Raw genomic sequence first — 71,566 nt, 5'->3', positions numbered from 1 at the left:
TCCTAAACACCCACCCACACACATTAGCTCTCGCAGCCCTGCCTGAGCCTAAGTGGGTACTTCTTCAATTAAAAGGCGCAGCGACACCCGCCTTTCTAACCCTCCCCCCAAATGAATGTCCAAGTCAGATGGCCAGGCTTAAGGGGAAAGGCACGGGCTTTGGAGTGAAATAAATCTAAGTTTGAATCGTGACACCCTCATGTGGGGACCTCACTCAACAAATAGTTACTGAAGTCATTCTCTGTGCCAGACACTATGCTAGACAGACCCGGGGAGAAAGAAGAAAACAGAACAGACCTGGATGTTGGACAAATGACTTTGAACTTGTGGGTCTCTGCTTTCTCATTTAAAATGGGGTGACCCCCTAGAGATGATGGCAGGATTTTATGAGATAACATGTGTAATTGTGGAACTATTTACATTATCGTCACTGTTATTAATAGACGCATGACAGCAATATGTGTGAGAAGCCGTTCAATTGTTTAAAGTCTTGAACTCAATATTTATGCTAAGAAATGTATCCTAAGGAGAAGCCCAAATATGAAGAGACAGATAAAGGAGAGAGACAGGAAGAAAACAAAGCACCGACTAAACACATAAATTTGCCAGGCACTGGACAAAATACTAGCGTTTGTTAATTCATGAAAATGAGCAAAGGAAAAACAAAACAACACAAGCAACTGAAATATCCAGCAGTAGCTTAATTTCATGGCCATTTAAAGTAATTATAAAGACTGGAGCAACAGAGAAAAATGCTCATGACATCACATTAGGTGGAGAAAGTAGGTTACAGGTGTAGGTGTGCAGGTGACGACTGCCGCTATGCACGTCCCCAGGTACGACCACAGCCACGCAGAACAACAAGGCCTGCTCCAGAATGATGGCTGTATGAAGGAGACATTTGTCCCACTGTCTGCTGGGCTATTGTATTGTTTGTTATGTCATTTTTATGGGTGTGCTTTTCTTAAGGTGCTCTATTTGCAGGTCATGTCACTCTCTCTTACATGTCCCTCCTCACCCCCCCCCATCAATTTTGAGAGGGAAAGATAAAGATATTTTCATGCTAGAAAGTCTTGGTAGGTAGCAAATCTTTGAAAAGGTATCAGCTGCATTCAACGTATTGCTGTTTCCTGAAAAACGAATCAAGGATCGCCTTTCTATTCAGGCCTTTGATTACTCGTAGCATGGCTGCAGAACTAAGGTATCCACCACCAGCCCCACCATCACCAAGTGGAGGGCTTTATGTCCCTGGAAGGGCCATGAGCAAAGGCAAAGGCCTCCATCCGTCTGTCTACTTATTCTACTTCCGCCTGTCTGTCCTTCCATATAGCCCACCCCTCTGCTTAACCATTCAGCCACCCTCCCTTCCTTGGACATGCACCATCACAAAACTCCCCTGCAGGAATGAGGGATGTATAAAAAAATGTCCTGATTCTTCAGCTAAAAATGTCAAGGACCACATTCCCAAACGGGGTCAATGACGCAGCAGGACAGGACCCACGAGACACGCTTCTCATCTTTTCCCAGTCCCTGGTGGGCTGTTCGACAGCTGGTTCAGCAACCGGGCGGCTCCCAAAGGGCCCAGTAATCAGGTCACATTTGTCACCAGGGTCCTCCCTGTCCCAGTAGCACAACTGGCTGGAGCAGGAACTTCAAGGCATTCCAAGCATTTGCCACCTAACTCTGTCACATACTAGCCCTGTAGGTGGGTTGGGAGGGGCTGTGCAGTATGTGCTTGTCACGCGGCCAGCTGAAAACCTGTTTCAATCAATTAAACAACGGCTCTCATCACACAAGCCTTGTTTGTGACCTTGTCAATCAAGCAGTAATTCGGGTTGATGAGGTCAGAGGACCGCAGACCTTCTCAGCCTTGCATCAGACTGCTTAGAGACCTAGCTCAAGCCCTAATGAGGGTAGATGGGGAAACTGAGCCAGGCTCTGCTTGGATGTGTTCACAGAACAACCTAAAGAATCAGCATTTACTGAGTGTGTTCTGTGTCAGGTCCAGTGCCAGATGCCAGGATGGCGGGGACAAACCAAGCCCATTTCCTGCCTGAGGGCAGCACATAATCCAGTGGAGAAAACGGGTCCTAAAACAGTGACAGTCAGTGAATGAGGGGGGCTGTGACAGCAATCGGGACAGAGTGCAGTGAGAGGCCAGCGTGGCAGCGGCCACAGGGTCCCGGAGACCCCAGAGGCCTCCTGGGAAGGAGGCCCTGGAAGGGGCCTGGCCGGCACAAGCAGACTTGGTTGTCCCTGCGAGATAAACCCAAGGGGAAGCACGCAGGGGTGGGGCGGAGGGCCCGGCAGCTCCAGGGCGGCGGCTGCTCACACAGGGTGCTCAGGCGGCAGCCACCACCTTCAGCGGTGTCCTCAGAGGTGAAGACATAGCCACGGCAGGACCTTCTGGGTCCTGGACACACTTGAAGCCTGCGTATCTCTAGGTCCATGCTTATTCTTCATTTTGTCTGGAATAGTTTTTCTTTTCTCCACCTGACCCCAGAGCCCCCAAGCCTCCCAGGCCCAGCTCTCGGGCCGCCTCTTCTGTGAAGCCCTCCTGGAGCGACTCAGCCCCAGAGCCGCGCCCCTCTGCTCATTCAGTGTTTCATGTCTAACTCTAGGACCACGTTTATCAGGTGGCACCCCAGCTAGTTTGTGGGTCCTATCTCCATCACCTTCATCTTTCTATCCACAGCAGCCCGCACAGTACCCCGCACATAGTAGGTACTCACATCTGACGGTCGAGAGACCAACTTCTCCCAGGATTAGCTCACACTCAGCTGATCCAGAAGCACCACCCGGAGCCACTTCCTGCAGGGCAGAGCTTGTTGTCATGGCAGGAAGCCACCAGCTAACTTGGGCAAAACATGTCTAAGTGGAATTCAGCCAGCTCCGCAGCCACGACGCCCCCGACCAGCTGCCACCTCCTACACACACCTCGTTTTCTGATGTTTACAGGAAACTTGGAGCGTGCGGGGCGCCAACAACTGTCAGCCACCCCACAGTTCTGACGGGGCGCTCACTGCATCTGAGATGCCGTGGGTCCAGGACCCATTAGTGGCTGGAAAGAGAAGAGGGAAGAACCCACTCGTCATCAAAGACAAGGCTGCTTCCTTTGCATTGACAGAAAAAAACAATCTGATTTCCATTATCTTCATTATATACTTTCCCGATTTCCCCATAGTGGGCCCATCTTACCCGTGGAGCCACATTTTTATTTAAAAGAAAATTTAAGACACCCTGAGTGGGAGTAGCAAGGTTAAGGCACACAGTCACTGACTGATATTACTGACAGGTTACCAATGGGATCCAACTGGCTGCAGCCCTCATCAGTCATTGGGCCTGAATGGGGACGCAAGAAGGTAGTGAGTGTGTGTGGAAAGGCAGAGGGAGCAGGACTGTGGGGGCCTCCGGGGGTGCTGTCGGGGCCCTGATGTCATCAGCAGTGCAACCTCCATCTTGCCAGGCTTCTTCCCAAGTTGCTCTTCTCTCCCTTACTCAGTTTACCAACCTTCCAACTCAAGCCCCAAGACCTGGGCCCTTCAAGTGGTTCTGCCCCTTGAGTTTTCCTGCCCTGCATGGGAACAAATGGTTCTGCCTTCTTCTGTAGAAAAAAGGCGGGATGTGGGATTTTTTTTTTTTTTTTTTTTTTGAAGGGAACTTCATTTGGGAAACCAAGAGGCAAGCAGAACAAAAGCTAGTGAATACCAAGTGGTGGAAGTTGAAAGTGGTACCAAATGCAGACCTTATCCTGCAGCATTTGATGGAGCAGGTTGACTGGCGGGGCAAGCCAGGACTCCACCTTCTTACTTCTCCCCCCAGGTGCTGGCCCCACACCTTTACTGACATGGTCCAGGAAGGTGAGAAAAGAAAAGAAAAGAAAAGAAAAGAAAAGAAAAGAAAAGAAAAGAAAAGAAAAGAAAAGAAAAGAAAAGAAAAGAAAAGAAAAGAAAAGAAAAAAAGAAAAGAAAAGAAGCATCTGTGCTCTTTCTTATTTGGGGCTCTGAACTGAAGGCAGTTTTACCCCACCCCCCCCCACCCCCCAACCAGCATCCCAGCAGCCCCTGGGGCTCCCTTCCCACCTGGTGCCGGCCAGCAGCAGGTGAGCTGGCTGAACTTTCTCTTCTCCCTCTTCTTACCAGGAGATGGCGACACTCCCTCCCTGGTGTTGCCTCTCCTAGGGCCCCTCTATGCGCCAGTGTATTTCTCTGATCTGGGGCCTCCATGCCAGCTGCTGGTTAGCAGGCTAAACGCTCACTGATTGGGGCTGTCATGGGCCATCCTGTCCATCACCCTTTGGGCCCTCCTCCCCAGCGTCCCTCACCTCCCGGCTCCTGGGCAGGACTTGCTGGGGCTCGTCTCCCTGGCACCCCTCTCCTCAAGCCCAGACGCCATGTGCCCACCTCCTGGGCAGTACTGGGGCGTCTCACCGCTGAGCCTCACTCTCTACCTTAAGGTCACCTCGGCACAGGTCCCTGTCGTTCAGTTTCGCCCAAACCCTCCACACTTCGTGCTTCCTTCTGCTTGCAATGTTCTGATTGTTCCTGAAACTCTGGCTGGCCCCAACCCCACCTCTCCAAGTCTGAAAACCCTTTTTGAAATCCAGCTCTGCCATTTGGACAAATCTGTTGACCCTTCCAGGCATAAGTCACATCTGTGAAATAGGGGAAAAGATAATAACTCCAAGGATCAGGTGAGAGACAGTGTCAGGAGATGGTGGACCCTACGTCTGTGCTGTGGGATTTCTTGGCCTCCGGCCGCAGGCTACCTGGTACCTTCGCTCTTTGGCCTCACCACCTGAGATGCATTCTCTCCCTGGTTCAGGATGTGAGCCCCCGTCCGAAGTCTGGCTTCTTTGCAGTGTTGTGGTTCCCTGTCTCTCTTGCCTATGCCCCACTCACTGGGGTCCTGCAGGGGCCTCCCTGCTGTACACCCAGCTCAACACTAGGTGGCAGCCTGACCACAGGCCCTTGCTGGATTAGCCTCTGCCTGGTTCCCAACCAAGGCCTGAGGCTTCAGCTGGGTTACCCCAGTGCCAGGCCAGTCTCGTGACCTGCCCTGCCCCACAGCTGCAGCTGTTGGCAGCAGAGACCCAAGGAAAGCTTCCTGCTGCTAAATACAGGCCGAAGCTGCGGAGACCAGAGGGGTTTGGGCAAGGTCCTCAGTCAGCTCTTCCGCCAGCCGAGGCTACCTTTGCAGAAGGAAGGTGCAACATAGCTGCAGGTGGAACGTGGGAGGAGCTGAGGTTGGGCGGTGGCAGAGGGGCTTGGCATGGCAGCCTCCAGGGCCTGGAGTCCCCAGGAGCCCCTGTGGCTCCGAGGCCCCGCTGAGCCTGGGGACACAGACTTCCTCTGTTCAGCCTTTCTGTCACTTACTGACTCATTCCCCTGGTCGTAAGAGCATGATCAAGCCTTCCCCATTCTAAAACGATTCTTCCTCGACCGCTCTCTCTCTCTTCACCACCCGTCTCTTGGTCTTACCTTCTCAGCCAAACTTACTGAAAAAGCTGTCCTCACTCTCTCGCCCCTTATCGCCTCCCACTCACGCCTCAACCCACTGTATTCTGCCTTCTCCTGTGCAACGTCACTGTGTCGGGAGCCAGCCAAGCTCCCATATGCCGGCTCCAGGATCTTTGGAATGACACAAAGCCACACAGCTGGGTGCTTTCCCTGAGAAGGGCAGGGACAGCCTCCCAGGGTCCCAGAAAGCTTAGGCACTGAGGAGAACACAGCCGCTGCAGGGCTCCAGCCCAGCCCTCATGCCCGCTAGAGCATGCTCCTGCAGACCCGGGGGACGGAGCAATGCAGGAAGCACCTGACCAGAGGACAGCGCCAGCCTCTCTACAGTTTGTCCCCTGCAGAAGAAGGGCATTCTGAGCATCATGTCAGCCCGGGGAAACCTAGGACAAGAGCTCAGAAAGCAGGGCCTCTGCTGGTGGTTCAGCTGAGATGCAAATACTCTGCCTTACGGGCAGAGTACTCTCCTAGTCCCAAGGATGGCAGAGCAGCCTGGGGCTTTGCTCCCGCTCTTTTCTCTGATTGCTTTCCCACCACACCACTCCTTCTAGGCCCAGAGCAAAGGCAGGCTCTGTGGAGCTGCCCCAGAGCCGCTCAGCCCCGTCTGAATGAACCATCCTTCTCTTCATACTTCTGAGGCGCGTCGTTCAGATTCCTTTCACAGCACTGATCTCGGTTTCTCTTTCATTGATATTCCGTATGGCTGTTTTGTCTATGCCCCTGACAAGGTTACAAATTCCTGGCAGGCAGGAACGATGTTTAATCCACGTCCGCATACCCCACGGATCTAACCCTGTGTTCTAGGCATTTGATAAATGCCCAATGAGTTGAAAAGAATTTTCAAAGCATTGCAAAGCACCCTGCAGACAACCATGCAGGCTCATAAATTCAAAGTAGATGGAGAAAATAGGAGTGATCACATAGGTGGGGTTCATCCGGGAAGACTTCCTGGAGGAGGTGAGGCTATGCAAGGAGGGGCTGAGATGCAGGAAAGAAACCTGATGGTCAGCTTCTGGGCAGGAAAAGCCAGGCTTCCCTCCTTTTTTACCCACCTTTTCTCCCCATTCCGACACAGAGAGTGGCAGGCTAGCACAGTGGCTAAAAATGTGGACTCTCAGGACAGACTGCCTGGATACGTGTCCTAGCTTGGTCACTTAATAGCTCTGTGACCTTGGGTCAGCCACTTCACCCATCTGATCTCCATTTCCTCCCCTGTGAAATAAGGATAACAATAGTACCTACCCACTGGATTGTGTGAGGATTAAATGAGACATAGATTAACTCATTTAATCCTCACACAGCCCAGTAAGGTTGGTCCTGTATTACCCCTACTTTACAGGTGAGAAAACTGAGGCTCAGAGAATGAAGTAGGGTGGGGAGATCATTAGCATATCTACCCCACAATGTCAAACATTCTCCAAACATGACAAACGTGGACCTGCCCACCCCAAGCCACCCAACTCTTTCCCTGAAAAACGAGAAGCATAGTCATAGTTCCAAATAATACAACTTTGCCTTTGTCATAATTCATAACCATCTGCTAAGTGCTTTCTCACTGGATCCTTGCTATGTCTAGGAAAGCGCCATCATCACCCCTGCTTCTCAGATGGGCCCTAAGGCTGTGGCAGAAGCTGGTCTGAAAGGCAGGTGCCAAGGCTCCTGTCAGAGGGCCTCCCGCCCAGAGGGTGGCCTCAGGCATCGGCAGTGGCCCCACACCCCCTCTTCCTCACACCCCTCCAGTGACTAAACAACCTGTTCTCCAGATGAGCCCACACCAGCCTCTGCCGAGAGCCCCCTGTGGCTGCTGAACATCTGGCTCACAGCATCAAGGTCAGTGAGTTTATAGCCCGACTGCCAAGGCCCCAGGGTCTAGAGGTGACAGAAAAGAAAAAGAAGACCATCACCAGAGGATACAGAAGACGGTGTTTAAAAGTAACTTGCAAAATAAGAGAGTTTAGTTTGGAAGACTGTAATTTTCCATCTCCAAAAAAGTGGACAAAGTAAATGAACCAAAAATGTGTGCATGAAACACAAATATGGAGGGGAAAAATGTTCTCCTCACAAGATAGGGAGTTCAAATCACAGCACTCAGGTACCATCAAACAAAGTGGGGACTTTTCAAAAATTATAAAATGGTATCAGTGATTTTGTAGGGACTCAATATACAGGTCTGATGATTTACCAAGAAACTGGGATTGTGAGGGGATAGACTATGAAAAGCCAGAACTGGGGAAGCCAGAACGTGTGGTGGTTAATTTAATATGTCAACTTGGCGAGGCCAACGTGCCCAGTTGTTTGATGAAACCTCAGTCTAGATGTTACTGTGAAGGTATTTTTTAGATGTGATCAACATTTAAATCCATAGACTGAGCAAAGCAGATTACTCTCCATACTGTGGGTGGGCCTCATCTAATCAGTTGACGGCATTAAGTGAAAAAGATTGAGGCCCCCCCAAGGAAGAGGGAATTATCCCTTCACACTGTCTTTGCACTCAAGACTACCACATCTATTCTTGCCAGAATTTCCAGTGTGCTGGCCTGCCCTGTGAATTTCTGACTTGTCAGCCCCCACAATTTTGTGAGCCATTTTCTTAAAATAAACTCTTTCTATTAGTTCTGTTTCTCTGGAGAACCCTGACTAATATGAAGAAACCAGGGAGAATGATTCCAGCACAGTGCTCCATCTCCACAGCCTCCCGGGAGCGGTGACCTAGCCTGTAGTTGTCAGTGCCTATGAGTAGGGACAGCTATTCTTATGCTAAAAAAAAAAAAAAAAACAACAACAACAACAAAAAAAACCACCACAACCAAAGGTTTGGACATATGTAAGAGCACAGCCTTCCTCATTTAAGAAACAAAAGAAATGATCTGTCGCCGTACAAAGTTATTATGATATTGTTGAGTATGTTCCCTGTGTTTTACATTACATCCCTGTGACTTACTTATTTTATACCTGGAAGTGTGTACCTCTTACTAGATTTACCATGGTGATCACATCGTAAGGTATATAAATGTGGAATCACCATGTTGCATACTAATTGTACACTATGTTGAAACTAATATATTGTATGTCACCTATACTTTAATTAAAAAAAAAAATTCAAAAAGAGAAACACACCCCTCGTGGTAGAGCACAGCTGGCCCTTCCCCGATGGAATACCTCAGGACGTCACCTCATACCTTACTCCATCCTTAATAAAACCTTCAAAGCCTCTTTTAACTCAGGTCTTAGGAATGGACAGCAAAAAGGACTTATTAGAAATGATGAACCCACGTTATTGTAGAAATTATTTGAACTTTGATAAAAATGTGAACTTAAGGAAAACTGCATTCTCAACAAATTACAAAACAATTTATAGAGTGCTTCCGGGGTGAAGTAGAGTCCTTCCTCCCTGGGGAGCGGGTGAACCACCCAGGTGTGGTCCTGTCTGGATTTCCTTCTTGTGCTACTCTGGTTCTGTGTCACCTACGGAACCTTTTCTTTGTCAGCACACCTCCCAAGAGTCACACCTGTGTGCCACAAGCTTCTATAGAAATTGCAGAGGATTTCGTCGCTTTCCATTTGCAATGACTCAAAGTCCAGAATTTTCATCAATTGTAATCCAAACTACTTCTGGTCCTATTTTGCTACCGAACAGAGAAATACACGTTGGAATGTAAGGAGATTTGTCTTCTACAGATAAACACACCCACACATTGTGGTACATTCTAGACACCCTTGGGATCTCCCTCGTGGACATAGGAGCCTCTGGCTTGTCTGTTTAACCACGTCGAGACCTCGTAAGGTATTCGAGCCCAGTCCTAGGTAAACTGTGCTTCTGATCTATCTTCACAATCGACATCAGACCCCCTCCGCTCTCAAGGGCTTGCTTTTAGCAGTCACCAAGAGAAGCATGTATGCTCTTTCTTTATGCTACGCACCATCCATGAAGGGAGAGGCAGTGAATAAGCTCCATGTTTAGAGAAGCAGCTGAGACTCAGAGAAGGAAATCACTGGGCTCCTAAGTGCTAGAGCCAGGATATATCCCGACCAGCTGGCACAGCTGTGAAGCCCTCCCTCTGTGCCCGTTTTCACAACGACGGGTCACGCCTGTCCAAAGGCAGGCTAAGAAGAGAGAGATTCGGCAGCACAGACAGTGTCCCCAGGTTCTTGGCTGGTGACAGCACATGAAGAGGCTAAAACGTCTGTCATCAGTGACCCAGATGCTACCTCAGGCCACCATGCCTATGCCTCGGAAAGCTGTTTTTGAGAATTTTCCCTCCTCCAGGAACACCCTACACACACCACTATTCCTCAGCGTGATCTTCCACCTACATCCTTGTTCCCAAGCAGCTCAGGGGGCTGGGAAAGAGGCCTGCCTGCTGACCAAAACACTTTCCTCATCACTGATGGGCATTCGTGGTCCCCACTCTCCCCGCAACCCACCACGTGCCAAACGTGTCCAGTAAGAGGCCACCGAGCCAGGAATAAAAACACACAGCTCCAATCTCCACGCCAAACTGTGTGACTTTGGACATGTCCTTTCACCTCTTTGAAACTCAAGTGGCTCCTGTGAAGGAGGAGTGAGAAGACCCTTTCAAGGTGTTTGTGAAAAGTTATCAGATATGGGAAGTCCCCTTAGCACAGCGGCTGGCACACGGCTCGGGCCCAGCCCGTAGTGGCTCAGATGAAGCTTAGCCTCAGTTTCTCCATCGGTAAAGGAGCAGATTTATTGCCCCAGCAGGGTTTCCTCCATACCCGACAGACTCCTCACCACCTCCTCAGATCTGTCTTCCGGTGTCCGTGCTCAGGACGTCCCTGTCACCTGAAATGTATGCCTAAGTTCTACGTGAATGTTTCGCTGGTGGCCCTGGGCTTCTGTAACTGCCCCCTGGAGCCACCGACTGCCACCATCCCGCCTTCCAGGTCCTGCCCGTCGTCAGCTTCCCTCAATAATCAGCGACTCAGGCACAGTATCCAGGCCCACAATGGTATGCATGAGAAATGAGAAAAGTGATCTCTGCCTTGACCCCGGCTGCCACTTCATCAGCACAGATCTGAAAAGGGGGGGGGGGGGGGGGACACACTCATGTGGCCTAATATGTAGTCTTTGATTCTCTGCAGTGGTTGGCAGGCATGTGGATTCAGGGAACTGTAATTGCGAGGGCAACCAAGCATCAGAGATTTTCAGCTCAGGACCCAGAGAGCGAGAGTGGGTGCTTAGCAGGGGGAGACCAGCCGGTCAGTCACTGCCCCCCGAGAGTCCCAGGGCAGCTCTACGTGCAGACAACCAGAGCAGGCTCGCTGCAAGGCTAGGTCTCGCTTTCTGCACCACAAAGGTTGTAGGAATTGAACAGTATTTCCGTCCGGCTCATAGATGACTACAGTTTCACTTTGGATTGACCTGAAAATCATGGCTCCCAACATGAGCTTTGCCCTCATTTGTTTTGTAATCATTAATGGTGTGTGAACGAATCCAAAGGTAATCGAAGGAAGACTGTGGGGAACCCTTCTGTGGGGAAATAAACGTACCATTGCTAGCGAAGAATCACCCACCACGTTTTCTAATTTCTATTTTAGATTTTTCTGGGTGTGTCTGTTGTTCATGACTTATACATCCGTGTCTTTTAAGAGACAGAATGAATGATCTATCTGAGTGTTAATTTTGTATACATTCCTCTTCTCTGTGTCCAGAAGGGCTTACTCCCTGCTACTACTTTAAACAACAACGACAGCAATAACAACGCCTGAAGCACATCTCAGGGGTCGTCGCCTTCACACCCGGGGTGTATGTTTAACCTCAGAATAACCGTCACGCGGAAGCAGGACTTGTCACTATTTTACAGACGACAAGCAAGGCTCACCCGTTAGGGACCTAAGACCATGGACCCAGGGAGGTGGTGGAGCTGTGTTGGTCTCTCCACCTCTGAGACTGAGAGCCCTGTGTGTGTGCCATGTTGTCATTCTAATATCAAGGGCTCTGAAGGTAACGAGTGTGCACTTACCAATAGCCGGGGCCCCTCGGTGACGTGTGCACACTTACCAATAGCCGGGGCCCCTCGGTGACGAATGTGCACATTTGTCAAGAGCCAGGGGCCCAGGATGACCTCAGTGGACCACAGCTTGCCATCCCTCACCCTCCTCCCGCTAAAGAAGGGCTGTGTTCCAAGCCCACGCATACTCCCTAGTCAGTGGCTTGCACCTCTGCACGCCCTCGGTGATCCTGTGTCATTCAGTGTGCTTGCAACACCCTGTCATCATCCCTTAATCCTGGCTTTCTCCCTGGGAGGGGCAGGTGCTTTGATCAATGGATGAGGAAATAGTTAAGAGCGGACCAAGCCTAGTGGAGACCAGCTCAGGCAGGTTTGCAGGGGCACCAGCACAAATCCAGTCCGTGCCGACTAGCGCCCCAGTGGGCTTCACCCACTGTGGTCCAGGGACCCTCACCACCCCCAGCCCTGGATGCCGAGTGATCCCACTCTCTCCCCATGAGCACAGGTTGAAGCCCAGTAACTCCAGTGGGATGGAATCCAGGGCCAGGCGTGGTACCGGGACACGTCGCCCAGCCTTCCTGGTTTCAGGGCACACTGTGTTCTCCTGAAGAACAAACAGGGCTTCACATCAAGTCGTTACACATTTCCTACAAACCAACCTTGTCTCCAGAGCAGGGCATAATCAAGAAAGCATGACATAGCGAGTGGACGGGCAGTGATCACGACGATAGAGGGAAAAAAAGCTGTAAAACATGCACCAACAACAGACGGCTGAGGGACGTAACTACTCTGTTCGCCACGTGTTCCCTGCCTGGATCAGGACTTGGAGGAACAGCACGGCCAACGCAACCTGTTGGGTTGGGGATTAGGCCCCGAATGTCTCATAGAGAGTCACTAAATCACTGGCAGCCTGCCAGCAGGGACGTCACCGCTGGATGCGCAATCCTGGCATTTCTGCGTCTGAACATTTGCACGTGTGGACTTCCAGGCCGCTCTGACCAGAGCCCAGGGAGGTGGGTTTGGGAGAAAAGCCTCCAAGGGGACACAGAGGAGACAAGGAGGCCCAGAACGGTCCCCTGTTCTTTTGTCTCTTGTTCCCCCGTCCCTCAGTCAGGATGTGTGGGCCGTGAGGCGACAGGTAAATTCTCTCATCACCCAAGAAATTCCAGGCACAGCGATCTGGCTTTCAGACTGGTTTTTGTTCTTTTCTAAGTGCAAAGCCTGGGAGTATGGAATTTTCCCATCTTCTGCTTTTGGGGAAGAGACCTGAAGGGCCACCCTCTGACCACTCCCCACTGCCAGCCCCCTGTCCCACGTCACCATTCTGTACTCCTGGCTGGAGGTAAAGGTGTGTGGTGAGCAGCCTATTTTATTTAACATTTCACAGAATTGTGCCTTCCATGACCAGATAATTACTTTTGATGTGTGTGTCCTGCTCTCCCAGTTAGACTGGTTTCCTGGGAAAAACAATCTTACTCTTTATGTGTAGCCCACCATGTATAGCAAACACCGGCGGTTAGGTATTTGCAGAAATCAGTAAGTGGAGGGCAGCAGTGACTTTCTGAATAAGTGCGTTAGAAGAAATCAAAGCGCAAAAATGAGTTTGTTTCTTTGAGATTTGTTTCTGATTTGTAGAGCTTGCTTCTGTTCACTCTGTGGCTGAATGAGGAGAGGGTAAGACTGACTCAGCTACCAGCAGGGGTCCCTGGCCTCTCCATGCCCTCGGCATGTCCTTGAGATGTAAATACTAAGTTAAGTCACTCATTTGCAACAATGCAAACTAACAAATGTACACAGTCAACTAGAGACTGAGAGTCCCAATCTCTCCCACCTCATCTCCCCAGCAGCCCCCCACACAGACACCCCCATCACCTCTGCTGCTATGGACCCACAGCCCCTCACCCTCCCCCAGGTTCAGTCCTGCCCCAGGCACAGGAAGCAGGCAGACCTAAGTTAAAATTCAGGTCTAGGTGTGCAGCCTTGGGTCATTTACTTAACCTCTTTGTACCTCAGTTTCTTCATCTGTAAATTGGGTGTAATGACACCTACCTCCTCATTACCTCACAGATAAAGAACCTGGCTTGTTGCTTCCCTCACTTACTTTCCCTTAGTTCCCAAACTTTTTTGGAAGTTCTAAGTGCAACCAGAATTCAATTATTCCGCGAAGGCTGACCTTAAATCTTAAAACACCCATCCGTTGTTTGCACTTGCACAAAAAGTTACTGCTGCGTGCTGGCTGACGGACGGGTGAGGACTGTGAAGACGCCTGAAGACGTCTCCCATCCAAAGAGCCCCTGGCCCTGCTGCTACTGGTACTTTCTGCAATGGTGTGGCTTTTGCAATGTCGACAGTTCCTTTGGGACTTGCCTTCGGAGCTCAGGATGCTACCTTCTCAGCATCCTCAAGGAGGATGGATTTGATGTTTGTAAAGTGCTGAAAATCGTGGAGAGGGGTGGGAAGCAACAGCGCATTGTAATGGAGGGGGCCATGGCGCGAGGCTGAGGGGCTCTGGTCCAGCCCCTTGCCTGCTTCACTGCGTGGCCCCTTTCCTGAGGATTTCTCAGTGTCCTCTCTTAGAAATGGGGCTTAGCCACACCACCCACTTCATAGGCCAGCAGTGAGTGTCCGACAGAATGAGAGGACAGTGACATCAAGTCAAATCGATGGTGACTACCGTGGCTGTTACCCTCTTGGGGACTCCCCCTGGCATTGCCAGGCCCAAACTCCGTGAGAGCTGAGCCAGCTGCCGTAGCCGTCAGGCCTCAGCCCTGTGTCGTGAACAGAGCAGGCACAGAGCAGGCTCTCCGTAAATATTTGCTGGTTAGTCGACTAGCTGAGCTCCCTGTCTGTGCAATGAGGGTGGCACATAATCATCTTAAACTTCTCCTACCAGCTATAAAATGCTACCTACCCAAAGAATGGGGGGCAGGGTTAACCTTCTTTCTTTTAATCAAGTGTGAGACCAGCTAGAAAGAGGTGAGATTGGATTTTTTGCATGTCTCATAAACTGGACAGGAAAGGCAATTCTGAATCAAGAATTCTAAGAATGTTCTAAGTAAGGGCAACATCGCCAGAAAACATGGAGAGCCTCCCAAAGCGACCACTTTGAAAGGGCTGACCCTCAGTAGATGAGTATGTTCTCAAATGTTTCTATAAAGAAAAAAGTCCTGTGACTCTACAATCACACGGAGACACAGATTGTTCACCAGGAACCCCACCCATGCCCAGTGTCGCTGAGCCCATCACATGGGGGAGACGAGAGACAGAGAGAGGGCACTAAATGTGGCAGGAAAGGCCTGGTAATTAGACCAACACAGCCACCAGCCATGTGTCAAAAGGTGAGACACAGGAGAAGAGAGGTGGGGCTGGGCTGGGCCGAGCCCTGGATGAATCAAGCCTTCGCTGGGGTGGCCGGCCTGTGTAAGCGCTAGTCTCTTAAACCCCCTATAAAAGGCTGTCGTCCCGCTGCCCCAGCACTGCACACACCGCTTAGCAGCCGCTTGCCTCACCCTGCCTGTGTATCAGGTAAGCCCCCTCGCGGGGAGCCTCTTTCTCACTCTCAGTGTCTGCTGCTCTGAGCTCATAAAACCAAGGTCTCTTGTGCTTAAGGTTCTGGCAGCTTCTAGGTGCTGCTCAGGGTCTGTGAGACCAGAATCGGGTTACCTCTGCCAACCCGGACAGTTTACTTCTCCTGGAACCTTCTCATAGAGCCAGGGGCTTCCGTGATAGCCCTCCCCCACCCCAGGGCGCTATGCAGGCAAGACAAGTTTGTGGATTTATTCTAAGGGATCTGAAGGGTAACTAGGAAAGGCCGTCGGATCATTTTCAGTGTTTCTGGGTCAGTGGTTAAGGTCTGCCGCCTGGTTTTTAAAACAAAAACACAGGATCTTCTCATGTCTCTGTTGAGGTGCAATGTTCTGAGGTTTGTACTTTGATGTACACAAGAAAGCAACGTCTGCCTGAAAGCTTTGGCTACCGGATCATACAAAGGACACCCCTGAAGAGCCCCTGGCGTCCGTAACCCCAAATCCTCTGGCCTCACTGCCCTGCTTTCTCCAGAACCAGCTCTCCTTCCTTCCTTTCCTCTCTTGCTTCTCTAACCAGGATATACGTCGCCTTGCGCCCTCTCCTTTCCATCTCCACGGGGCCCCTCTCCCCCATTTCTACAGCCTTGCATCTCCCTTTGCATTTGAACCCTGCTATCAGATACCATCTCCTCCCTTAGGTCTCCCTGAGGCTTCTGCTTAATGCATCGCCAGGTCTCTGCTTCTTGCCCATCCAGCTGCTCCCAGGACTCACGTCCACCAGCACCAGGCCCCCTGGCTGATGAGAAAGAAAATCTCTCCCTTCAGTGGGAACCATCCCTCACAGGTCACCAGGGCTCTGGGCTTGCAGGACCCACACATCCTCGGACAGGCTGACCTCTTTCACAGGTCCGAACACTGCAGACAGAGCTCACGTTCAGAGAAGCGTGGAGTCTCAGAGCAGGAAGACCTCCCACCCAGGGACAGCGCCCCTGCCTCGGCGTTCCCAGCAAGTGGTGGCTCCGCCTCTCCCTACACACCTTCCTAAGAGACAGTGAGGAAGAACCAAGTTGGGTCCCTGGGTCCCTGCGTGGCCCCTGCTGACTCACATACATACTTACTGCTTGTGGGTGTTTCCAGTAGGACCCTAACCCCTGCGACAGGCAGTGATAGACTGGAAAGACTGTCCACAGGACAGTGTCTCTGAGCTCAGAAGATACGGATTCTAGGATTCCTTGGTCCCTTACAAGCTGTGTGGCCTTGGGCAAATCACCTAACTTCTCTGAGCCTACTTCCTCACCTATAAAAAAGTGGAGACAATAAGGACTACAAGAGATGGTGCATAGGAAAGTGCTCTGTGAGCAGCAGAGCATTTATAGATGTATATAAATTATATATGTGTGTAACAACATAATAATGAGACTTAATAGCTAGCTCTCAGTATAGGCCAACATCTGTCAAGTCCTCTATACGAATGATCTCTTTTCACCTTCAGAATAAGCCTACTAGTATTGCCCTCATGTCATGATGAGTAAACTGAGGCACGGAGAGGCAAAGCAGCCTGTCCCAGCTCCCCTGACCAGTGCAGCTGACCCAGGCCCCTCCGTCCCACCCATAAATACGTCACATAGGAAAGGAAGGCATAGAAAATTCAAGGAGGGACTCAGAAGCAGAAGGGCTCCCAGGAGGCCCTGAGGTTGACTATGGCACCCCAAGGGGGGCTTTTCTTTCTCCAGCTTGCCTCCCAAGATGCCTCAGTTACTGCAAAACATAAGGGGGATCATCGAAGCCTTCGGGAGCTACGCCAGGACGGAGGGCAGCTGCACAGCGCTGAGCCGGGGGGAGCTGAAGAGGCTCCTGGAGCACGAGTTTGCTGATGTCATCGTGGTATGATGTGCCCCCAGGTGGGGAGGGGCCACGGGGAGAGGGGGGACCGTCTGCCTGCAGGAGACACGCTTTGCCTCTGAATCTGCGGACCCAGCTGCCTGCCGGTCCTAACGGAGGCTGTGCAGGCAGGGAAACGAAGGGACACGGGACGGTAGAGAAAGTACCATGACTTCAGTTACTTGGGAGACAAGGTAAAGGGACAGCTCAGGGAGGAACACAGCCTTTGAATAGTCTAGCAATAAAAATAATAGCTACTCTTCGCTGCTTCTGAAATCTGATATGATACCCATTTCCTCTATCAGAAATCTGTCACCAGCAATAAACATCCATGAGAAGCATGGCTCTGTGCCTTGTACAAAGCGGCTGCTCCAAACTATTGGCTGAGTGCTGACCTCAGAAACGAGGGTTTGGAGAGCAGGTTGTTATCAGCCCCCTCGGGAGACCCCTTCTCAGGCCCCGTCGCCTTGGTGCACAACCTGCCTCTCCCTGCCTGTGGTTCACAGCGAAAGCAGTCAGAGAGGTCTTGGGGGCAGGAATATGTGGGCACAGCAGCTCAGGGCCACCTGCGCCCCACCTGCCTTATCTTGGGGCACCACCTGGGCCTCTGTGAGGACCTCATGGAATTCCCCTGGGGCCATGTTGCCCCTGTGCTTTTCTTGGTGTTGGGCTGGCTGGTGAGACTATGGCGTCAGCGTCAGGGCAGGGCCGAGGACAGCCCAAAGAACCGTTATGAGCGCAATCCTTTACCCATGGGCCAAAAAGTGTGTCAGACACAGAAGATACAAAACAAAGGTGCTTCCTACCCTTGCGGGGGAGAGACAGGACAGGGAAAGGAAAGCGATTTTGTGTTGGTGCTGCTATAGCAGAGCGTGTGTGTGTGTGTGTGTGTGTGTGTGTGTGTGTGTACACACCCCTGCGTGGGGGAGTGGGGGTGGGGAATGGGGTGGAGCTGGTGGGCTCAGGCTCGGTGGGGAGCCTGGGAGCTGAGTGGACCGGCCTAAGCACGTCCTCCTCAGGGAGGGGTGTTGACTTAGCCTCCCCTTCTCCCCAGAACCCCCACGACCCAGCCACTGTGGATGAAGTCCTGCGCCTGCTGGATGAAGATGACACGGGGGCTGTGGAATTCAAGGAATTCCTGGTCTTGGTGTTTAAAGTTGCACAGGCCTGTTTCAAGTCATTGAGTGACGGTCCTGAGGGAGCGTGTGGCTCTCAGGAGTCCGGAAGCTACCCCCAGGGGGGCTCGTCAGCGCTGGGGGGAGGACAGAGCAGTGTCACAGAGGTGGGAGGGGCTGGGGGAGGACAGTGTCATGAGGGGAGCAGGCAGGCTTGCAGAGGGCAGAGCGGGGCTGGGGCTGAGACCCAGGGTCAGGCCACCGGCTCGCTGCAGGTCAGTCACCATGCCAGGCAGTCTGAGTCCCAGAGACAGAAGGCAGAGAGCCAGCAGGCACAAGTGGGGGGGAGCGTGAAGCCAACCCAGGGAGTGGGAGGAGATCAGAGTCATCAGACCAGAGAGGGGGGCGCAGAGAGACCGTCCCAGACCAGGGAACAGGACAGAGCCCACCAGACAAGTGAGACCATAACTGGAACCATAACTCACACCCAGACTGTGGAGCAGGCCGGGAGCCGTCAGACAGGAAGTACCAGCACCCAGCCACGAGAGTCCGCCTATAGACAGACCAGACAGACAGAGACCCACAGTCAAGACAGGCTCCAGACGAGCCAGACAGTGACAGGAGGACACCTTCAGATGCAGGGAGGTGTCACCCAGACTGTGGAGCAGTATGGGGGCCGTCCCACAGGAAGTACCAGTACCCAGTCACGAGAGTCCCCCTATGGTCAGACCAGACAGACAGAGACCCACAGTCAAGACAGGTTCCAGACGAGCCAGACAGTGACAGGAGGACACCTTCAGACACAGGGAGGTGCCACCCAGACTGTGGAGCAGTATGGGGGCCGTCAGACAGGAAGTACCAGCACCCAGTCACGAGAGTCCCCCTATGGTCAGACCAGACAGACAGAGACCCACAGTCAAGACAGGTTCCAGACAAGCCAGACAGTGACAGGAGGACACGTCCAGACACAGGCAGGGTCACATATCCAGAACACGGATCAGAACAGGAGCCAGACTCCCAGCCACACAGGGGCTGGAGAACAGGGACAGACCCAGGGGCAGTCAGGCAGTGGGCAAAGATGGACACACGTGAGCAGCGATGGGGCGAAGGAGACAGACCAGGGGGGACAGGTACAGACTGGGGCAAGCCCCGTGACAGGCAGACAGGACGGGAGCAGCTCACAAGACCCAAGGCCCAGCGTGGCGGGGGGGCAGGGAAACAGAGCATCCTCGGAGGTTAGCGAGGAGTGGGTTGACGACCACACAAGGGAGCCAGTGATCCCAGGGTGGGACCAGGGCGGCCTGCCCACTGGCGTGCCCACAGCGCAGGGCCAGGAAGGAGCCCAGCCAGCAGGGAAGCAGGGCCTCACAGCCCGGGGGCTGTATTCCTACTTCAAAAGCGACAAACCATGACTGTCCTGGACTCCAGGGTCCAGTACCGGAAGAAGGCGACTGGAGAAGGGCTGGCTCGTTCTGCCATGACCAGTCCACTGGACACGTCCCTGGCCATCAGCTGTTCATCATGCCTCCCTCGTCCTCAGTGAGACCATTTCTGCAAAGTGCTTTCTAGCCTAAGCTCACCTGTCGTAGCTGCCTTGCTGTGCAGACCTTCTCAGAAGCAGGAAGACACAAAGCAAGTCATCCCTTTGGTCGAATTCTCCTTGGTGTGTGGGGTTTTCAGAATTCTTTTATCTCTGCCACCTGTCTGCTGCCCCATCCATCCTAGTGCCTCAATAAAACCTTCCTATGCATCTGAGCTCTGTGTTCCGTTCAGTCACTACTGGCGTGATGGGTGACGGGCCTCAGGGCTGTGATGATGAACTGGGTATACTCCCCACCCTTGAAGAGCATCCTGTTGAGAAAATACTGCATGAGATCCCAAGAGTTATAGAGTCAGAAGGGGGGCATGGCACTTTTACCCTTGGTGGAGATGGATCAGGAAAGGTTTCAACCGGAAGAGGCTTTTCGGCAATGCCCTGAAGGGTGGGTAAAGCTATTCTCAGTCTTCCACAACCTCTAATTCTAGAAGGTTAAGTCTCTGTTTACCTGTAAGGCCACAAAGGAAGGCTGACATAAGGTTACCAGTAAATGGATGAAGGCCACGAGGGGCTGTGTAGGGGACGGGAGAAGGCATGTGTCACCAGGAGCTGAGCCAGGAGCCACGTCTGAGCTTCCCTCCCCCAGCCTCTCTTCATCAGTGACGCGTTCTCTGCCCTCAGAAAAACGTTTAATCCATTTTCACACTGCCGTTTTCTTCATGGCATTATCCCCATAAACTTGGACTAACATGTCCCTGATTTCACTTCCACTCTTGCCAAGTTTAACAAGAAATTTAATGTTTGTTCGTTGCTCTGATTCAAGCTCAGATGTTCTCGCAATGGCACACAAAAACACGCAACAACAATAATGAACACCACTCAGCAAGGCAAGGCTACACGTCAACACAAACACAGCTGTGAGACACTGATATACCAAGGTTATGAAACCTTACTGAGCTGTTTGTGCAGTGCGGCCAATGTAAGCGCGTGGTGGCAAATTCACGAACTTAATTGTCAGACCACATATAACCCACCACTATACTAACCCAACAATAAAAACTACACCTTCTACACATAGAATATTTAGTACTAGGCCACAAAGAAAAGCTCAATGCATTACTCAAAAATAGAAATAATACAAACAGAATTCTTACAGGCACATGTAATATCAACAAACTTGCCAACTCTCTGTTGCTGTTGTGGTTGGAAATGAACAACAGACACTCCCTCCATTAAACAACTCTTGGATAAAAGGTGATCAGTACAAAATTAAATTGCAGAACTTTTGGAAAATGATGACATTTAAGCTAGTTATATAAGGACCACAACTATGTGAATGCTCCAAGGAAAAATCATAGCCTTAACTATATGTTAATAAAAATTAAAATAAGTGAGTTAAATGTGCAAATTGAAAGGCTAGAAAAATACCAAGGAGGAAATACAAAAAAGTATATAAGGAAGAATTTTAAAAGGTATGAGATAAATTAATCACTAAGAAAATGGAAAGGCAGTATAATAAGTAAATATATAAACAAATAACCTATATTTTTTAAGCAAAAAAGTAGAAAACCACTAAGCAACTTAATTTTTTAAAAGGTACAACAGGGTGTGGGTGAGAAAGCATAAGAACACAAAATAAGAAATAACAACAGGCAGAAGATATAAACAGGTACTCGACAAAAGAAATACAAAGATCCTTAAACAGATGAAAATGTGCTGCGCTTGTTTGTAGTAATAGAAACACATATGAATGCAAAGGGAAAGTTCTTGAAGGAAATTTAAAGTGCTACTCCAGTGAACACATGAGTGTTGAGAAAGCGAACCATCCTTATTGCTGACAGGGAGAGTTTTAGTGGTCTGGATAGAAGATCAAACCAGCCACAACATTCCCTTAAGCCAAAGCCTAATCCAGAGCAAGGCCCTAACTCTCTTCAATTCCATGAAAGCTGCAGAGGTGAAAAAGCTGCAGAAGAAAAGTTTGAAGCTGGCAGAGGTTGGTTCATGAGGTTTAAGAACAGAAGCCGTCTCCGTCACACAAGTGCAAGGTGAAGCAGCAAGTTGTCCAGAAGATCTAGCCAACATAATGAATGAAGGTGGCTGCACTAAACAACAGATTTCCAAAGTACACAAAACAGCCTTTATTAGGCCTTCATAGCTGGAGAAAAGTCAATGCCTGGCTTCAAAGCTTCAAAGGACCACTGACTCTTGTTAGGGACTCATGCAGCTGATGACTTTAAGTTGAAGCCAGAGCTTATTTACCATTCCGAAAACCCTAGGGCCCTTAAAATTATGCTAAATCTACTCTGCCTGTGCTCTGTAAATGGAACAACAAAGCCTGGATGACAGCACATCTGTTTACAACATGGTTTACTGAATGTTTTAAGCCCACTGCTGAGACCCACTGCCCCCCAAAAAGATTCCTTGCAAAATATTACTGCTCATTGATAATGCACCTGGTCACCCAAGAGCTCTGGTGAAGATATAAAATGAGATTCCCGTTGTTTTCATGCCTGCCAACAGCATCCATTCTGCAGCCCATCGATCCAGGAGTAATTTTGACTTTCAAGTCTTAGTAGTTAAGATACATGTTTCATAAAAGCTACAGCTGCCATAGATGTGGATTCCTCTGATGGATCTGGGCAAAGTAAATTGAAAACCTTCTAGAAAGGTTTCACCATTCTTGAAGCCATTAAGGACATTTGCGATTCATGGGAAGAGGTCAAAATAGCAACATTAACAGGAGTTTGGAAGAAGGTGATTCAACCCTCATGGGTGACCTTAACGCGTTCAAGACTTCAGTGGAGGAAGGAACTGCAGATGTGGTGCAAACGGCAAGAGAACCAGAATTAGAAGTGAGGCCTGAAGATGGGACTGAATTCCTGCCGTCTCATGACAACACGGGAACAGCTGCTTCTTCCGGGTGAGCAAAGTGGCTTCTTGAGATGGAAGCTAGTCCTGATGAAGGTGCTGTGAAGGTTGTTGAAATGACAACAAAGGATTTAGAATATTACACACACTTAATAGAGCAGAGGCAGGGTTTGAGAGAACTGACTCCAATGTTGGAAGAAGTTCTACTGGGGGTGCAATGCTATCAAACAGCATCATGTGCTACAGAGAATCGCTCGTGAGAGGAGGCCGTCAGTCAGCAAACTTCATTGTCTTATGCCGACAGCCGCCACGGCCGCCCCACCTTCAGCTCCCACCACCCTGAGCAGTCAGCCGCCATCAGCATCGAGGCAAAACCCTCCACCAGCAAAAAGGTTACGACTCACTGAAGGCTCAGATGATGGTTAGCATTTTTTTAACCATATAGCATTTTTAAATTAAGGTATATATACACTGTTGTTGTTGTTGTTTTCAGACATAATGCTATTGCACACTTAACAGACTGCAGTACAGTGTAAACATCACTTTTATATGCACCAGGAAATCCAAAAGTTTGTGTGACACGTTTTACTGCGGTACTTGATTGCAATGGTCTGGAACGGAACCCGCAAAGGCCGCGAGGTCGGCCTGTGCACTGCACTGCTGCCCCCTGGTGGTGGTGAAGATTAATGCCGCTAAAGGAACACCTGCCAGGAATGTGCTTTGGCTGGAATGCGACATGGTGCCAGAAACCGGGACAGGCTCAGTAGTGTGGCTTTGGGCACAGCAGCACCTGGAGGAAGTGGCCCTGACATCTCAGTAGTGATCCACCCCAGGCTGCTCTGAGCCACAGGGCTGACAGTGTGTATATGTGTTGTGTATGTGTGTGTTTTTTGGGGGTTGCCCTGCACAGAACCACTCCCACTACCAAATGGGCTCCCCGCATCTGGTTTGGGGCAGGGCCTGCCTTGATATGAATGTAGAGCTACACCTGTTGCCGGGGCTCTGGCCCCACTGGGCAGGGCTGGCCCACCTGGGAACACTCATCTCTGGGGCAGTCCCTGTGGAGAGGCAGGGCGGTCAATATCTCTGGGCTCTCCCTTGTTAAGACAGGAAACAGTATTCTGTGCCCTTCTGGGGACCCTGGGACCCTCGTCCTGGCCATTATAGGAATACTGGAGTCATCTCCCAGGACTGTTGTGGCCTGGCTCCGTGTGGAGCGTTTCCAGTGCTCTCCAATCGTACGTGAGGTACAAGTAATAAACGGTGGTTCCCATTCCCACACTCGTGGGAAGTGGGCAGGGTGTGGAGTGGGGGGCACATGTTATGTTTTCAGATTTCCACTTAACGGAGGGAACAGCTAAGAGGAAAAGCCATGGCTTTGCCTCTGTTGGCTGCCTGAGTGGTGGGTCGCTTGCAGACAGATCCACAGGCTGGCTGAGGTTTCGGAAACAGACAAGGCTACGGTCTCAAGGCAGTGCTACCCCCTCCCCATCATGGCAGACGGGGGGCCCTGAACCCCGTCCTTACAGCACTAAGCAGATCTCCAGGGAAAGAGACTCCCATCTCTGCAGCTATCAAGGGAGCTGAAGCAGTTTGGAGGCGCCCGGCTCTCGGTGAAACGTGAGGGGACACTTGTCCTAGTTTACCTGGGGACTCTCTGGAAAAGAGCTAACATCACAGACATAAAGTGGGGCCAACTCTAAGATGAATGTTGGCTGGAGGGCTGTCCTGGAGGCCAGCATAGAACCCCGCCACTGCGACCCTCCACTCTCCTCTCTAGAGAAGAAAGTAAACCAGTTATGGTAACCGGACAGCCAGCTGCCACTGCAGACCCAGGTTCGCGTGGGCTTTACGTATTGAGCAGGCCGGAACTCAGTCAATACCTTTGTTTAAATGTCTCAAGTAAAGGAAAACCAATTCTTTTTTTAATTAAGAAAACTTAGTTTGAAGCCATTATGTGTACCACAGAGAAACCCTAACAGATACAAGCAGACAGACAAATACAAAAAACACTAATACTCTAGCCCCCAAATAACCATTGTTATTTAATCCCTCCAGACCCTCTTCTATACGCAAATTACCATATAAATATCTATGTGAAAATGTATGTCTATGATTATATGTGCAAATTTTACATGCCCATAAATTACATGTCGGTATGCAGACATACATAAATTATACTTCTATGCGAATTGCATTTATATGTATATACACACACACATTATACAAACATGTATGATTGCCTAATACTTGTCATGGATCATTTTCAGTGATTAGAGTATTCCATGTCATTAGTATTTGATGGGTGAAGCCGAGTGTTAGGGAGCCAGGTTCAAACCAGCTGTGCCCTCTCCATGAGGTGTGCCCGTGATGAAGGTACCTGTATGAGCTGTCTCACCTGTAAAGTGGAGAAAGTAATGGTATCTTCTTACAGTAGTTATGACGATACATAAACCATATATATAAAAGTATATGTGTGCCCGACACATGGCACCGGTGAGCATTCAAACAATGTTAAGAACTGAGTGAGCGATTCTTTAAGGTCAGCCATTTATAAAGTAAAGAATGTTTGAGTTAGGACGACATACAAATGGTCCCCATCAGCCTGGCCTTGACCCAGTACAGAAGATTCTCATGGGCTGGGCTTTCTTCCTATGAGGATAATTGCAGCTTTTAGAGCTGCTCTGGACCATGGTTCAACTGTGGGGATTTCCAACTCCAAAAAAACCCGAGGACTGAAGGTCAGAGTATTTTTCTAATGTATCCACATAACACCCATTCTCCTCCCTTCTCTCTCAAGCCTCCGTCCTGTCTATCTGGGCAAATTCAGTTTCTCACTGGTCCATCTCTCCCCCTCAAAGACTATCAGGTTGTTACCCAAGAAGGGGAGAGGGAGTGGGCCTCTAATTGGCTGATTTTTCCACAAGACTAGGGCAGAGGAATGGAGGGTGTGTGTGGCCGGGAAGGCACAGTCAACATTCGCGCCTCAACTATTGTATTGCATCTGACTTAGAGAGACACATTTAACACACTAGAGCAATCCGGGCCATAACCAGAAAAATCAATTTTGTTTTGTGATACTTCTCATCAGATATCATGACATACTCTTCATTTGGGTTCTATTTTTTCTTCTGAGGGAAACTCACCATCCACAGAGGAAAACTCCCATGCATAGGCTGAAATCTACCGTATCTTTTCATCCTGGTCCCAAATATAAATAAAACACTAATAATAAAAATGGGATGGTACGTTACAGGCTGATCTCCTACTGCAACTTTAGAGAGCACCAATTTTGTGCTGGGCACAAAGTGAACCAGGCCTCGTCTCCATCAAGGAGCTAACACAAAGCTAACAGACATAATGGAAAGTATACTGAAATGAGCAAGGACTCCCAGCGCAGGGGGCAAAAGACCATCCCTCTGGTGGTGGGCCCTCTTAACTAACCTAAACTGTAGCATGATTCCAGGTGGCTGTGCTACAGCCAGCATCAATCCTGAAAATGGCTATTTGGGCCTCGGAGAGAATGTGTTTGTAATGAAACTCTGTTCAGCATAGCTGCAACCTCTCCCTCCCCAAACACCCCCTGTCATTTCATCAGGGATCTTTCCCACTGCCTGCCACTCACAACAAACACATAGTTGTTCCTATGGGACAGAGGACCAGAGGCCTTTTCTATTTCCCATGATGCACCAGCCAGGAATTCACTGCTCTAATTACCATCTACTTTGTGATAAGATCAGTAGCCATACCTATTGTTGAAGTGTTTGTCCTATGAGTGGATGTTATAAACTTTAATTACAGTGCCCTCCCTACAATCAATGAAAGATTAGGTCATGCCTCAACATCGCATAAGGTATTATTTACCCCAAATTAAGCAGCAATGCTGTAATCTGAGGTAAACCACAGATTTATGGTTTTCCACCCATGGCCTGGTCTTTCTTACTGAACTGGTTCTAACCTCCCGCCTCCCCTCCAGACTTCTGCCAGCACATTAAGCTGTTGACTTCTCGGCTCTTCACCCTTACATAAGCACCCCTCCTAGGTGGACGTGGGGCCTGCAGGTGACTCTGCTGTGATTTGTGGCATCTGCTGAAATCAATCAATCATCCAGTTCAGTGACATGCCACAAGTGCTGAACCCACACACCTTCAAGAAGGAATTTGACCAGCTCCCAGCTAGAGGCATCTTTCGTCCCCCTCACACAGAATGGCAATCTTCACCTGTCCCTAGATCCAAAAACTAAAAATAAGATGTGTCTGTGCCAAGCTTTTCCACTTTTGACTTTGCAGCCCTGCCCACCTGCACGGTGCCTCCTACATCTCAGCTTTGGTCTCCTGAGAGTATGACGGCATTGAGGGACAATGCCAAAGCTGGTGCCTCATCAGCGTGTCAGACAGGCCTGGGTTGAGTCCCGGCTCTGCCACCTCCCATCTGTGTGACTGGAACGGAGGCCCCTTCTGAGCTCAGCTTCCCCACCGACCATAAGGACCACCACATCTCCCTCAGAGAGGTGCTGGGAGATTTACAAACTACGTACAGCAACTTTCACATAGAAATGCCTATGCTCTTCCTTCTGCCGTCCCCTCCTCCCCTCGCCACCCTCACCCACCTGCCTCCCACTGTCTCACAAAAGCAGCTGCCAGTTTGTCCTCTAACAGCACTGCCCAAACCCTCTTTCTAACCTGTATACCCACAACCTCAGCTTGTAAGGGTCTCGGGAAGCCGGGACCACAAATGTGTTTTTGGTGGGTCAGTTACTGGGATGCCAGGTTGCAAAAAGAATGAATTATTTTAAAATAAATGTTGGCGTAAGGTGGGCTGAGCACTACTGGAGGGGTGGAAAATTGGAGCAAAATTTATGAAAATAAATATATGAATATATATCAAGAGCTTTAAAAATGTTCATACATTTTGACTCAATGATTTCACCTCTAGGAGTATGTCTTACTAAGAAAATAATCATATTTCTTCAAATATTTGGATGTAGGATGTTCATTACAGTACTGCAATGGTAAAAACTTGGAAACAATCAAAATATCTAAGAATAGGGAACTGAGACTAGGCAGTCATTAAAAGGCACGTTTTAAACGAGATTAGGGGGACATTGGAAAATGGTCACAATTTGATACAAAATTATGAGTATATCACCAATTTTAAAATTATATAAAAAATACGATTTGCAAATGACCCAGCAATTCCACTTCTAAGAACATGCACAAAAGAATTGAAAGCAGGGACCCAAACAGATATTTGCACACCCATGTTCATAGCAGCATTATTCACAACCGTCAAAAGATGGGAGCAGCTCAAGTGCCCACACAAGGATGAAGGGATACACAAAATGTGGTGTGCACACACAACGGAATACTGTTCAGCCAAAGGAAGAATTTTGTCACACGCCGCAACACTGATGGATGAACGCTGAAGACACAGCGCTGAGTGAAATAAGCCAGTCACAAAGGTCAAATACTGTGCGATGCCACTTAGATGAGGTACCTAACGCAGTCACACTTGTAGATACAGAAAGTAGAATGGTGGTCTCAGGGCTCAGGGAGGGAGGGATGAGAGCGAGTTAGTGTTTAATGGGACCGAGTTTCATTTTGGGAGAATGAAAAATTTCTGAAGATGGAGGGTGGTGATGTTTGCAGAACAATGTGAATGTACTTAATGCCACTGAACTGTGCAGTTAAAAATGGTTAAAATGGTAAATTTCATGTTTATATTTTACCACAGTAAAAATATGTATTTTATATACACGTATATATGTACATTTATACAATACACATACATACAGACACACACATAAATGAAACACTGAAAGGCTATGAGCTGAATATTAGCAGTGAATTGTGACATCTAAATTGTGAAATTTTCAGAGATTTTTTACTTTCTTTGTATTTTGTTGTATTGTACGATTTTTCTGTTATGAACATGCATGATGCTTAGAGTCAGAAAATAAAAGTGTGTTTCCTTAAATCCATTTGAGTTTCCTTCACTGGGCTCTTCGCTTTAGTCAAGGAGGAGCCTGGCCCTCCAGGTGGATGCACAGCGGCAATTTCTCCTTTCCAGGCCCTGCCCTGTTTCTTTACAAGGCCACGGGGCATCAGGGCTGTGCCTGGCATATGATAAGCCACTCACTAAATGTATGTTGAATGATACGCATAAAGACAAAATTAAAGTGCATTGTGACAAGTGCTATACTGTGTATATGCATTCCTCAGGAGACAAGGAATATTTGAAGAATAATATTTGAACTAATTGGATCTTAGAGATGAAAGAGAAGAGAGGAAGGACATTGGAGGCGGATGGAGCAGCTCCAGCAAATAAATGGGGGCATGAAACAACCCCATTCAAGAACTCAGAGGACTTCCGTATGTCTGTTCATAGGTAGGTGCAGCGGCGTGGAAGCTGAAAGGACCAGAGAGGTAGGCAAGGGCCCCATCCGTCATCCATTTGATGCATATTTATTGAGCACCGAAGTTTGGGTTTTCTCCAAACAGTATTAAGTAACTACTGAGAGATTTGAGAGTCCTGTGATTCAATTTGTATTTTGGAGAGTTCGTTCTGGAGGTTGGGTGATGGATGATTTAGATGGTAGCAAGACTGGAGGCAAGGAAGTTCAGGAAGCTGTTTGAAAACTCCAGGTAAGAAAAACAGCGGCAGTGGAGACAAAGAAGGCATGGCTCAAGGAAACATTTAGAAATAGAATTGACAGAATTTGATGGGAATTGCTTTTTTTTTTTTTTTTTTATCAGAACTGTCTGACTTTGGGAAGTGAGAAAGAGTGGAGTTTAGGGTAATTCTTGGGTTTCTGGTACGTGCAATGGGGTAAATTCCGCTGCACAGAGAAAAGGACTATAGGAAGAAGAGAAAAATTGAAATCGGGGAAACTGTGAAGTCAATTTGATACATGTTAACACCTGTGGAGGACACTGCCAGCCGTCTACCAGAATCCACTTTCTCCTTTTCCCTGAAATGGAACTGCCTGACAAAGAATTCAAAATAATAATCTGAAGGGTGCTCAGTGAGGTACCAGAGAACACAGGTAGATGACCAAACAAAATCGGTAAAACTATACACGAACAAAATGAGAAATTCAACAAAGAAACAAAAAAAACATAAAAAAAAAAAAAAAAAAAAGAACCAGGCAGAAATTCTGGAGCTGAAGAACACAAGGCCTGAACTGCACTATTCAATTCTATAAAGCACAAGCAGCAGACTTGATCAAGCAGAAGAAATAACCAGCAAGCTTGAAGACAGTCATCTGAGCAGCAATCGGGATGCTTACACCAGTGGGGAGTAAGGAGGCAGGTCAAATATCGAGGGTATTGTGGGAGCAATGGGTGGATCTCTCTCTTCAGCAATGATCCGTGCATCCTTGGAGAGTTTACACTAGGTTTGCTGCACCGTCTGCGACCAAGTGGGCAGCATCCCACCACCATGCTTTTCTGAGAACTACATTTCCCAGAATCCCTGCCTATATAGAGTTCCAGATTACCGTTTCCCAGTGCAAGAGACCTGAGTGAAATGTAGAAGCTGGGAGCAAAGAGGAAGCCATTATTCCTAGGAGTCACAGAAGCCAGACATGACAGCTTCCAGAGCCTCCCCACAGCGACTTTTTCTCCAGGCCTCTGGAGACTTTTGCTCTCTCAGCACCTCCCGTTGTCACATAACCTCTAATTCCTACATTAAATCTCTTATTCCCCTAATAACTCATAGCGGCTCTCTTTTGCTGATCAAAACCAGATGGGCACAGTAGGCCAAAATGACATCCCCACCTTCTTTGAGAGGAAGAAAGAAACAAAGTCTAATTATTCTGACCTCCATTCGACTCTGTTTTCCTTGGCAATGTTGCTTGGAGAAACACCTGGGGACACCTCAGACATTATTGCCTCGGATTCTTGAATCCTGTCACCCTAAAAAGCTTCCTGCATTCTTGAGAGCAGGCTTCTTGAGTGCCATCATTCCCACAGCACTCCTGCATAACTGGATGTTGTCATCTCAGACAAAACCCTTGTATTCTTGGCAGCGCTCGTTAACATAGGACCAGACAAGGCATATGGGATTTGAGTCTGGATCCCGGGGCTGACCCCGGATCCACTTACCACCTTCCGAACTAGTGACTCATCATGGTCCCATGTGGCCAGCTGTTGAGAGAACAAGAAAGCCCTTTACTATACCATTCCTTACTACCTCATTCCTCTGGAAGTGCAGCCCCAACGCCAGCTGTATACACAGAGACTGGCAGTTACCAGGGTGTAGGAGAGTTGAAAAGGCCAATCGTCTAGTTTAACAGATTAAGTTCTGCTTCGCTCTGGGCACAGTGGGGGCCTACTGACCTGCGTTGTACAGAACCTGGGTTTCTGAGCCTTCACTGGCAGCCGACTCGGTCTTTCTCTTATCTTGAATAGAGAGTCTGTCTACCGCTGTGATCAAGAGTGTAGGTTCTCAAGAAGTGAAATCCTGGTTTGACTTGAAGAAAGCTGCTTAACTCCTCTGTAACTCACCCGTAAAATAGGGATGATAATAACAGTGAGGATTAAATAAATACTGAATTTAAATTGCTCCTTAAATTGCCAGGTACCTTCCTGGCACACGATAAGCACATGGTAATAATGACTTTATTCGCTCTGCCCTAAACTCTGATTTCTCTTCTCGGTTGTTCTCTTCTTGCCGTCTATTTTATTCCAAATGTGGGGAAATAAGAATGTTTCAGCCTCAGCTTGCCAGGCATACTCTCTACTTTCCCCTCTACCTAATATACAACACACATGATGAAGTACTAGGTTAGTGCAAAAGTAATTGCGGTTTTGACAATTATTTTTCACCTTTTCAACTGCAATTACTTTTGCACAAATCTAACAGCTTTTTACCTTGTGCCCGGCCAAGTGGCCTAGCTTACACCTCAAAACTTTCCTACCCTACCACTGTTTCTGATATAAGACCTTGCCCGCACCACCTTTCTAACCTCACCTTCTAGTCTCTTCCTTGCTCGCTCTACCCCAGCCACCCTGGTCTCTTACTGTCCCTGTAATGTACCGAAAGCTCCCTACCACAGGTCATGAAAAAGGCCTTGACCCTGGCTTTTCTGCCTAGAAAGCTCTTCCCCTGGGTGCATGACCAGTCCTTACCACCCTCTTGTCTTTGCCCAAATGCCACCTTGTCGTTAGGCCTTCCCTGAGCACTTTATGTAGAACACACCTCCCCCCAGCTCCCAATCCCTCTTATCCTGCTTTCCTTTTCCCCACAGTTCTATCACCACCTGTCGTATCATGCATTTGTTCATTGATTCAGTGTCTACTTCTCCCCACTCCCACTCCCAATGGAGTTTCTTCTCTGCCCACACCTATCTCTGGGGAGGAAGACATTCTATCCCAGCACGAGCAGCACATTGGAATAGGAACTGGCACAGCTCTCCAGATTCATCTAATTCCTCCTTTTTCAAATCAAATATAACCAAAAAAAAAAAAAAAAAAAAAAAAGTGGTGGGATTGTTCAATCTTCCCAAACAAAGCAAACGAGGGTTGTTTGGTCACCCGTGATTTGAGACACTTTCCATGCACTTCACGGGGGCTAAGATGAGGAGGGTGGGCTACGAAACAGCAGGATGGAGGGAAAGAGATTGTCAGGAGGCCAGAAATGATGGGGACCTAACTGGGGACGAAGCCGAGAGGAAACACTCACAAGGCTTTTAGAAAGCAAAACCTACACAACGTGTTAGGTGACCAGATGTGGACAGGAGGCAGCCGGAGAAAATTAGGATAACACCCCGGGTTCTGAGCAACGGGATGAGTGATTCTCACGCTGGCGAAAACAGAAGAAATACAGGAAGCTAAGTGAGTACCCTGGGAAAGGGAGCTTCTGATTGGACGTGTTAGGGTTGGGTTTGTGTTTCCATAAGACATCTAGATGGAGCTCTCCAGGACGCTGTCTGGAATTTGGGGGCAGATCACAATCGGAGAAGTAGTGATATTCTGCACAAAAGTGTGGGCGGATGGAAGGAAAACGGAAAGTTGCAGGTTCTGAGCAGTAATGACAAAGCTGCCCCTTTTTGAGTGTCTTCCATGTGTTGGAACTGGGTGGGGGGTAAACGAGACCAGCTGGCGCTCATTTCAGCACAGTTGCCGCACCGACGAGGACACAAGGGCTGGGATGCAGGTGGTCTCGGCGAGGTCTGCGGCCAGGGAGGACCACGCATGCCATCAGGACTCGTCACCGCTCATCTCCAGTCTTCTTCGTGCCTCTGCTCCCCAATCTGTTCTTCTGTCTTGCGAGATTGTGTTTTCCTGCTGCCCAAGCGACATGACTGTTCACACCTCCGGAGTGAATACTGCCTCCGTTCAAGGCAGAGACTAAGAATGGAGTCACATAGTGCCAACCTCCAAGGGAAGGTGCTCATCAGCCTAGCTTGAGTCAGGCAGACGACCTGGACCGGAGAAGTATGGAGACGGCCTGGAAGAAAAGGGGCCGTTCCCAGAAAAGGCCGCAGTGGGGACGAGGACCCAAGGTATCCACTGCACGCGTACCTTCTTATTTGTCCTTTTCTTATTTATCCACTATGAGATAGTAATGATCACGGTGCCTTGCACTGCAAATACTCTGACGGCAGAGACCAGGCCTACTCATTCCGCGCTGTATTGCCAGCACCTAGCACAGCATCTAGCTCACGCTTCATAAACACGTTTGGCAACTGAATGAATGAGTCTCAAATTCATGTTTGAGGAAAGCCCAAGGCAGGGAGGTTCAAGCACTTTCCCAGGAGACACAGCCAAGAAGCAGAAAGGAGAACCCAGTCCACTGCCCCCCTTGTGTTCTTAATAATTTTCCAGACACTAAAACTACACCAGTAGTGAGGCCAGCTATCTCCCAACCAGCAGGTGCGAGAGCCGGTTGGGGGTCTGGTCTGTGCTGAGCCAGGATAAGCACTGGCGGATTCCAGAAGCCTCTGTGTATGGGGCCAAGTGCTCACGGCGGCATAAGGAACCATATGACACCAGAGCTCCGGGAGGGCGTCTGCAGTGTAGCCGCCCTCGGCATTATATTGCATAGCTTGGCCCTCTCACACCAAGGACATCCCACTGGAAAAGGTCCCGGGGGCATCTCTACCTGCAGGCCCAAGAGCAAAATGAGATGAACTCAGACTTCAAGGAGGCGAGACAGCTTTCAGCCTTCTTAATACAAGAATTCAGGTCCCCCAGCTAATAAGCATCTTATTTTGTCTACCATGATAGATATTTAGGCAAGGGGGGGAAGTGACCGTATTTCCTAAGCCTGTCAACACAGGACTTGACAAAAGATTTTTCCCGCTTTGTTTCTTTATTTATATAAGGATAAATTTCGTCAAACATAATTACAGTATTTAACAAATCATCTCTTGCTTGCATTATTGCAACAGCTTCATAACCGGTCTCCCCAATTCTCCTCTGTCCCACTCACAGTCTGTTCTAAACAAAAGTGCCTAGAAAGAAAACACTATGGAGGTTCCTAAAAAAAAAACTGAAAATGGAACTACCTTATGACCCAGTATCTATCCAAAGAAATCCAAAACACTAATTCAAAAAAATATATGCACCCCTATGTTTATTGCAGTGCTATTCACAATAGCCAAGATATGGAAACAACCGAAATGCCCATCAGTAGATTACAATTGGATAAAGAAACTGTGGTATATTTATATAATGGAGTATTACTCGGCCATAAGGAAGAATGAAATCTTACCATTTGCAACAACATGGATGGACTTAGAGGATATTACGCTAAGTGAAATAAGTCAGACTGAGAAAGACAAATACCATATGATCTCACTTATATGTGGAATCTAAAGACCAGAATAAATGAGCAAACAAAACAGAAACAGACTCATAGATACAGAGAAAAAACTGATGGTTCCTAGATGGGAAGGGAGCTGGGGATGAGGGAGAAGGTGAAGGGATTAGAAAGTACAAATCTGTTGTCACAAAATAGTCACAGGGATTACCTCGGAGTCTTGGCACTAGTTGATTTCTTGATTGAATTAAGGAAAAGAACAAAGCTTTTTTCTCAGGAAGAATTTAAAACGTGTGATATAGAACTGCTGTTTCCACTCTCTGAACTTACAGTCTCGTGAGGCTATCAAAACGTTTCACATTTTACATAATTAGATCAACATAAGACTGAGTGTTAAGTTGTGTTATGGAACTATTAATGCTAGGTAAGAAATGAGAAGGGATGAGTAAACAAAAAAATTAAAGTGGGGATTTTTAAAAGTAATAATAACGATAATATTCTTTCATGTATCATAAAGTTTAATAACAAGCTTTTATAATTTTTTAAATTTTATCCTCACAATAGCTCTTTGAGATAAACAAAGCATACTATCACCCCATTTTATAGATGAGGTGGCTGAGTAAAGAGAGTTTATGTGATTTGTTTCCTCTAAGCACTTGCTTTACCTGAAACTCACAAATTTTAATATAGTTTTTTCATTTATAGTCAGTTCCAAATACTTTCTCATTCCCCCTTCGATTTGTTCTTTAACCCATGAGTTATTTTAAAGTCTGCTTTAGTTTCTGAGTATTTGAGTTTCCAGATATCTTTCTGTTAGCTTCTAATTTAATTCCATTGTGTTCAGAGACCATATTTTGTAGGCTCTGAATCATTTTTAATTTACTGGGACTCGTTTTATGGCCCAGAATTTAGTCTATCTTGATAAACATTCCATGTGCACTTTAAAAGCTGGTGTATTCTGCTGCCATTGAGTGTTCTATAAATGTCACTTCAGTCAAGTTGGTTGATAGTGCTCTGTATTCTTACTGATTGTCTTTGTCTACTTGTTTTTAGCAATGATTGAGGGAGGAGTTTTGACATCTGTGACTATAAATGACTATTCCTTCTTGCAGTTCTGTGCTGAATGCATGTAACCCTTAAATCATGTCCTTTGGATTAATTGACCCAGCCTGGGTTTCCTCTCTTGTGCTGCAAGCTGGAAACTCTCTCCAAGCTTTAGGCCTTTTAAAACTAGATGTTAGGGATGGAAGTGGGAGGGTAAATCCCATCCATCTTATTCCATCTTGGCCAGCAGTGAAAATCCTGAAGCCAATCATTAAAGCATAGACTTACTTAAAGGAGAGGAAAGAGCAGTAGCTGCAAAGAGCACTCCAGACAGAGGAAACAGGTGGGAGTGGACCTGACGAGTTCGTGGAACAACAGGAGGCGAGTGTGGCTAGAGCGAAAAAGTGAGGACAGTGGCGCGAGATGAGGTCAGCAATCTCTTAGGCCCTCGAGGCCTCCGGCTTACTCTGAGCAGACAGGGTGTTAAGCAGAGGAGCCACACGCTCCGAATTCTGCTTTAAAACACTCCGTCTGTCCACAGTGTCGACACAGTCTGCAGAGGTGAGGAGTAGACGCAGACGCGTGAGTTAGGAGGCTAAGAGTATGGCAAGACCTGATGGCAGTGGGACCAGGCAGGCAGCCACGGAGACGGTGAGAACCGTGCAGTTGCTGGTTATAAGCTGAAGGTAGAGTCCAGAGGAATTGCTGACAGCTTGCCTCCGAGGTAAAGCAGTCAAGAATGGTCTAGTTCTTTGCCTTACACTGGTCTGTGTCTATCTTTTACATGTTCACAGAAAGGTTCGGAGGCTAGTTCTTCTGTTATTGAGGCTGTGTCTAGAGAGTGAGCTCTGTATGTGTATTTGATACGTTTCCTTCGATTCCTTTTCCAGTGGTTCAGCACAAATCAGTGCCTGTGACTATTTCTTGGGTGTAAGATTTAAAGCACATGGGAGTCTCTTTTCAACTTGGCTAAAGGTCGAAGTGTGGTCCTCTGGCGTGGGTTTGGTGCGGCTGTGGGTCCGAGTAGCCAACCTCTAGGATTCTGAGGGTGAGCACCACAGAATCTATTTAAATGAATATCAAAGGGCCCTCCCTTCGCTACCATTCTCCAGTAGAGGAGAGCCCCCTGCCTCACAACTCACAATGCTGTTTGACAGATAGCTCAGCCTCGGCCCCATATTGCTGGATTGTTGGACTAACAGGTAAGGAAACCAGTCCAACAGCAGGCAGGATCTGAACTTGGCTGCTATATACCTGACTCAGCTTGCCTCTGGCTTGACATAAAGACCTAAATTGGGTTGGGCTTTGCTTCAACTAAACTCCAGCCACTGGCATCCTGGAGCAGCCAGGAGAAGGCAGCAGCTGAAATTGGAGAACGGTGCTAAAGCTGCAGAATATACCTCAGTCAGCACACAGCACTTAGACCAATCTGGGCCACTCAATACTACCTGTCTGTCAGAATTCTATGGGCTGGGAGGGCAGGAGGCAGGATGTGGAGAAATCCATAAATCCAGAGTCCATGAGAAATTGCTGAGACTCTGGGTTCTTCATGAAAGAGGGCGGACAGCAAGATTTTTCTATCTATAGAACCTCAAAGAATCCATGGTCTCAAGATCTGGGAAGAGTAACCCTCGCTGGTGAGGGTGAGGTGGCTAAGAACCATAGAGAACCCGGAAGAGGTTTCCAGCGGCTAGAGCGTACCAGAGGAAGGAAGGTTGTAGATTGGAAAAGCCGGACAAGTACACAGTAGGCCCGCTCCCCACCGTAGATCAGTCATAGAGTGAATGGCAGAAAAGGAGTGAGACAATCTGTGTACCCTGTCGGCAGACCTAGGGCCCGTGCTTTGACCTGCTGGTGCAAAACTCAATGTGTTTGATCTGAGGATTCCACCCCCATTATAAACAGAGTTTGTGTCATCGTTACCATCACCATACATGGCGTCAAGATTATTGGCATGATAATAACCTTTAAGCAATGTGGCCCACCAGCCAACTGAGCTGAACCAAGGTCCTCTTCCAAGCAGACCAATCCCAGGCCACTCTGCAGAGTGTGAGACGCCCAGAAATGCTGAGTAATCCCGAGCACAGTGTCTGACACATTTCAGCTCTCAAAATAAAACTGGTGGGAGTGACATTCACAAAGATGCTATCATCCACAAACAGACACAGAAAATATAGTATTGCAATCAAGTGCAAATAATAATAATAGTAATAATAGCCTTTTTTATTTGAGTGGAAAAAAAAAAAACCCCAGCAGTTGCTATCTTTTATTGAATGGCAGTTTTGTTCCAGGCACTCGACTTAATTCTTTTAAGCTTTATAACAACCCTAGGAAGAACATTTCCCATATGTACAGATATGAAGTCACAACACTAGTGAGTAACAGAGGCAGAATTCCAACCCAGATCCATCAGATTCCGAGGTTCACGCACTTAATCACTGGGCTAAGCAGGGTTGCTGTAGGTTTTGTTTTACTTTGTAGAGAGAATCCAAGACATGCATTCCTTTAAGAGTCCTACCCTGTGTGTGCCCTGAATTCTTCAATGTGGACTAGACAGGAAACAGGTGGGCCCTGGCAGAAATCTAGGCTAAGAGCCTCTCCTCTTGTAGCAGAAACCTCCAAAGCCCCACTCTCACGAGCACACCTGCCTCTCAAACCATATCCATCTCAGAAATGAGTGGATGCCATCTTTGCTCACCTTATGGAGCTATGTAGTGGTCCCCCTAGGCCAGGGGTCCTCGAGCCTCAGAGGACATTTTCTACGCCCCCTGTCCTTGACCTGCACAAAACTGGGGGCAGTGGGTGGGGCAACTGGATTAGAGAAATCGGCCAATCTCTGAGACCTTAGTCACTCTATCATAGTGACATAAAATAATTACTCCGTCTTTTGCAATTAACTTGCTAAGCTGGTGATTTAGTGTCTCTATTTCAAGGCACCAGTCCCCAGTGAAGAAAACCTCCCACTGAAGAAAATGTCAGACGCTGCAGAGGTGTTTTTCCACGGATCCCTCTTTACTATTTTGCCTCTTAGAGTCCAAATGCTCAGAGGTGATTTAAACCGAATAGTCCCAGGAGATCCAAGCTCTGAAGCATAATTAGTGCCAGAGGCAAGGGATTAGCACGTGGGTGGGGTGATGCTATTTATAAGAAGTAAAATAAACATAATTACTTTTAAAGAAACAACAAATGAAATTATCATAGATAATGGCAACAATCAATAAGATTAATTAATCTAAAGTTAATCAAATCCAAGCCTGAGAGCTACACCTCATAGAGATCCTGGATTTATTTGTCCCTAGTCCTATTCAAAGACGTCCTCCCAGGCAGCTCAAGATACACATTTGGGTCAAGTCTCTCCTCATCCAGAAGGCATGACAAGTCTGTCCCTAGGTAAAGTTTATACACGTATTCATATGTATATTTGTGTATGTGTTCAAGCAAGAGAGTACTAAGGTCATTGAAAGGAAGGGATGGAAAGCTCCAGGCTCATAAATAATCCTAAATCAATGCAATTTCATTAAAGACACTGTGCTTATTTTTAGCACAGGGCCTTGGATGTTATAGATCTTCAATAATGTACATGAACTGTAAGTGCGTATGTGTGTAGAGGATTGTGTGTGTGTGTGTGTGTGTGTGTGTGTGTGTGTGTGTGACATATACATAAATCTTCATCAGTTTCCTTGATACCCAAACCCCAGGCCAAGCTTCATTCCTGATCTAGCTTCAGGATACTATTGCATTCACCCTTGGACTGTCTCACCACCAGAAGCACATCCCACAATGAGAAGAATCATGGGATCACAGAAAACCCTCAAAAAATGCTGATATAAAGCTTGTTTCAGAATTGCCGAAGCCACTAGACTGGAAAACTTAGTCTGGTTACTCTAATCCTTAACCATGGACTCCCTTTTGCTTTTTTACCCTCTGAGTTGTTCTCTTTCTTTACCAAACTTGGTTCCAAATGCGTATGAATGGTTCCCCAAAATCAAATTTGTGCTAAAAATGCCAATTTTTTCACCTAACAAATGATATTCAAAAGCAAGGAATGCTCTGAAAGAAGAGGTCCGCCCCCCACAACCTTTCGAACATATATTCATAGCCTTTCAAGGAAATTACTTGGATTACACAGGTTCTAGACCATTTTAAGAAAAAAAAAAATCAGCTGCCTTAATTAATAATCACACCTTTCAAATTGTCAAAATACAAGTGCTAGATCATCTAGGATTCTAGTATTAACCCAACGCCTCCCCCTTCGGTCAGGTTCATCAAGCCAGTGAGTTTCCAAAGCCTTCGGGGGGCAATCCTTTCTCCATATTGTCATCACAGGCTATTGTGATGGGACCTGCAAGGACCATCTGACCTTCTGAGACCAAGCCTTTGGTGGCCCTGTGTGGATTACACAAGCATCTGGGAAGTCCCACATGGTACTTCTCAGCTACATCTGGACAGAACAAGTCACTGAAGCCTTGAAGCCTCGGTGTGTCAGCCTGGGTGTGTCAGCAGCTATCTCTCTGTGAGACTCCGTTGCTTGGATCTGGAGATGTCAATAATGATGCCAGGAAACAACAAAGAAATCTGGGGGCGAAGCGATCTCAGCTGGTACAGCTAGTGGTTCCACCTTCCTCACGGACTCCCCATAGCAGGAATGTTAAGCTCCTTTGAAGGCTGCGTTCCAACAGTTCAACCCAATTGGCCTCTGATTTCATGTAGGAAAAGAAGCTACTAGAAGGGGACAGTGTTAAGAATCATCTCCAGGAAACATCACCCCCAAAACCCATTGATAACCTTCTCCCAATCAGATTAAATGTAAGAATAAGAAGGAAATAATACAAAATACATTGAATTCTTATCACATGTTCAGTGTTATCCTAATATTACCTTATGTGAGTCTCACATAATTCTCATTTCACAGGTGTGAAAACAGAGACTCATGTTTAGAAACTTGCCCCAGGTGTTATAGGTAATTACGGTGCAGTTGTGATACGAAAAACAAACTGTCTTACTATAAAGTCAACATTCTTCCTACTCCATCACACTGGGAGCCAAGAACAGCCCCCTAAACTGCTTGTAGAGAAGAGAGACATTTCACATGTATCGGCGTCCTTGGATCAACTCTCAGGTATATGCTCTAAGTTGAGTTCATTGAGAAACCCCAAAAGAGGGGTTCCAGCACAGAGAAAATGTTTGGTTCTTGTGACGGGCACAGACCTTATCCTGAAGAAGCCCCCCCTTGAACAGGATGCGATGGGGAAACAAAATGCAGCCCACACTCAATAGAAAAATCAAAATCTGGGACTTTCACAGGTACAATTAAAGTTTTTTTGTTTTTATATTCTAAGGTATAGCTTCCCTCCTGAAATAATCTAATAACTTGGCGTAAAGTCTAGGTCTGGTAGCTCCTGAGAGCACATGAAAAGTGTGGATGCAGAATGAGCGGAGGGTGATGAGACGACAGCAGGATGGGAAAGAGGCCCATAGCCCCCAGCAATGCTGTAGCTGAGGTCGCCGTGTCCTAGCTCTGGACCCCAGGCCCTGCTTCATTGGACCAAACAACTTTCCAGATCTCAGGTGGCAAAGGTCTCTGCCTGAGCTCTGGATCCTTACAAACCATCACTTTGCTTCCTCTCCAAACGGTGCCTGGGCCTCGGGTAGCGCCGTAGTGTCCTCGGAACTGAAGCAGCAATGATCTGACATGTGCCCACTTGTACCCAGGCACTATAACACCTGGTAGTTATTACAGAAGGAAAACTAAAGACCGAGAAGGGAAGAAACGTCCTTAAGGACGCAGCCATCGTAACAACCATGACTTAAGTGCACAGCTCTGTGAATATACTAGAAACCACTGAACTGCACACTTTCAAAGGCTGAATTTTATGTTGTGCAAATTGCATCCCAGGAAAAGTGTTATTTAAAAAGGGAATCATTACTTACTTCCTGGGGCAATTCTTTTGACAGAGAAGTAATATGTCTACCCTTTAAGGCTTCTTGTTGGCTCCTAATCTATTTTTATCAAACACGATCAAGTACCTCCTACGTGTAAATCACTCTGCTAGGTGCTATGAAATATTTTTTTAAAGGAGCTTGCCATAATTATATAGTTTACTAAGCAGTTATCATATGCCATATGGGTACTAAGGAATCTCACATAATTATGTCCACCAGTGAGGGAGGTATTGTTATTTTCATTATAAAAGTTGGGAAACTGAGGCTTAGAGGATTAGATAACTGCCCAAGGAACGGAGCCAGTAGAAGCCAGTGGAGATTTGAGCTCTCATCTTTCTGAGTCCTAAGTTTATGTTTTCCCAGCACGCTAAGCAAGTTAGAAGAGGAAGAGAGAACGATGGTGGCCTGAGAGCAGGCAAACTGTGGAACAAGTTTCAAAGTTGTAAACTAGAATTCTGAAAATGCAGTGCAAGCATGGCTTTACCACTCTCGGTGTGGAAGCTGGGGGTAGGAAAGGCCTCCTGGCACAGCAGTCGCCTCAGCCAAAGCAAGCACAATTCCAAAACATGCACACAGCTGAACATAACCATAACATCCAAGGGACAACAGAACTTTTTGTATGGCCATTGAGGTCTAGCACTCGCCGACTACAAGCAATGGATCCATCTCAGTGGTATGAATAGAAACACACTGTGTTTAGGAAGCTCCCGGCACTGTGCAGACGGTGGGGTGAGCACACATGATGGCTCCCCTGAAGGGGGGCCCACACAGGAACTGACCGAGCCCTATATGTGGTCACGCACTGGGTTTCTTGCGGACTATTTTTGCTTCTCTCAGGCATGATACTTGATGTACTTTATGTATATAGGTGATATTTCCCCAAGGGTCCGGGCCCAAAGCTGCCAGGCTGCCAATGGGTAGCAGAAAGCCCAAGAAGAAAGTCCACCCTACATGTACCCTGAACACTTCTGAAAACATGACTTCTGTGGCTTGCCCATTAACTTATACTTTCATAGTCTAGAAAAGAATCTTCCAAGGGCCAGAGACTATGTTTCTTCTCTTCGTGGCTGACAGCACTTATATTACGCTTTCATATTTTTTGTGTGTGGGTTCACATGACACTCCTAAAACACGACATAATTTTTGTGTAATAGGAATATGTAATCGATGCACAGAGATAACCTAGTAGTTAAGACCAAGGGCAATATGATAATGTAGAAACAGGTTAAAATCCTGGTTCCTCCATCTACTCGTTGTGTGACCTTGGAAAGCACTGTTACGCCCTCTGAACATATTTCTTCGTCTATAAAGTGGAGCGGGGGGAACAAGACATATCTCACAGAGACATTGTGAAGACTAAATGGAACGAAATGTGAGAAGTATTCATCACACCATCTTGCACGTTGTAAATTCTCAATAAATGGTAGTTAATAGTATTGCAAAAATATGTGAATTAAGTTAGCCTAATGGCCGAGGTTCATTTTCAATCAAATACGCATCTATGGCACACCTGCCAAGTACCTTACCGTTTGCTACTTTTTGTGGGTACTAAATAAAGAGAATCAATTCCACAAGTCCTCTAAAATACTGCATCTGTTTTTCACAAGTGTATGACTCTGAAAAAAACTGCACCGCGACATGCCCTCATACTGGAAGGTGGGCTGGTACCAGCCTCTGCAATCACCTCAGAGATGAGAATGCAAAGAAGTAGGAAGGTAAACACAGAGGTGGAGCTCAGTTTGATTGAAAATGAATCAGTCCATCCCACAGAGGGCAGCACCCATACATGTGGTATACGTAATATAAGGGCCACTTCTCCATCCATTGTCACCCTGCAGGCTGCATCAAGCTTTTTTCCTACTTGTTCCTTTGGTGAACCAGGTGAGTGGAAATTCATCCAGCTACAGCGATAGATACTTGTTTGGTATTTGTCTATAGTAGAAACTTTGGACTAAGGCAGAGCTAATAAATATTTGGCCGTTCTTTACATGTTTCTTTCTTTCTCTTTTCTTTTCCTTCTATTTGCTTATTTGTTTGGCTAGTTTAGTTTATTCTGGGACACTTTTTTAGAATAGATTTGTCATGGCGGAGAAGAATAATTCAAATAGAAGTTTGCCCTCTTGCAGGCCATTCCCACTCGCTCCTTGGTCTCTCTACATGCCATCGCATCTGCGCCGTCCGTCCGGCTCAGGCAGGGAGGACGCTGGCACTGTCAGGGTCAGTTCCCAGACCTCCCAGATCAAGTCTTCTACGCGTGAAACTGCTGCCTGCATTTCTGAGCCTTTCTCCCTGGTTATCGAAAGAGAAGAGTGTTTGGTCAAGGGCTGAGATTAGCATACTTCTAACTCTCACGAGAACTAGCTCATGCCTCAGGAACACCAAGATAGCATTGGCTCCCCACGCTCATTTTTTATTTTCTGAAGGTCTTAAGGGGCCAGTTTCGCTTTTGGTGCCTGAGGGGAAATAGGTATGTATGGTTGAAGGCCTGTCGCTTTTGACTCTTGAAAATCAGTGAAACTAGCAAGAGAGACTGGGGCAGTATGTCTGGGTGGTTCTGGAAACTTTGGAAGCACCAAGACAACACCCAGGACAGCAAAGTACATGAAGTGTAGAGACATTAGGTAAAGAATATATTCATCCAGGACGTGGGGACATTCGGCCAGTAACATGCTTTGACTTAATGTTAACAAAGTTATTTTTCACTATGTTGAAAGGTTTTGTCTCATCCCCGCCCACCCCATCCTTCCTGCTTGAGGTGTTTTCAGTTTTAAAGAGAAAAGAGATTTGAAAAATCCTAACAATGATTATACAAATCAGAACTGCTTATGATTTCACAGGAAAGGAAATGAATGAGGGTGTTCGGTTTGGGTTTTCTCCTCAGGTTCACTTAAACGTGCAGAAAGATGACCGACCTCTTGAAGAGTGTCGTCACCGTCATTGATGTTTTCTACAAGTACACCAGCCAAGATGGCGAGTGCAGCACACTGAACAAGGATGAGCTAAAGGAACTTCTGGAGAGAGAGTTCCGCCCCATTCTGAAGGTGAGGGCCATGCGCTGGGGTTGAAGGCTCTTGGTGAAAGGACCCCGGGGGAGCTGCCAAGGGCACAGCTCCCATGGTGTTTGAGCAAACCCTAGGAGCAGTGCTTTCCCGGGACATCAGAACATCCACGGAGGTAGTGTTTATTTTTAGGAAGGTGAATAAAAATAAAAATTTCTCCTCACTCTCCTATACCTTCCCACCATGTGGACCCTCAGACTTTTTCAGGCCCCCAGGCTTCCCATCCTGAAAAAGCAGAAAAGAAATGTGTGCTAAGGCGTGAATTAATAAATTATCCTAGCAACTGGGGGAAGAAAAAGTATAGAGAGGGAAATCATCTACAAGGGGAGTTGACCAAGTAGCCAGGATGGCGAAAAATGGAAAACAAAATATGTGTTTATTCCACGTACCTGGAAAGAACTCAGAATTATATTAACTTCAAAATTATGGGTCGTAACATAGAATATATTAGCATGTCATGTTTAAAATCTATGTGACACTAAAATACACCAGGTCTAGAACTTGGTTTATTCAATAACTTCCTGCATGCCACACCTGAGTACCACGTCCTTGAGTTGTATTCTTCTGAGGAACCCAATCGTTTTTATTCTCTTCTATTACCTCTTCATGCCTGCTGGGTCCTAGGAGGCTGTCCTAGCCTAAAGTAATCCTTGATTGGATGAACAATACCTCGTGTCAAACCTCCCCATCCCCACAGCCCTACCTGAATATTTTAGCTGAGTGTGTGGGCTTGGCTAACCAGGTCGCCTTTGGTGCTCTCACATACAGAACCCGGATGATCCAGATACCGTAGATGTCATCATGCATATGCTGGACCAAGACCACGACCGACGGCTGGACTTCACTGAGTTTCTTTTGATGATATTCAAGCTGGCGATGGCCTGCAACAAGGTTCTCAGCAAGGAATACTGCAAAGCTTCAGGGTCAAAGCAGCAGAAGCGTAGGCATGGTCGCCAACACCCAGATGAAGATTACAAAACAGAAAAGGACAATGAGGACACACCGGGAGAGAAATCAGGTTACAGTTATTCAAGTTGGAGTGAGGGAGATGAGTACGGTCAGGGTCCTGAGAGCTGGAGGGGAACTGCAGAACACAGACGTAGGTCCAGCTCCAGGAGGCGGGGGAGGCATGGTGGGCTATCCCATGTAGGGAGCCAAGAGGGATTTGAGAAAATGCGCCGTGGGTCTAGCTCTGGCCACTCATGGAGTAGTGGCACAGAAAGACATGATTCCAGCTCTGCAGAGCTGGAGGGAAAAAGAAACAAGTCATATGTTAGCCTCTCTAGGGAATCTGGGGAGGAATCTGGATCTGGGTCTGGATCTAGTAGTGAGGAAACGGAAGGTCATGGTGGTCTGTCCCTGGGTTTGGAGGCCAGTGTGCATGCCTCTATTCAGTCAATAAGGTGTGGGGAACAAAAGCTTGCATCGAGCTGCCAAGGTTCAGGAAGCAGGGGAAGGCGGGGCTATGCATGTGGTGCCAGCAACTCAAGTGGGTGTGGAGGGCCACAAAGTGCCTCTAGTTCTTGTCAGGCAGGCAGATTTAGAGGACAAGGAAACCAATCTCGCTGTACCCAGTCAGCTTGTCAGTCACCATGCAGAGGACGACAAGGTTATAGATGTGTCTCAGGAAGTGAATCCTCTGGATATAGTCACTGTCGGCCCAGGTCCCGTAGCCAATCTTCTTGTCGGAGAAGACATGTGTCTAGGGGACGTTGTCAACCACAGAACTGTGGAGGCCGACAGAGAACACGATCAGGACAGTCCCCTTGTTGTGGAAGCTCTGGGTCCAGAGGAGGTCAGTCTCCTAGTTATGGTCAGCGAGGGTCTGCTTCCTGTGAACACTCTTTGAACTATCCTCAAAAGAGGTCTGGTTCAAGTGAATTTTCTAAAGGTGGTCAACATGGGTCTAGTGCTGGTCAGTCCTCGGGCTATGGCCAACGGGGGTCTGCCTCGGGTCAGTCCTCAGGCTATGGCCAAAAAGGGTCTGGCTCAGGTCAGTCCTCGGGCTATGGCCAACAGGGGTCTGGCTCAGGTCAGTCCTCAGGCTATGGCCAACAGGGGCCTGGCTCAGGTCAGTCCTCGGGCTATGGCCAACAGGGGTCTGGCTCGGGTCAGTACTCAGGCCATGGTCAACAGGGGTCTGGCTCAGGTCAGTCCTCAGGCTATGGCCAAAAAGGGTCTGGCTCAGGTCAGTCCTCGGGCTATGGCCAACAGGGGTCTGGCTCGGGTCAGTACTCAGGCCATGGTCAACAGGGGTCTGGCTCAGGTCAGTCCTCAGGCTATGGCCAAAAAGGGTCTGGCTCAGGTCAGTCCTCGGGCTATGGCCAACAGGGGTCTGGCTCGGGTCAGTACTCAGGCCATGGTCAACAGGGGTCTGGCTCAGGTCAGTCCTTGGGCTATGGCCAACAGGGGTCTGGCTCAGGTCAGTACTCAGGCCATGGTCAACAGGGGTCTGGCTCGGGTCAGTCCTCGGGCCATGGCCAACAGGGGTCTGGCTCGGGTCAGTCCTCAGGCCATGGTCAACAGGGGTCTGGCTCGGGTCAGTCCTCAGGCCATGGTCAACAGGGGTCTGGCTCGGGTCAGTACTCAGGCCATGGTCAACAAGGGTCTGGCTTGGGTCAGTCCTCAGGCCATGGTCAACAGGGGTCTGACTCGGGTCAGTACTCAGGCCATGGTCAACAGGAGTCTGGCTCGGGTCAGTACTCAGGCCATGTTCAACAGGGGTCTGGCTCGGGTCAGTCCTCAGGCCATGGTCAACAGGGGTCTGGCTCGGGTCAGTACTCAGGCCATGTTCAACAGGGGTCTGGCTCGGGTCAGTCCTCAGGCCATGGTCAACAGGGGTCTGGCTCGGGTCAGTCCTCAGGCCATGGTCAACAGGTGTCTGGCTCGGGTCAGTCCTCAGGCCATGGTCAACAGGGGTCTGGCTCGGGTCAGTACTCAGGCCATGGTCAACAGGGGTCTGGCTCGGGTCAGTACTCAGGCCATGGTCAACAGGGGTCTGGCTCGGGTCAGTCCTCAGGCCACGGCCAACACGGGTCTGGTTCAGGTCAGTCCTCAGGCTATGGTCAACACGGGTCTAGTGCTGGTCAATCCTCGGGCTATGGCCAACACGGGTCTGGTTCAGGTCAGTCCTCAAGCTACGGCCAACACGGGTCTGGTTCAGGTCAGTCCTCGGGCTACGGCCAACACGGGTCTGGTTCAGGTCAGTCCTCGGGCTACGGCCAACACGGGTCTGGTTCAGGCCAATCCTCCAGCTCTAGACAACACAGATCTGGAGAAAGCGGATCCAGTCACAGTGAGTCTAGTGACATTGAAAGGCACTCAGGAGACTCCCAGGCACGCTCAGGGTTGAGTCATGGCAAGGCTGGTTCTCAACATGGAGAGTCGGGATCTTCCATGAGAGGGAGACAGGGAACTACTCGTGGACAGTCAGGAGACAGCAGTAGACAATCCCAGTCTGGACACGGACAATCCTCACACTCAGGGTCAAGTCATGGCCAGTCTGGATCTCAACATGGAGAGTCGGGATCTGCCATGAGAGGGAGACAGGGAACTACTCGTGGACAGTCAGGAGACAGCAGTAGACAATCTCAGTCTGGACACGGACAATCCTCACACTCAGGGTCAAGTCATGGCCAGTCTGGATCTCAACATGGAGAGTCGGGATCTTCCATGAGAGGGAGACAGGGAACTACTCGTGGACAGTCAGGAGACAGCAGTAGACAATCCCAGTCTGGACACAGACAATCCTCACACTCACAGTCCAGCAGCACGGGAAGGAGTGGATCCAGTCACAGTGAGTCTAGTGACATTGAAAGGCACTCAGGAGACTCCCAGGCACTCTCAGGGTCGAGTCGTGGCCAGGCTGGATCTCAACATGGACAGTCAGGATCCTCCATGAGAGGGAGACAGGGAACTACTCGTGGACAGTCAGGAGACAGCAGTAGACAATCCCAGTCTGGACACGGACAATCCTCACACTCAGGGTCAAGTCATGGCCAGTCTGGATCTCAACATGGAGAGTCGGGATCTTCCATGAAAGGGAGACAGGGAACTACTCGTGGACAGTCAGGAGACAGCAGTAGACAATCCCAGTCTGGACACGGACAATCCTCACACTCAGGGTCAAGTCATGGCCAGTCTGGATCTCAACATGGAGAGTCGGGATCTTCCATGAGAGGGAGACAGGGAACTACTCGTGGACAGTCAGGAGACAGCAGTAGACAATCCCAGTCTGGACACAGACAATCCTCACACTCACAGTCCAGCAGCACGGGAAGGAGTGGATCCAGTCACAGTGAGTCTAGTGACATTGAAAGGCACTCAGGAGACTCCCAGGCACGCTCAGGGTCGAGTCGTGGCCAGGCTGGATCTCAACATGGACAGTCAGGATCCTCCATGAGAGGGAGACAGGGAACTACTCGTGGACAGTCAGGAGACAGCAGTAGACAATCCCAGTCTGGACACGGACAATCCTCACACTCAGGGTCAAGTCATGGCCAGTCTGGATCTCAACATGGAGAGTCGGGATCTTCCATGAAAGGGAGACAGGGAACTACTCGTGGACAGTCAGGAGACAGCAGTAGACAATCCCAGTCTGGACACGGACAATCCTCACACTCAGGGTCAAGTCATGGCCAGTCTGGATCTCAACATGGAGAGTCGGGATCTTCCATGAGAGGGAGACAGGGAACTACTCGTGGACAGTCAGGAGACAGCAGTAGACAATCCCAGTCTGGACACAGACAATCCTCACACTCACAGTCCAGCAGCACGGGAAGGAGTGGATCCAGTCACAGTGAGTCTAGTGACATTGAAAGGCACTCAGGAGACTCCCAGGCACGCTCAGGGTCGAGTCGTGGCCAGGCTGGATCTCAACATGGACAGTCAGGATCCTCCATGAGAGGGAGACAGGGAACTACTCGTGGACAGTCAGGAGACAGCAGTAGACAATCCCAGTCTGGACACGGACAATCCTCACACTCAGGGTCAAGTCATGGCCAGTCTGGATCTCAACATGGAGAGTCGGGATCCTCCATGAGAGGGAGACAGGGAACTACTCATGGACAGTCAGGAGACAGCAGTAGACAATCCCAGTCTGGACACGGACAATCCTCACACTCAGGGTCAAGTCATGGCCAGTCTGGATCTCAACATGGAGAGTCGGGATCCTCCATGAGAGGGAGACAGGGAACTACTCGTGGACAGTCAGGAGACAGCAGTAGACAATCCCAGTCTGGACAGGGGCAATCCTCACACTCAGGGTCAAGTCATGGCCAATCTGGATCTCAACATGGAGAGTCAGGATCCTCCATGAGAGGGAGACAGGGAACTACTCGTGGACAGTCAGGAGACAGCAGTAGACAATCCCAGTCTAGACACAGACAATCCTCACACTCAGAGTCCAGCAGCACGGGAAGGAGTGGATCCAGTCACAGTGAGTCTAGTGACATTGAAAGGCACTCAGGAGACTCCCAGGCACGCTCAGGGTCGAGTCGTGGCCAGGCTGGATCTCAACATGGAGAGTCGGGATCTTCCATGAGAGGGAGACAGGGAACTACTTGTGGACAGTCAGGAGACAGCAGTAGACAATCCCAGTCTGGACACGGACAATCCTCACACTCAGGGTCAAGTCATGGCCAGTCTGGATCTCAACATGGAGAGTCGGGATCCTCCATGAGAGGGAGACAGGGAACTACTCGTGGACAGTCAGGAGACAGCAGTAGAAAATCCCAGTCTGGACAGGGGCAATCCTCACACTCATGGTCGAGTCGTGGCCAGTCTGGATCTCAACATGGAGAGTCGGGATCCTCCATGAGAGGGAGACAGGGAACTACTCGTGGACAGTCAGGAGACAGCAGTAGACAATCCCAGTCTGGACACGGACAATCCTCACACTCAGGGTCAAGTCATGGCCAGGCTGGATCTCAACATGGAGAGTCGGGATCCTCCATGAGAGGGAGACAGGGAACTACTCGTGGACAGTCAGGAGATACCAGTAGACATGCTCAGTCTGGTCACGGAGAATCCACACACTCAGAGTCCGGCAGGACTGGGAGGAGTGGATCTAGTCATAGTGCATCCAGACACAGGGAAAGGTCCTCAGGAGACTCAGCTTCTGGTACAATTAAGGGACATGGGTCCAGCCATACACAGTCACGTGATAGTCATGGGACATCAAGGGACAGTATAACGAATCAGACAAGTAGCAGTCATGAGCAGTCTGGAAACAGTTACTCTCATTCCCAGTCTAGTGGCAGACAAAGTCATGGATCAGGTCAAAGATGGAGACATGGTAGCTACGGAAGGGCAGAATATGATTACGGACCCTCTGGGTATGGACGTTTTGGGGGCAGCAGAACAAGCAGCCGCCATTCTAGTCCTTCAAGGTCAACAGATAGAGTTGGAAACAGTGAGGTGTCTAGACAGGGACAGTCAGGTTCCGTTTCTGACCATACAGGTTCAATAGCAACTGAAAGAACAAGAAGGCAAGGCTCAAATCCTGGAGGGTCCGAAACACGTCATGGGCAGTCAACTGACCCCCATAATCAGTCTGGATCCAGTATCACTAAAAGTCAGAGAGACAGTCGTGGGAATTCAGCAGTAATTGAAGGGTATGGGTACAGATCTTTATCAAGCACCACAACCACGTGGAGCAGGGGAAGGCAAGAGCCAAAGTCAGGGTCAAGTGTGTTAGGGAGCATCAGAGGATACAGTCAGTATACAGATGATAAGCGGGCAAGAGACTCTGAGGCCAGAGGTTACCGTGGAAGGGAGAGGACAGGCTCAGGTTCCTTTTGCTTAGCTAGTAACACCCCACTCTATGAATATGCCCAAACACATAAGTGTTACTACTTTCAACAGTAATTTGAAGACAGTAGAAAACAGCCTAATGCAAAGAAGAAATGAGACGCACACATGGAATTAAGATATTTAACATGATCCCTTCTTTTGGTAGTGGGGGTATAAGTCGTTTATTTTAACTGGGGTACAGTACTGTATTTCTTCTGTCTGGTGCAAGGTATTTTTGTAAGACTCCATAATCATTTAGCTCCTTGGTTGGAAAATAGTGAATGGAAGAAACAAATACCCTTGGGGACTATATTTAATAGTATATGACGAAGTGATTTGGGTGCTTTGGGATAAAATAAGCATTTAAAAAATTGTCTAAGATTCACATTTTGGATTTTTCCAGATGTTGTTTTAACTGGTTATTGACAAACCTATCCAAGGAGCTAAGAGTCATGGTTTAGGAGCCCAAATTTCTTTAATAACATTGTAACACGTTCCATGTTCTAAGCAAAGAAGATTCAGAATGACTGCATCGTTTTTGTCACTTCTGGAACTCTGTACTACTTTTGAATTTATTGTCATGACCTCCTGGACATAGAATCCAGGAAATTGTATTGCATAAAAATTGACAATAAACTTTCATCAAGATATAGTTTTCCTTCTCTTTCTTCCTCACAAGCACGAACATAGCCCCTGACATGGGGTCAGATGGACATTTCCTTCTTCTACCTCTGGACACCTAGATGGCAATAACGCATCAGATACCAGTAATAGGGAGTCCAGAGAAGGCCAAACTCAATCATGTCTGATTTTTTTCCCCCTCAATGTAATTACTGTCCAAAGCACTTACAGGAAGGAATGCTTTATACTGATGAGTGGACCTCAGATGCTTGGTTAATCATGACTATCAATCACAGCAATCATTATCAAACACAACGACCTTTCTCGGTCAAATATACTAATTGAAATGCCCTGCCAACGGAGGTTAATGGGGTCTGGAAGTTTCCAGGCGAAGAAAAACAATTAAAAATATATTCCTGTCTAGAAGAAAGAAATACATGAATTTATTATGACGAGGAAGAGAAGCAACAAAAAGTAGAAAAATACGTACAAAAGATACTAACTTCAGTAGAAAGTCTACGATTATAAAAACTAGAGAAAATATCCAGAATGTCAGAGCTAGTAAGGATGTTAGAGAGCATATATCCTCAATTTACATATTAAAAGAAAAAATGCAAGCAACGTATGTTTAATCCAACGAAAAAGAATTGGTAATTTCCCACATTAATATTTGGTGTTCCACCATCCTCACCTCCCCCAAAAAAACTCAAGCTATTTTTCTTCCACCTTCACTTTTAGAATTCAAACTAAAATGAAATTCATCGGTGGGTGTTCAAGATCACATGACCCCATTGGGGGCAGAAGTTATATGAAAAAATAAAACCTGGGCTCATTCTGATTAGACTCAGAACATATTCTATCTAGTTTGATATTTTAAGAAGGACTAAATGAACTTTCAATCATGCCATGTGATCAACAGAACACTAGTCATATTATTAATGAAAGAAACTAAAATTATTGTTATACCATTAATGATAAACATAAAAATAACTGAGTATATGTTAATTAACCCTAAATTGTAACCAATTCTTACAAATCTATCCATCACCACACATTAACTGACTAAAAGGTATTTATTAAAGAATCACTAGAAATTTAAATATTATATTAATCTCATCGAAATAATTTCTATTGTAGGTAAAGTAACTGAGATTCAAAGAGATTAACTTGCCATTTCATGTAGCTAACTAGAAGTGCTGCTGTGACCAGGGTAGAGCTTGCCTGGTCTCAAGCCAAAGCTCTTTTCACCTTGCCAGGGGGGAGTCTACATTCATTGTATACATCTATAATTCCACATTCTTTAGTCTCTAAGTATAAATTTAGGAGTGTCTAAAAGTTCACCAGTCCCCTGAATCAATATTAAGTCGCCTTTATTGTATGTGTGCATGTAAATATATAGGTCAAAGATTTATAAAGTGATTCCCATAACCCCTCGATCACACTCATTTGAAGTTTAAATGCAATGAAAATTTTTATATCCCAGACTGCTAAGACACTCAATAATTTGCTTTAATCAAATTGAAGGCAATAGTTCTTTAAGTTATACCAACAGTGTTCTAAAATAATTCAAAGAGAGTTACACATCCCTTTCTAAGATAAAAGGAAAGATAAAAGTGAGCGAGCAGGTGTGGTCCACAAAGATAAAGGTTAGCAACTGGGGTACCCCCATGTGGAACCCCTGTGAACAGTTGGATTTCTTAGGTGCTATTCTGCTGGGAGGAAGAAAGAGTCACAGGGTATGACAGTTAGCGAGTTGCCCTGGACCACCCGCTGCGTGCCAGCATCCCATCGATAAAGCATCTCTGTGCCAAAGAACACCAAGTGACGTCAAAGTCCTCACAGCATGGTTGTCCTGTCAGAGAGGGGCACGTGGCTCTGAGCAGGAACTCTGAGTGGCCCAATCGGGAGAAACAAAGACAAAATTCTTCTTTCTCCATACTTTCAAGGTAACGATGACCTTTGGATGAGGGAAATTAAAGGCTAGTGTGTACTCAGCACCCTGCGTGGGCTGGTTGCTTTGTTGGAGTGGAATTCGTAGTCCCCTGTGCCCTAGAGTTTCTGATCACAGACAGGACCTTCTAAGCTAAGGCCACATCCTGCATGCACCGTGGCGAGCACTCGAATGCAGTCAAAGGTGAGTACGAGGTCTGACAAGTAAGTTCTGGAACTTGTTGGAATGATGTTGCTAAACTTTTACGATCTCAAAGGGATTATGCATTATGAATTTTTACCAACGGGACAAACAGTTCACCAAGTTTATTATTTGGAAATGCTGAAAAGGCTGCATCAAAAAGTTAGATGAAAACAATCTGAACTTTTCACCAACAATTCATGGCTCTTGCATCATGACAATGCACCAGCTCCCAGGGCACTGTCTGTGAGGGAGTTTTTAGCCAGTAAATAAATAACTGCATTAGAACACCCTCCCTATTCACCTGATCTGGCCCCCAGTGACTTCTTTCTTTACCCGAAGATAAAGGAAATATTGAAAGGAAGACATTTTGATGACATTCAGGACATCAAGGGTAATATGACGACAGCTCTGATGGCAATTCCAGAAAAAGAGTTCCAAAATTGCTCTGAAGGGTAGACTAGGCGCTGGTGTTGGTGAATAGCCTCCCAAGGGGAGTACTTGGAAGGTGACCGTAGTGATATTCAGCAAGGACGTATGTAGCACTTTTTCTAGGCTGAGTTCACAAACTTACTTGTCAGACCTCGTATGTAAGCTGTGGAGCACTGAGCAAGGGAGAGCAGAAAGACAGAAAAGGATGACGATGGATGGATTTGACTGGAAATGAATCAGGCTGGCAAAGAGAGCACCTTCCTCTCTAATAGTAAACTTCGACGCTACTAAACGGCCAGTAACCCAGACTCTGAACCCTATTTTAAGCCACACTTTATCTGATCTTCGGGAGCATAAGTGAAAGTGAGTGAAGGTCTGCTTCTCACAAGTACATACCTGTAGAGTCACCAGCAGATGTTTACAAGTCCTCTCATTGCATGAGGGAGACATCTAGCACCAAGAAGTATGGAATTTGCAAGGGAAAGGTGTCCATTTTCTAAAGATTATTTAAATATATTAAATTCTCTTTTATATTGCTGTGTGTTTTTTTCATTTCTCCACGATGTACATTGACAAAACCATTGTGCACTCCTACTGCCTACAAATGAAGCACAGTAATTAGGAAAAGGATAAAATGGAGACTCTCCCTCTGATTCCAAATCACTTAGATGTGTTTCGGGCTTTACCGACGTTCTCTAGGATTAAAGCTTTAAGGGCTGACTTGCTATCAGTGCTTCCTTAGAACACAGCCGTGAAGCGTAGGAAGGCAGCTTCCCGGTGCAAGGCTATTGGAGAAGAGGGGCCACGGAGTGATTCTGAACTCTACAGACGGGTTGGGCTGTTTGGGCTAGAAAAACAAGATCTAAGCAGCTCAAGAACTCACACATCACGTCGGCGGCTTGCCTCCAGCGTAAAGCCATTTTTACTTCAAGATTCCCCTAGGGCTGGGAATCAAAACACTGAGTTCCAGTCTATTTCTATGACTTGACTTCCTATGAAACATTCACTGTTTGTGTTATTTATTCCACTGTGGATTAAAGGAAGAAAGCTAAAATGTACCAACTACCTACTTACTATGTTTCAGACACGTTTCCTACAACAACCTGGCAAAACTGAGGGTAAATTATAAAAAAAAAAAAAAAAAAAAAAAAAAAAAAAAACTGAAGGTCAGAGAAATTAAAAAAAACTTCCTCAAATCTACATAGCTGGTAGGCAGCAAAGTGACAATTCCAAGTCAGACCCAGTTCACTCAAAAGCCTAGGTGTCTTCTACTCCACCAGGCTGCCCAACACGGAACTCTACACCCAGAAAGCATGGTCTGGTGTTGGTTTCCCTTACTCTCTTTCCTCTAAAAATCATTTTATGTCTCTTCTTTGAGATAGTAGGTAGGTAGGTAGGTAGGTAGGTAGATAGACGGATAGATAGATGATAGATGACAGATCAATGTTAGATGATAGATAGATAAATAGATAGATGGATGAGAGATAATAGATAGATTTAAAATGTTTTAATGTTAAGAACTTTAAATTTTTTAACTTACGCTTTTTAAATGTTAAAAAATTCTCCATACCTCACTCAGCAGTATCTTTCCCTTTTGTCAAGAGAACTTTCAAAAGACAGTAAATTAAATGCTTCTTCTTCCTCAAATTTTCAAGATGAATTCTGCCAGCTCTGATTGTGTTGAATTGCTCGGCTGGCTGGGTGTCTTAAAAACCAACCAATAAACAAACAAAATCACGTCTCACTCAAACTCATTTGTTCCAAGTAGCACTAAAACAATGCAGTCGAGTTTGCAATTGTTTCCAATTAGCGCCATTTCGGGGCTGGGCAAGGGTTATGTTGCCTCCCAAAACACATCACGTAAGCTCTAGATTTGAATATCTGGGGGCGTAGGGGACTATCTGATAGCCTTTATTTTCCAGCAAATTACTATTTAGTTCCTACTGCTCTTTTCTTGAAGTTCTTGCCTCACTCTTCCGAGTGCCTTTCCTGGTCAGTTTTGTCCGAGTCAGCTAGCCAAGCCTGTAACAACAGGGAGCTCCACCTATGTGTGACAAAATACTCCCGTTTCTACAGCTCTCCTCCAAGAAGGAATCCAAGAATGTGGGCTGGGCTGATCAGCAATCCCTCTTGAGTGGTTTCATAACAGCATCCAGATGGTCCAGATAACGCAGGTGTTGTCAATGGAATATCAGGGTCATTCATTCACTGGAGAGAAGCTAATAACCATTCAAATGACAGACACCATACTTGGTACGGGAAGTTGCGAATATGAGAAAGACACCGTCTCTGTTTTTAATCATTTACATGTTCAACAGGGAGATCAACATGAGAAAAGAATAGCTATAAATACTCTGACAAGTGCTCTAATAGATATGATCAAGGGACTGTGTTTGCAGTCAAGTGATCAGCTAACTGATTAAACGCGAAGAAAGAGGACTTAAGAAAATCTTTAGAAAAGAGGAGAATTTTGTGGTGGGGGTCCAGAAATGGTCAGGAGTTATCCAGGTTTTCCTGGGGAGACTGACTACTCCAGGCATACATGCTTTTAGGTAATGTCTGTATGAAGTCTTGGAGGAAGAAAGGCCGTGGTGAGCTCAGGGCACCTGAAAAGAATTCAGCATAGCTAACGTGGCACCCATGTAGCAGCCTGGCAGGGAATGACGAAGTCAGAACGAGACACAGAGGTTGGACCACAGCGAACCTTATAAACCTTGCTAAGGGTTTATCACTATCTGTAAGCAAGTAAGGATCATCAAAGGGTTTCTTAAGGTACATGACCATATATTCATTTCGGAAAGATTTTTGTGTGTATGTGGCAGAGGGGTCATATTAGACGTGTGGAGACCAATCTGGAGACTCCTACAAGAATCCAGGTAAAAGATGACAGAGGGTAGGTACATGGAGTATAGAAGAAGGGTCAGATACACAACATGTTTCTGAAAAGGTTTGTGGTCAGATGGGATTTGGTGGGTGCATGAGATGGAAGTGTCTAAGATGACCTGTTAGATTTGCAGCTTCCATCGTCAAGTAGACAAAGTTTGTAGGAAGGAAGAAAAAGAGACCTGGAGGCGAAAGTGAACTTTGTTGTTCTTTACATTTGGTCAGGCCATTGGTCACACATGGAAACCCAGAAGTTCAAAAGGAACTCACAGACCATAGCTAGTCTACTGATACGTTTCATCCGGTCAGCACATTATTGGTTTACAAACTGAACGTCTAAAAACTGAATTAATTAAAATGTTTAGAAATTGGGAGATGACACACCAAAAAAGTCCCTGCAATTGTATTTTCTCATGAGCCAACTATCTAGCAACACCTGAGCCAACACCTCTCAACAATCAGCCAGATCTGAATAGTTGTGACCTCATGTTGGACTGGACACGTGTGAGCCAGCTCATCTGTGTCCCCGTCATTTTTAATGTCTCCTCCACACTGAAGCTGGTTTCATTCCTTAGATCAGTGGATAGACATGGAGGGTCTGAAGGGACTCACTTTCCCAAATCCTCAACTTCTATAGGTAGTCTTTCCTAACATTTTTCTAAGAACACGTGCCTCACTTACAGTGAGCCATTCTCCCACATAAACAAAAGAAAAGTATGCCAATTACCCATCCCAAATGTGCTAAACATTCAAATGAAGGCGTGGGAAGAGAGCAAGAAGGAATCGAAGAATCAAGTCAGAAACCAATGCAATAAGGAACAAATACAATGAGGATTAATAAAACACAGAAGCTGTTTCTTTGAAATGATTAAGAAGATGGACAGGCCTCTGCCAAGATTGATCCAAGAATAAAAATAATGAGCTATAATATAGCAAGTGCATAACAAGAAAGTTAACGTGACCACTGAACATTAGCTAACACATTGAAAACCTTAGATTAAAAGGGTACATATTACTAGAAAAAATATAAATTGCCAAAACTGATGTAAGAAAAAAAAACAGATAAATTCAATAGGCCAATAAGTATTGAAACAATTTAAATGATAAAAGGTCTTCTCACCTTGGGGGGAAAAAAAGCAACACCGAGATCATTAGTGAGTGCTACTGGATTTTTAAGGAACAGTTAGTTCTTATTTTATAGAAATTTTTCCAGAAAACAGAAAGAGTGATAGCTACCCAACTAATTTTATGAAATAGTATAATCTTAATTCAAAAACTAGATAAGAGCAATACAATAAAAGAAAATTATACTCACATATAATTTACGAAAAGTATATATTTAAAATATTAAATAAAATATTACCTAACTATATTCAACAGTAGCTTTAAAAATAATAATATATCACGATCAACCCAGGTTTATACCAAGAATGCAAAAATGATTTAAAATCAGATAACCTACCTTTGTAATTTGCCACATTAATATACTAAAAGAGGAAAATAATATGTTTCTTAGTTGAAGAGAGTGTATTTCATAAATCTCAAGTTTTTATCAAAGATTAAAAACTCAAACTAGAAACAGATGGGAAGTTTAGTAACTTGGTAAAGGTTATATATCAAAAGCTTACATTATAACTCATAATTAATGAAGAAACTTTAGAGGCATTTCCTTCAGAAACAAAATCAGGGACAATATCACTGTTAGTACTTAACTAAGTATAAGTTATATTGCTATAAAGAAAGAGAGAAATGCTATAAAGAAAGAAAAACAAATTAGTATACTGATTGGGAGAAAAAAGAAAAAAGCTGTTTTTATTTGCAGACAATATGATCCTCTAGCTAGAAAAAAAACACAATCAGAAAATTATTACAATTAATAATATAATTTAGCAAGTTTATCAGTAAAGCTAACTTACAAAAATTAAAAGCATTTTTCCTTACCAACAGTAACCAATTACAACGTGTATTTAAAAAAAAACAAAACAGCATGTCATTCGCAGTAGCAACAAACATATAAAGTAATTAGAAATTAATGACGATACATAATAACTTTATGGAGAAAATTTTTAAATCTAATAAAGAACCTAGAAGGACAGCTGAATCAATGTAGAGACATTCTGTCTCTTGTTTGGAATGACTTAATGTTATCAATATATCAGTTCATCCCAAATTAATCTATAGATTCAACACAATCACAAATACCTCAAAATATTTTTGTTGAATTTTGTGCAAAAGGTGATGACATTAATCTAAATTTTTTTTTGAAGAATAAAAATACATGAATAGGTAAGTCAACATTTCTGAAGAAGAGCCAAAAGAGGAATTTGCACTACTATGTATGTATTAAGACATACAACACAGTTATAATAAAACAGTGTAAAATTATTGCAACAACAAATAGATCAGTGAAACATAACAGAGAGCTTAGAAATATAACCATGTTTACATGGGAATTTAATATAACACAAAGGAGCACCACATATCACTGGGAAAAGTTGCAAACCTAGCTCACACTATAGATTAAAATAAAACTAGATCTTTATCTAGAACCACATCAAAGGTAGACTCCCAATGAATAAAGATCTAAATGTGATACTTAAAACAATAAATAGAAGATAAGATAGGAAAATATCTATAATCTTGGGATGGGAAAGAAACTGTCGACAGAACTTTATATGCACACAACATAAAACAAAAACAGTGATTACTTTTATTACATTATAATTAAAGATTTGTATTTGGTGAAAGTTGCCATAAATGACGTTAACAGACAAATAACAGATTGGGAGGAATTATTTGCTATGTCTAAAACCAACAACGGACTAATACCTAGAACATGTAAGGTGTCCCTTGGAGTCAAAATTAATTTTAAAAATGGGAAAAGTATTTGAACAGGCAATTTATGGACTAGGTAATCAAAATGGCTTAGAAATATACATAGAGATATGCAAACGTATTAGTCAGGGAAATATAAATCGAAATAACGGAGAACTAGACTGAATAATGCAGGTGTCAGCAAGGATGGATGTGGGTCTAGGAAACTCAGGCACTTCTGGTAGAAAGTAAAGGGGTGCAAATAGTGATCTCAGTATTTAGTCAAGTCAAACACATATACCCTACCACGCAGCAATTCCACTTCTGTGTTTACAGCCCCCCAAGAAACACTTCTCAGAGGCCCACAATAGAAACATGCAAGAGGATTTCATCATGGCATTATTTAGTGTTGGGGAACCGGAAGCAAGCTAAGTGTCCATCCCTGGGGTGTACAGAGCTACGCTGAGTAGATGTACTAGGTATAGTTTTACAAGCAATGGACTAGATCAGAAGCATACCGAGCAGATGGGCGCTCTGCGAAGAACGGTGAGAAATGGAACGAGATCTGCCACATAACAGCACTCACCTATGAGAAAACTATCCACACACAAAAGTAACGATGCATATTTTAAAGAACCCATACAAATTAAGAGATACAGAGTAGTCTCATTAGAACAACTGATGGTGGAGAAACAGAGGAATGGGAGTAAAGAGCGGGAATAAAAGTTAATCAATCTATCATCCATTCCAAAAAAAGAATCCTCACCGACCAATAGTGATAATATATCATGAAGTGAGGAATATGAGTAACTCTCATCCCTACAACTGGAATTTAAACAGTAGACCTTGATATTCTCGATGTTGATAGTCTCAAGTCAGCAGAAAGTCTATCGATGGTTAATTTGATAAGATCCCGAAACCATCTGTGAGAAGGGGAGAACACCCTTGGGAAGGGCAAAGGCATGGGAGACAACAGAAGACCTAAGAACAAATGGGTGCTGGATTTCTGCTTGAGATATTTAAAAAAAAAAAAAAAAAAAGGAAGACAAGAAAAATTAAATCATTTTCTAAAGAAGCAACTATACCAATGCTGAACAGGACTAGGGCCTCAGACATATAATCCTCTGTCTGCACAAGTTCAAATACAGTGCAGGCCTCTAACATCCCCAGACAGCCTCTGCTCTTGCTCCCAAAAGAATTTATCCTCAAAATAACAAAGGATAATGTGACTAATATTGGTTCAGCCCTTGATTTGGAGGGAAAAGGGAGCCTTGAACGAATTGGGAGGAGGGCTTCCCTTTGTTTAGCACCACTTTTTCCTTAACATGTCCCTGGTTATCTTGCTATGCTTTTTTGTGTTTGTTATAAAAGCAGAACACAGTAAAAAGCAAATAACAAGTATATCGGTTCGTTTTTCATCTACTTGAAGCAACAGAAAAACTCAAACTTTAGTAAATGAAAAGGGGCATTTACTGGTTCATGGGATGGAAAGTCCTGGGTGGATGCTGTAGGCAGCCTTCGACCCAGAGCTCAAAGTGTGTCATCGGGGTTGATGAGTCTCGCAACCCCTCAGCTCTGCTTTCCATTTTGTTGACTCCATTTTCAGGCAGACTTTTGACAGATGTTTTGGCATTTCAGGCAGACGGTTACAAGATGGCTGCCGCAGCCCAGCCTACCTGTTTCCACGTTCAAATATCAAGGTGTAGGGGTGTGGGAGCATAGAAGGATGTCCCCATACTGGTGGTTCCCACTGAGTCCTGAGGTTTATTCTGCCTAGTCCGCCCAGGTGACATGCCCTCCCACCCCTTCCTACTACTATCCAAGTAACATTCTTCACGCTCTCAGTCAAAGGCAGACCCTCCACCCAACCTGACCGCATGGAGTAAGAATGGGCAATGGCTAAGTTGCCACATGAAAATCAGGGACTGATGGAGAAGGTGGAATGTACACGAGGGAGGCAAACAATGAATGCACCTAGAATAATTTTCACTAAGTATTTCAGTATTTGCATTCGTCATTCATGAGCCCCATAAAGCTATTCTTTTCCTAGAAGAGATAAATCCCTCCTCCCTGATCTCCTAGAGTTAGGAAACAGGGCCAGCAGACCATACTTCACCCTAAAGGACCTTCGATCATTTCCATTACATCAGGGAGAGGGGGTCAACTTTTGAAGAAAAAGTCCTTGAAAAAGAAGATATATATTTCCTGCTCTTCTCTCTTGATGTCAACACATACACATGTAAAAATTAAATCAAAATAAGAGTGCCTCATATTGGGTTAACAATTATGTAAGAGCTCATACTTACACAACATGAATAATTATCATATATTGAAAACCTGCTGTGATGACAGAAAAGGTACCAAACCATTGACATGTAATTCATTCAAAGCACTTTATAACCATGCAAAGTATATATCATTACCCTTAGTTTAGGGAAGGAAACAGACTCAGGCAGGTTATGAAATTTGTTCAAAGTCACAGAGCTGATAATTAGAGGAGCCAGCAGTCAAAGGGGAGCCTGTGACATTTCTGTGCCCGAGCTCTCCACACTGTACCACAATTTTGTGATCTTTGCACCAACTAAGGAACCACTATTGTGACCACAGCTATTTCAATCATTTCATGCAGCTCAACTAATAAGTCCATATAATGATACATTTCATGGAGAAAATGAAAAGATTTGTTGAGGATTATTGAATCCATTCTGTAAAAAGAACTGCAAATGATTTTCTATGAATTGTTTTCATCATACAGACATGTGAAATGCTGCCAGAGGACACTTGGCAAGAGTAACTTAGGGCCTGGCTGGAAAAATTCCACAGTAAGTTAACGAGATAGAAGCAGGAAAATATGAGTTAAAGCGATCAAACAAATACTGAGCACATGACTACCTCAATTTCTCAAGGATGGCCATAGAAGAGCAGAGAGGTCGAGCGGAAAAAAGCAAAGACAAAAGACGTGGGTGCCAGACGAACACACTGCTTTGGAAATCAGCCCTTTGGTTGCCGTGATAAGTTGTCCAATCCAGTTCACGAGCACTTTGCCCCCGACATGCCTGGATCTCCTAAAACAAGATAACTCTCTCCACATGAATGCCCTGAGAAATGAAAAAAATTGGGTCGTACTTCATGACTCATAAATGAACCATAAAATGAGTAAGTGGGGTGGGCAGGAGTGGACTCTATCTCGACAAGGTCACCACTGGTGAGCACAGCTGTGAGGTCAACAAAACGAACATCCTGAGACTCACGCCGTCACCACTTAGGGATGTTGGAGCCTTGGGTCACAGGGAGTCTTCTGGGTCTATGGTGGGTTAGAGCCAGAAGGATGGTTTTGAACTTGATCTATGAGCAGGAAGTGTCACTAATATGCTGCTTTAACTCCAGAGGGGTTCTGGTGTTGACCTTCTGAACCCATCAGTTCCCAGACTACTCAACTAAGCAGCCCTTCTGGCCACACAGCAAAGCCCTGTACGCTATATTGGCCCTCCCCTCATTATACCTAGGTGTTGCCGAAGCCTGGAGCTGGGCTACAACAGTAATCATGGCAATTATCAATCAAACATGTGCCTGACCTACAGGGCGTAGGTGGTGAGTTACGATGGGTCAGTAACCAGAAGACCTGTGAGGGGAGACTGAAGTCTAAGTCCATGAAAAGTGGGTGCAGAGCAGGCAGAGGGGTCTTCGGGCGCTCCCCACCACCCAGAATGAGTCTTGACCATCAGCAGGAAGCATTTAAGGGTGGAAGTTGCCTGAAGCTCAGGAATCAGCATCAGGTCACCTGTGCTGCTGCGCTGGCTCTGTCCCCTCAGTCAGGATAACAAGGTCTCTGCCTGCTTCCTCGTGTCTGTGTGTGGCATGTTAGGAACGCTTCTTGGGGTTTCAACCTTTCCTCCTTCCCAAGTTAAGATTCTGGCCTGAAAGATGACACGAAGATCCTGCCACCCACTAAGCGAGATTGCTGACAGCAGTTCCCCGCCCCTATACATCTCATCTCCATTTCCGGCTTCTCCATCGTTTTGGCCGTCCACCTGTCACACCCTACTTTATTGAGCTTGGCCCTCCCTAAGCTGCTTGCTGACACTCTTGTTCTTCACCCTCCCTCAGCCTCCACGTAAAGTATCATCAAGCTCTACTTTGGAAACGTCTCTTCCCTTCATCACCACTGCCAGGATTCCCTCTGAATCCTCATGCTCGCCCCTCTTTTTCCCAAATCACCTGCTTCTTTGCCCATATCAAATGCAATTCACCAACCATATCTTTAGTAGAGTTATTTAAATGAAATCGGATGCTATTGCTTTTCTATTAACAACTCTCCAGGCGCCAAACAATGCAAGTAAGAAAATACCCACATCGCTTACCATGGCTTTCACGTCCTCTCCATCAGGCTTCAGGTCCGTCTCCTGGTCTTTCCACACAGCCCCGTAAGTGTGTTCTTTAAGGCTCAGCTCAGCTGTCACCTCCTTTGACCTCTCTAAAAGAGAATGAATTACAATGAACAAGTGGGACTACACCAAATGGAACAGCTTCTGTGCAGCAAAGGAAACAATCAATAAACTGAAAAGGTAACCTACAGAATGGGAGAAAATATATGCAAGTCATATATCTGATAAGGGGTTAATATCAAAAACACATAAAGAACACATACAACTCAATAACAAAAGGAAAAGCAAATAATCCAACTGAAAATGGGCCAAGGATCGGAATAGACATTTTCCAAAGAAGACATACAAACATACGAATGGCCAACCGGTTCATGTAAAGACGCCCAGCATCACAGACCATCAGGTAAATGCATAGTGAAACCCCAATGAGATACCACCTCACACCTGAATGTCATCATTCAGACATGGCCTGGAACAGGCAGTAATGACAGGAGAGTGTGGAAGGTGGGGGGTTAGAACTTGGAATAGCTTCTACGCCTCTCTCTTACCTGCTCCTTTGTGTAGAGGGACACTGTAGACAGAGAGATAGTGGAGAATGTATTCTGGGGGGACATTTCAGACCATGTCTGAGTGGTGACATGTTAGGATGGCCGTTGTCAAAAAGACAAGAGATAATATACGTTGGTGAGGATGTAGATCTAAGGGAAACTTTGTACGCTGTTGGTAGGAATGTAAACTGGTGCAGCCACTATAGAAAAGAGTATAGGGGCTCCTCAAATAGTTAAAAATAGACCGATCATATAATCCAGCAATCCCACTCCGGGGTATACGCGGATATCTAAGAAAATGAAATCAGTATCTCAAGGAGGTATCTCTATTCCTGTGTTCATTGCAGCATTATTCACAATAGGCAAGATACGGAACAACCGAATGCCCTTTGATGGATGAATTGATAAAGAAATCGCAAGATATATTTATAAAATGGAATATTATTCACTCCTAAAAAGAAGGGACTCCTGCCATTTGTGACAACACAGATGAACCTGGAGGCCAGTATTCTAAGTGAAATAAGTCAGCCAGGGAAGGGCAAATATATGGTATCACTTACATGTGGGATATAAAATAAAAATGTTGATTTCACCGAAACAGAATAGAACGGTGGCTTCCAGGAGCTGAGGAGTGGGGGGATGGGGAGAGGGAGGTCAAAGGGTACAAGTTTTCAGTTCAAAAAAGAATACATTCTGAGGTCTAATGAGGCATGGTAACTATCACTAATACTCCAGTATTGTCACTTGAAAGTTGCTGGAGTACATGTTAAGTGTTCCCACCACAATGAAGACAGAAAAGAGTTAACTGTGAGGTGATTGATAATTTTAATACTGGCAATCGTTCCACAAAGTATACGTCTATCACGTCGTCACACTGTGCACTTTAAATATACACAATTATATTTGTGGACTATTCCTCAATGAAGCTGGGGGGACATTTTTTAAATACAAGGCAATGAGTTGCTTCCTCAGCTGCTGTCCCAGAATAGATTACGAATACCTTTATTATAACACACATCACGCTGTTCACATGTCTGCTTTCTTCATTAGATTATGAACTCCTGAGGGCCTGTCCTCTCCACTGACAGCCCTGTGACAACCATGGTGACTGGTGAGCAGTCAGTGGGCAACTAATGTTTGTTGAATGAATGAATGATTCAGTCATCTTTTAATACCCTGACCTACCTCTTAATCTGAAAGATACCTGCAGGAAATGTCCCCCCAGAATACATTCTCCACTATCTCTCTGTCTACAGTGTCCCTCTACACAAAGGGAGCAGGTAAGAGAGAGGAGGAGAAGCTATTCCAAGTTCTAACCCCCCACCTTCCACACTCTCCTGTCATTACTGCTGGTTCCAGGCCATGTCTGAATGATGACATTGGTCGTCTGCTCAGAAGGCTGCAGTCTCTTTGACCTGGCTTGCTCCTGGATTCTTTTCTTCCAGTCTCCTAAAGCTGCTCCACTCTGTCACCAAAGCTCTCTGTTCCTACAGGACACGGAATGGTGACTGGTCCATCTCTTACTGCGGATACTATTCATTGCTAATATGTCCACTTGAAAGATCGCCAATCTCTCTGTTCATAACCATTCAAAAGTTAAGTCGTGAAGGCTTTTTCCATACCTACAGGGGTGATCAGTTGCTTTTCTCTTACTCCTTCTATTATTTTTTTCTGCTGTTGCTTTTGTCTCTAATTGTTAGAGAAAACTTTCATATAACACAGTTACTACATAGACCTAACACCCTTCACGCATTAGAATAAATCTGGCGGTATCTGCAGTGTATTGAGGGGTTCAATAAACCACCATGATTTTTAGGAAAATAACATCTTACCAATACAAGGGCTTCCTTGAAAATGTGTCTTCACTATTCAAAAAACTTGTCTTTGATGGTTGTTTACTCTGTTGTTTCTCTCTTACACAAATTCTCATTGTGTGTGTGTGTGTGTGTGTGTGTGTGTGTGTGTGTGTCCAGTCATGTTTGCATCTGCACAAACTGAAATGATGTGTTACACTCACACAGAGAGGGGGGGGGGAGAGAGAGACAGAGAGAGAGAGAGAGAGAAGAGGCTAAAGAAAGCAGAATCTGAGGTCACTACAGGCAACTTGAAAATTTTTCTTAGGATCAACATTACTCTCCTTCACCACCGTCCTGACAAATACGAGCTCCTGAGATGGTTTCTTGCCAGATCTGCTCCAGCAGTGTGTGACTAAGCAGAAACATCAGCTCCAACTATGCTAAGGAATCCAAGAAAATATTCAACCTGGAAAATTTCAACCCCAAAACAGCACCTCCCAGGAGATGACTACAACTCCTTTAGGAAATCGTTTAACCACAAATTCCAACTCCCCTTCACTCCTACAGCCTCAGTCACACATCTCAAAGGGCTGTTCCCTTAAACTGGGACAACGTGACCCAGCAGCTCAGAGGCCAAATGGCAACATAATGACTTTCCAGCCCATTGGAGGGGAAAAAAGAGGAACAAATATTTGATGGTACTTGAAATCCTATAATTTGTGATTTGTCAATAACTAGTGACTTTGAAGGAGTTTCTTCACCCCTTGACAAATCCTGGTGGCCTCAATATGTAACTGCGGACACCTGAAACACACCTGAAACCATTTCATTGTCTGGTAACAATGAACTTAAAGACAGGTTCTCTGGGAGGTCAGAGAAGATGCTTTACATCTCAGAGTTCACTATTCAATAAACATTCATTTTAAAGGCTTAAGTCAAAACATTCCTTGAGACTCTGAAGGTCCAAAGCGCAAGGGGGGTCAGCTCTGATGGCAGGAACTGGGGCATGAAAGCCCAAGGGCGATACTTCTGTTTATGCCTAAAGTGGTCGTGGTGGTCCTGTCACACCTCCAGTTACCAATCTGCATGGATCAAATAGCCAGCTGAGCGGAGCTCAGTGAAGCCAGGCAAGAAATGTACCCGCATTATAGAATCACAACTCTCAAGTTGAAACAGGGATTTATCAGACACCCACCCAATATTGCTCCACTTAACTCCCTTCCAAAATAGTTCCCTTTCATGCTCACCTCCCAATACATGATGCAACCTGGTGTGAGGCAAAGAGCAAGTTGGAGTGAAAAGTCCTGAGTTGGAGGCCTGGACTCCAATGCTGATTTAATCCTCATGCAACATTAGACCTAATCGTCTTCAACGACAATGTGAGGGGGCTAGACTAATGCCCTGCCGACACCTCCTCCAGTTCAGGATTCTCTGCACGGGGACAGAGAATGCACTAGCTCCAAAGATCATTCTTTTCATGTTCAGACAATTCTGAGATGAAAAAGTTCTTCCTTGCACAAAGCCAAAATGTGCTTCCCTACAGTTTCTACCCATTGTCTCAGTTTCTGACACAACCCTCCTTCCATATAGTAGCCACAGAGATAACTGAAGACAGGCATTCATCCCCTCCATCTGCTTCTCACCCGTTCCCCTTACCACCCATCTACCTAACCATCCTGCTCAGAACACATAACAACTGTCCATATATCCCTACTGAAAAGGGAGCCCCACATGTGAACAAACAGCTGCAGAAACCACGTGACAAATGCCGAGGGAAGGACACTGCCACTCATTTTGTCCAGCGAATGTACGTCTTTTGATGCAGCCTAAAATAGATTATCTTTTCAGCTACTACATCACACTGCGATTGAGACCATGCCCTTCTTTTATGCGTGACTTCTACCGGGTCTTTATGATGTTTAATTTAGCAAAGCCAGAATTTTACTTTTGTTTCTGTGAGATTCCTTTGTTCAGACTTGAGCTATTGGTGTGACAAGCTGAAATCTTCTTGGGTCCTCAGTCTATCCTAAAACTATCTGCCATTTGTCGACATTTGCATCCAAGTTATTGATAGGCTGGAATGATCGTAACGTGGCCAAGAAAAGAGTCCTGGAGCAGAAGACTAGAGACTGCCCTCCATACTGACATGAATCGATCTGGTCTTCTGGCCACCAAAAGGTCATATCCCAGACTGGCCCCATCCTTGCCGCTCCCGGGACCCCACCTTTCTCAGACACTCACAGTCCAAGGTCTAGTCTTCTGCTGCCCCTGCAATGATACCCACAGAGAATACCCAGGATTTGGGGCACTTTGAGAGAAACCACTGTTTTAAACAGTAAAAATAGAAATAAAGCTAACAAGAAAAAGGGAGCAGCGTTCACCTCCAGTGTGACATGGAAATAATGTAGGCGTTGGAGTCAGAAGACCTGGGAAGGATCCGGGTTCTGTAACTTGCTCGCTGGGTAACCTTGGGCACCCTATTCCTTATCAGTTCCCTCATCTCGAAAATAGGCCTAATAATGATGACCTCATGCCATTGTTTTGAGCATTAGAAGCAATACGTACAAAATCTTAGGCCATTCTTGGCACATATGGGCATGCAATACACACAATTATTATTATTGCAGCACGGCAAGAGCAAGACAAAAACACAATAACCACTGGCACACAAAGAAAATTACACCCAAGCAGAAAAGAGGAGAAAATGAAGAAATGTGTTTTGCGGATGTTACCTAACGCTCCACAAAAGACAGAATTCCTGGTCTAATAAGATTCGAAATGAGGGCATGAAACACAACATTTAAAGCTCAAGTATATTTTGATTTCATCGGCTCTAAACACAATTGGCTACCCCCCAACACCGTTTCTTACTTGATCATGTCCCAGGAACTGTTATAGGGCCCAACGATGCTTCAGACCCAGTCAATACCAGGGTGAGAAGAAATACAACTGAGATGGGGGGAGGTGCGGACACATAAATAAATAATTAAAACCTCACGAGTGCTAAAGACAGATAAACACAGAGGATGTGAGGAGACAGCGATCCACCTGCAGATATCATTATTATAAAGATGGCTGTGTGAAGAAGGTGATGATTCTTAAAAGGGCAAGGGTCTTAAAAGGTGAAGAGAAGCTAAGGTTAAGGGACTCTCCTGGTAGTCAGGACAACAGGTAGACTGAACAATGGTGGATCCTTAAAGATTCAGTCTAGAGTGACTGTTCCATAAAATAAAAGTGGTGTGACAGGTACCTGGAAAGATATTGATCCATGCCTATTGGGAAGGGGCTTGTATGTCAAACAAGGAGTTTGGAATTCTACAGGCAAGGAGAAGCCAGTGGAGGGAATGGCAGGATGATATTAGAAGATCATTCAGGCAGACTGCTACCGTGTTTCCCCAAAAATAAGACCGGGTCTTATATTAATTTTTGCTCCAAAAGACATACTAGGGCTTATGTGCAGGGGATGTCATTGTGAAAAATCATGCTAGGGCTTATTTTCCAGTTAGGTCTTATTTTTGGGGAAACATGGTAGTAGAGGGGCTACTTATGACACTTTTTGCAAATACCCAATTGGAAGATGGTGAGGTCCAGAACTAAAACTGCAGCACTGCAGAGAGAGAACAGGCCCACACAGAAGGAATATAAGGCTCGGTGGCACTGACATGATGTGGCATGGCGTGAGCGGTAAAGGACAGGCAGAAGTGAAACATGGCTTTGTGGAGCTTGAGAAAGTCAGTGGTTGGGGATGGAATCGACCAATATGTGGCCTCTGGAAGACTGTACATTTGGTTATTAGGGAGCGATAATCAGCTCAGGTTTGAACAGTATGGACTGAGGTACCTAAGACACATCCACACAGAAATGTCGGGGTCAACACAACAGTCTGGAAACCAAGAGAGAGGGCAAGGCTAGGAGTCCCCTGTATATTTATAAGAACAAATGAGAATATCCACGCTTTAACCCACAGGAAGAGTACGGGCAACACGTCTCTGATACTCCAGTGTATTGTCCTTGAAAACAAGGTAAAATTACACTAACGATTTGTACCGAGTGCACTCATGCTAGTGATCACCGCTTCTAACTCAAGGGCTCATTTCTTGCTCTTTTGCAAAGGCAAAATTAAATTTGCCTATCATCTCGCCATGCATCATAATTTCTAGATGACTATCTCACGACAAGTTCTCTCAGCATCCAGATGTGGAATTCACAGGTAAAAAGGGACATGCAGGTAGGTGCTTATCATGTCTTCCCACCATTCAACTGGACTTCAATTTCTCACAAACGTATATTCTACCCCTCTAGAGCCACGGATAAAAAAAAGTGTATTTATCAGTAGATATTTTCAAGTACCTCCAAAGTCAATGTGGGGTTTCCACACACACAAAAAAGAAAAGTAGAAAGTATGAACCTGCACACAGGAACCTATGGTAATACCCAAAGGAGACCTTCCATGAAATCTCCACTTTATGGGGTTCACGTCCACCTAAATTTGGAACTTGGTCAAGCAAACATACATGAGTACGTGAGGAAGTTGGAGGTAAACACTTGTCTGTAGAGAAATAGAGGTGGAGATGTGGGTGGATCTGGGTTTGGTTAGGAATGAATCAGAGCAGCCTACAAAGGACGGGCCCTCCCTGGATGAACCTGCTATAAAAAGGCCATTATCTCAGGCCAGCAGCACCCAGCAAGTTGCTTCGGGCTATATCCTACTCGCTCTTCTGGTGAACAAAGTAAGTACGAGGGAACCCATCTAACTGCCTGCTTTGTGCTTAGCAAAGTGGAAAGGGGCTGTATGCATATGCTAAGGCAGAGAGTTCTGGAGGTTTGGGGGGTCTTCATTTTCAGTGGTACAGTTACACTGCTCCTGGAAAATGAGGGCATACATGTTTTTTTTCCAGTAGGCTACTCAAGCCTCTCTTTAGATTGCCGGATTTTC

General features: G+C 46.3%; 4 protein-coding genes across 4 annotated transcripts in view; all 4 read left to right on the top strand.

Moving 5' to 3' along the window:
- The first annotated feature begins 14,758 nt into the window (after nucleotides 1-14,758).
- Nucleotides 14,759-19,766, top strand: CRNN (cornulin). The gene is made up of 3 exons (XM_074318966.2): nucleotides 14,759-15,013; nucleotides 16,749-16,899; nucleotides 17,951-19,766. The coding sequence occupies exons 2-3, from the start codon at nucleotides 16,762-16,764 to the stop codon at nucleotides 19,421-19,423; spliced, it is 1,611 nt and encodes a 536-aa protein (XP_074175067.2). The 5' UTR covers nucleotides 14,759-15,013; nucleotides 16,749-16,761; the 3' UTR covers nucleotides 19,424-19,766.
- Nucleotides 19,767-43,010: 23,244 nt separating this feature from the next.
- Nucleotides 43,011-47,812, top strand: LOC141568673 (uncharacterized). Its single transcript, XM_088799320.1, has 4 exons — nucleotides 43,011-43,050; nucleotides 44,051-44,210; nucleotides 44,997-47,749; nucleotides 47,800-47,812. Exons 2-4 carry the CDS (start codon nucleotides 44,073-44,075, stop codon nucleotides 47,810-47,812), a joined length of 2,904 nt encoding a protein of 967 aa, XP_088655446.1. The 5' UTR covers nucleotides 43,011-43,050; nucleotides 44,051-44,072.
- LOC148757807 (uncharacterized) lies at nucleotides 47,810-51,537 on the top strand. Its single transcript, XM_088799615.1, has one exon. It carries the CDS (start codon nucleotides 47,901-47,903, stop codon nucleotides 51,093-51,095), a length of 3,195 nt encoding a protein of 1,064 aa, XP_088655741.1. The 5' UTR covers nucleotides 47,810-47,900; the 3' UTR covers nucleotides 51,096-51,537.
- Nucleotides 51,538-71,324: 19,787 nt separating this feature from the next.
- The window catches only part of FLG (filaggrin), a 15,374-nt gene continuing 15,132 nt past the window's right edge, over nucleotides 71,325-71,566 (top strand). Inside the window, exon 1 of the mRNA XM_088799737.1 lies at nucleotides 71,325-71,360. The gene's annotated coding sequence lies outside the window, so the exon portion shown is untranslated. The remainder of the gene's footprint in view (nucleotides 71,361-71,566) is intronic.

The sequence above is a fragment of the Rhinolophus sinicus genome, chromosome 7, assembly GCF_057876585.1.
Source record: "Rhinolophus sinicus isolate RSI-liver-muscle chromosome 7, RSI-T2T, whole genome shotgun sequence".
NCBI lineage: Eukaryota > Metazoa > Chordata > Mammalia > Chiroptera > Rhinolophidae > Rhinolophus > Rhinolophus sinicus.
This window is presented reverse-complemented; position numbering and strand designations above follow the sequence as displayed.

What these genes read in the sequence shown, in the direction of transcription:
- CRNN (XM_074318966.2), top strand. Translation starts at nt 16,762, where the DNA reads ATGCCTCAGTTACTGCAAAACATAAGGGGGATCATCGAAGCCTTCGGG. An exon ending in AGTTTGCTGATGTCATCGTG is followed by an intron (nt 16,900 to 17,950) that starts GTATGATGTGCC and finishes CCTTCTCCCCAG; the next exon opens with AACCCCCACGACCCAGCCAC.
- LOC141568673 (XM_088799320.1), top strand. Translation starts at nt 44,073, where the DNA reads ATGACCGACCTCTTGAAGAGTGTCGTCACCGTCATTGATGTTTTCTAC. An exon ending in AGTTCCGCCCCATTCTGAAG is followed by an intron (nt 44,211 to 44,996) that starts GTGAGGGCCATG and finishes TCTCACATACAG; the next exon opens with AACCCGGATGATCCAGATAC.
- LOC148757807 (XM_088799615.1), top strand. Translation starts at nt 47,901, where the DNA reads ATGAGAGGGAGACAGGGAACTACTCGTGGACAGTCAGGAGACAGCAGT.